At 39.0% G+C, this 72,089-nt stretch overlaps 1 protein-coding gene across 2 annotated transcripts; it reads left to right on the plus strand.

Annotated features, from left to right (window-relative positions):
• Positions 1-6,949: 6,949 nt before the first annotated feature.
• Positions 6,950-11,469, plus strand: LOC147620837 (uncharacterized). 2 transcript variants are annotated; one of them, XM_086825107.1, is made up of 12 exons: positions 6,950-7,241; positions 8,613-8,683; positions 8,971-9,438; positions 9,517-9,612; positions 9,721-9,858; positions 9,932-10,032; positions 10,113-10,235; positions 10,320-10,490; positions 10,586-10,723; positions 10,797-10,890; positions 10,965-11,066; positions 11,143-11,469. In XM_086825107.1, the coding sequence occupies exons 2-12, from the start codon at positions 8,678-8,680 to the stop codon at positions 11,248-11,250; spliced, it is 1,545 nt and encodes a 514-aa protein (XP_086681233.1). In that variant the 5' UTR covers positions 6,950-7,241; positions 8,613-8,677; the 3' UTR covers positions 11,251-11,469. The 2 variants fall into 2 exon arrangements, with proteins under 2 accessions (XP_086681233.1, XP_086681234.1); XM_086825108.1 differs by having other exon boundaries at positions 6,950-8,683; positions 10,818-10,890.
• Positions 11,470-72,089: the final 60,620 nt, after the last annotated feature.

The following is a 72,089-nucleotide window of genomic DNA, read 5'->3' on the forward strand; positions in this document are numbered from 1 at the left end:
TAAAATTAGGTGGAAAGATAGGGAATTAGAGGATTCGACTTGGGAGTCCATTGAGATTGTTCAATGTAGTTCTCCTTCTTTTCATTGCAAGAGTGCAATGTTTTGAGAGAGGGGAAGTATGTTATATGCACATTATGTGTGCATATACTAGGAGGCTAACCCACATTAGGCTTGTGAGCATGGGAGCATGGGAACAAGCTCTAGTGGAGCATGGGTTAGGACTGACCTTAAGGGTTGAGGTTAGGGTCAGGCATCCAAGGGTCACACATGGAAAATGGAGAGTCAAGAGTCACTTGAGGGCCCTCCTATATGATAGGGGCATGGGGCACACTCAAGGGATGGTCTCTTGAGGCTAAGGCTATGTTATCTTGAGGCTAGGTTATGATATGATGTTCTCTTGTATAGAGGATTATATCTACTCACCTACCATTTCACACTATAGCTACATGCTACTGGATTGGAGTTCTACCTCTTGATGGTATGGGACATCAAGGTAAAGGTATGATGTACTTCATTATATTTCATGTGTGCATCCCTTGGGCTCGGGGGTGGTCGGGTGGATGAGTTTATGCTGCCTGATTTATGCATGTTTATGCATAACAATTATCTAGAGAGATCTTAGGGTTTTAATAGAAGTCTATGTGTGATAGTGTGGGGGGTGGGGGGGAGGGGAAAGAGTGTGTTTGCATTAGTGCATGTGCAGGTGTGTACATGTGTGTGTGTGTGTGTGTGTGTGTGTGTGTGTGTGTGAGAGAGAGAGAGAGAGAGAGAGAGAGAGAGCGTGTATATGTGTGTGAGAGAGAGAGGGTGTGCATGTGCATGTGTGTGCACAAACCTCACCACGCATCCCCACCATTAAAATTTAATTAATTAAACTTGTGTGTGTGTGTGTGTGTGTGTGTGAGAGAGAGAGAGAGAGAGAGAGAGAGAGAGAGAGTTTCTACGTGTGAGAGAGTGTGTGTGTGTGAAGAGAGAGAGAGTGTGTTTGTGCGTGAGAGAGAGAGAGAGAGTTTGTGTGGGAGAGGAGAGAGTGTGTATTTGCATTAGTGCATGTGTGGGTGTTTACATGTGTGTATGTGTGTGTGTGAGAGAGAGAGAGAGAGAGAGAGTGCATGCGTGTGCGTACATCTGCATCTATGTTTGTGTGCTTTAGAGAGAGAGATGGGGCAAGGCCTGGAGAGAGAGAGAGAGAGAGAGAGAGAGAGAGAGAGAGAGAGAGAGAGAGGGAGAGGGTCAAAGAGGGAGAGGGTGAAAAGACAGAGAAAGAGAGCGAGAGATAGAGAATAAAAAGTAGCTTTAAATAAAATATAAATTAAATTAAAAATATATATGTATATGTGTGTATACATGTATGTGTGTTTTTCTTTACATTTATACATACATACATATAGATATATATGTGTGTGTGTATATACAGATGTGTGTGTGTGTGTGTGTGTGTACACACACATATATATATATATATATATACACACATACACACACACACATATATATAGAAAAATATATGTGTGTGCGTGTGTCTGTGTATATAATATATCTATCTATATATTTAAAAGTGAGCACACCTTACCACCCATCTCCATACATTAAAATTTAATCAAAATTAATTAAAATTATGTATGTGTGTGTATTTATATTTTTAAATTCACCTATATATGTATGTATAAGTATATGTGTCTATGTATAGCTATATGTATCTAAAACATAATATTGTATATACTAATATTTACATGTGTGTGTGTGTGTGTGTGTGTGTGTGTGAGAGAGAGAGAGAGAGAGAGAGAGAGCTTCTATGTGTGGGAGAGTGAGAAGAGAGAGGGAGTGTGTGCATGCATGCGTGCGTGCGTGCGTGTGTGTGTAAGAGAGAGAGAGAGAGAGAGAGAGAGAGAGAGAGAGAGAGCTTCTATGTGTGGGAGAGTGAGAAGAGAGAGGGAGTGTGTGCATGCATGCGTGCGTGCGTGCGTGTGTGTGTAAGAGAGAGAGAGAGAGAGATGGCTATAGAGAGAGAACCAGTTCTTTTCTGGAACCTTGGTTTTGCCACAGCAACACACGGGTCCAATACTAGTAATAACAAACGAAGAGAGAGAGAGAGAGAGAGAGAGAGAGAGAGAGAGAGAGAGAGAGAGAGAGAGAGAGTTTTTCTCTTTTAATTTGTTTAGTAATTAAAAAATAAATTAGTTAGTGGGGGGAGAGAGAGGGACTGAGAGAGAGAGAGTTTTTCTTTTTTAATTTGTTTAGTTATTAAATAAAATAGTTAGTGGGGGGAGAGAGAGGGACTTTTTTTTAAAATTTTAAAATTTTTAATAATAAAAAACAAATTATGCTAGTAGAGAGAGAGAGAGAGAGAGAGAGAGAGAGATTTTTATTTTTTAAATTTTATTTAATAATAAAAATAGAAAAATTCAATTGAGATAGAGAGAGCTTTTTTTTCATTTTAGTTTGTTTAACAATAATAAAAATCGAGAATGTTAATGGAGAGAGATTTTTTAGATTTGTTAAATAGAAAAATATTGCCACATTTGAGTTTGTTTTTGTTTTTGTTTTCTTAATAATAAAAGTAGAAAATGTTAGTGTATAGAGAGAGAGAGAGAGAGAGAGAGAGAGAGAGAGAGAGAGAGAGAGAGAGATAGCTTTTTTTAAAGCTAAGCATTTTGGTTTCTCCATCGCCATCCGCCGACCCGAGTGAGCGGGGAGGAGAAGCGCAAGACGGAATACGTGGACATGCTCCAAAAGCTCTCTGCCAGTGTTAGGGCTCCTCACTTTGGGTTTTTTGAATGCCACGTACACCCTTTGAAGGTTACATGGATTTGGGATGTGGGTGTATTTTGCTTTTTCTTTGACAACAAAAGGGCAAAGGCAGCGAGATGGAGGTAACATGGGAGGATCAAGAGAACGTCAACACATTCTGCCAGTTGAACAATCAGTTCCACGAGCTCGAAGATAACACCAAATTATGGTAGCCACATGTCGTGATCACAACAGGTCTCTCATCCTTCTGATCTTGGGCGATTGTAAGAGTGTAATTTGTGTTATCTTAACACAACGCTAATTGGGTGTTCTACCCAGCACTACTTTTTATAATCATTGAGTAATTATTATTCTAATTCGGTAATCATGCCAAGTATATTAAGATAATCAAGGAAAAAAAAAAGATTACATTATATTATTCGGGTTTTTTTAGCTAAGTAATTTAAGGTCATTTGAGCTATCAAAATAGTCCTTGGGGCGTTCAAACGCAGTACTTCTTTTTTGAGTATTAAAGTCGGGTTTACTATTTTTTTCAATATTAAAGTCGGGTTTTTCTTTTTCTTTTTAACACTAGTTTGGTACCAAAAAAGGACACTTAAGTGTCCTTTTTTGGATGATGCAAATAAAATGCTACTTGTGCTAGGAAAGACATATTCAAAATCCCGCTTGAGGAGTTTGAATATGTGACCTAGTGTGTCTTTAAAAAATGTAACCTTGCAATTTGGATGCTGGCATGATAAGGAATTACACCCATAAATAGGACTTACATGAGACTGCAACTCAGGTTTGAGAAAACCGCCTTATAAGCTTAGAGAAAAAAATCACTAAGCCCCGTGAAAAATTCCAAGTAATTATTTCATATTTGTGTCAAAGATTTTGCCAAGTTTCACATGAAATATAATTCAATTGAGAGTGTCTAAAATAGTAGGAAGTTGTGTGTGTTTGATACACCACTTTTTAGCATCCATTTGTATCCAAACCAATACATGGTTTTAATGTGTTTGCAAGTTTTTTAAGGTGATACAATGCTTACTCTATCCATTGAGATCTTAAAGTTATATGTAAAAGCCCCTTAGTAAGCTACAAATATTAAATGTTTCAAAATGTCAAAACTGCACACAACAAAAATTCTGGATTTAGATTCTTGAGCCATACGCATTACATTCCTTTAAAAAACTTGTAACATTTTGTCTGTATAGAATAATTCTGCTAAGGTACATTGTACAAACATAATTTGGGCACCTAAAACCTTTGTTTCATGGTTGTTGAGAGAGAATTTAGAAATTTTAAAAAATGTAGCACGATTGAAAAACTAAGATAGCGCTCAAGTAGCAAGATTTACTTAAGCTTGGGACCCCAAAAGATATGTATTAACTTGGTTTTGAACTATATAATTATTTCTGATTGCCAATTTGCACTAACATAACCCTAGTTTTATGGAAGTACCTTTGGAAGGCCAAAATTTTCCTCTTTTTGAGCATCTTGGTAATTATGAGATTTTTGTTATAGTTCACAAGTAGCTTAGGAACTAGGACCTAAAGGAGATTGTATTGTTTGAAACCCCAAGTTCTACCAATTGACTTTTACAAACATGAAAAACATGATTTATTCAAGAAGTTATAGGCATTTTATGGGATTTTTGACAAAATAGCTTCAAATTTCAATGAAAATTTCAAGTTAGAGTTTTTTGTCAAATTTCTAATATAGCTTGTGTTTTGACATCATGAAAAATCCCCTTTATTTTTTGACTTTTAACCGACCTATGGTTGAAACAAGGTGTAGAAATGTTGTTTCTAGATTCCCCCCCAAAAAATTCCAAAGTTTTGGTGAGAAACAGGACACTAAAGTGTCATGACACTTTAGTGTCCAATTACAAAACTAGTGTTAAAAGCTGTTTGGTTATTGAAAATATATAAAAAATATTTGAGGCTTTTGTTTTTGTATTTGTTTTTTGTTTTTTGACCATTGGTGTGGATGCGGTGACACAGATTATTTGTGGATGATACACCCATCAAGATTTTGTTTTTTTCCAAACCTAATGTAATGTGTGTGTGTTTTCTTCCTATGTATACACATGTGCACATTTTTTCCTGTGTGGTAGACAAGTAGGCCCAAACTCGCATATTTGTACTCATTTTACTAGCTGATAACATGTGCACATTTTTTCCTGTGGTAGACAAGTAGGCCCAAACTCGCATATTTGTACTCATTTTACTAGCTGATAACATGTGTACTTTTACCCCTTTGTAGATGAGTCTACCCAGTCAATGTAGTGCTTGATTTGCACTACTTGCATAATGTGCCCAATAGGAGGAGGTAAAGGAAAAGTGAACTGTTTTTAATGCTTATACAATTTGAGGGATTTCATCTAGGCATGTGGGAGGTAGAGGAGCAACAAATTCCTAATGCGATTGTCTGTCAAGGGTTGTTGGGCAATGTCGTGGGTGGACATGCATATCAAATGAATGAGGCTTGCAACAGTAGCACAAGTGCTCGATGGGCTACAAATGAAGGCCGGCCTCCATGGGATGCATTCCTCACAGTCGTGTCCTCATCTCCTCAGGTGGTCCAAATTTCTTCTTTGTTATGCGACATCATGCTAGCCATGTTGATGCTCAAGCTCACGTCGAGGGCAGAGGTTGGGATGCTATTTAGCGGGATGCCGTGTATTATTTCTTTGCAAAGGTTTGCCACAAGCAGATTCGTGGCACAATGGTAACGGGTGATAGGCACGTAGTAGGGAGAGAGAGAGAGAGAGAGAGAGAAGGAAGATTATTGTGTTATGTAAGTGCAAGGGAGAGGGGAGAGAGAAGCAACTGAGTGTTTGTGTGTGAGAACTCACAAAGACCATGTAGTTACAAAAGCACAGTAAGTTGATAAACTTTTAGCAATGCGTTAATCTACACTAATTGGAAGATATGCACAAGACGATGTCTGATGTGTGGAATGATGGGATGATGAGGGGTGCCATGTAATAGTGTGGTAGATAGATATTCTTCAAGGTTGTGTTGGGGGTGTGTGGGTCAAGAGCTGGGTTATTTTCTTTCAGTAAAAGAAAGAAAGAGAGAGAGAGAGAGAGAGAGAGAGAGAGAGAGAGAGAGAGAGAGAGATTACCTCCAAACATCCCCAATATACGAGAGAGAAAGAGAGACACCCAAATCTAACCTATAACCTGCATAAACAAAAGTGTGCCCATCTTTTACCCGTAGAAACGGGTGAGCAATCAAGAGAGAGAGAGAGAGAGAGAGAGAGAGAGAGAGAGAGAGATTACCAATATGCAAGAGAGAAAGAGAGACACCCAAATCTAGCCTATAACCTGCATAAACAAAAGTGTGCCCATCTTTTACCCGTAGAAATGCGTGAGCAATCAAGTTAATATAATGAGAGTTGAGCCTGGTCACTGTTCACAAAAGTGTTGGCCGGGAGCAAGTGGTGCCACCTTGCCTAAGGACTATATACCACACATCATTTAAGATGTGAGGAAGTGGGATCAACGATGGAGGTGGCTTGGTGCAAATCGAGGCATTGTGGACCATTGGATATGGCGGCAGTAAACCAGGGCAACAGTAATTTTTTAGACGGCCAGCAACCAGTAAATCGGGAGGGGGAAATGTTTTTTACATTGGGGCGTGCGCATGATTGTGTGGGTTTGGCCCCTCGCGCCCGGGTTTACACCGATGCTCGTGTTTACCTTCGTACCCTGGTTTACCTCTTTTTCTGGCCGGTCATCGGGGATCCGATGGCCCTCATCACTCGAACGCCCTGGGCCGTCGATCCCATTGGATAGGCACATCGCAAACCAGCCTTAGGGTCTGGTCGCGTGGAGAGCAGCTCCCTGCTGTTTGCAGGTCACCACCGCCAGTCATCAGCAGCAGTCAAATCACTATTACAATGCCGAGAAAGGCGTGAAATCCATGAAATGACTGTGATTGGACGTGTAAAGAGCTGAAGACTTCTCTAAGAGAGGGAGGCGATTGGGAGGGTGCTGAAATCACAGGGCGGCTACTCTAATTAGAAGTCCTATCTTTTCACGAGAACGTCTACTAGTCACTAGTGGGATGATCGGTTCTAAGGGCTCAATCGTTCGTTGGTTAGAGTGCCCAGGCGTGCTTGCATTTACATTTTGTTAAAGTTTAGATGAGATTAAACCAACGGAAGTTGGCCTAGCGGTTAAGGGGTCCTCTATGGCCGGGCCTTGCCTCGTCTTTATCTAACACGGGCTGAGGCCATGGGATCAACGGACTGCAAAGCGGGTTGAATGGAGGCCGTCCGATTTAAAATTTAATCTCGGGACGTTTTGAGGGTGGCCGATCGAATGATGGTCGGGGAGTGTGGGGCGGGCAGTGTGGTGACATCCAAGCTGGAGCAGCGCCATATCTGAAGCCTCGTCTGTGCGCCCGCCAACCACGCCAAGGCACAGTCTCCTGCGACGGACGAACGCCAGCAGCTCGCCGCCTGTATAACCATGTCTGTGCGCCCTTGAAGCTGAGGTACTCGTCTTTATCTAACAGCAGGCATCTGCGTTTTCTGTGCACAAAGGGATCTGCGTTTTCTAATCACGTTTTTGAATATATGCTTGGCCTTAAGTACCCTTGTATCCCTATGATTAGGAATCTGCGTTTTATGTGAACAAAGCAGCAGGGTTTAGGGGGCAGGCATCTGCGTTTTCTGTGCAAGCTGAGGTACTTATCTTTATCAAAGGGATACATGATTAGGAATCTGCGTTTTATCCACATCCTAATCACGTTTTTGAATATTTGCTTGGCCTTAAGTACCCTTGTATAACTATGATAGGGAATCTGCGTTTTATGTGAACAAAGCAGCAGGCATCTGCGTTTTCTGTGCACCATGGCCGACTATATAAAAAGGACTGCCCCCAACCGCGCTTAGCTAGTAGACCTTCCCTGCTGAAGCCCACGATGCTGTAGTAATCCAGAGAATGGGAAATTACAGAGGCGGCAATTTGTGTAAACTTCAAGGGATTGGAACACACATAATGGGCCTCCGTAACAGTATACACACACACACACACACACACGGGAGGATACCTTGCAGGTATTTCGGGATTCATATGTGAAAAGAGGGGGGATTCGAGAATTGAAAGTGGGAACCCCTCTTCATTAACCATCTGCGTAACAGTTTAGGTGTAAGCGTATTATTTATTGTTTGGATGCGAGTTCATGGAAGCACTGTAGTTCCGTAGCTGGAAATGTAAGTCCCTCTTCTTCAGAGTGTTAATGGCTTGTTATATGTAGGGTCTCCAGGTTAGCTGTGTTCAGCCATCCACACATGTACCCATGCAGCTAGAGTGGGTTGCCTGTCTGTGCATGTATGTGTGTTTGTGTCAGGACATTCAGTGTTGACTGTATTGATAGTGCTACATGGTGAGGCTGGAAGGAAGCTCAGCATAGTTGGCATAGTATGTTTTATGTTCTCTTATGGTAACCAATTGCTGTTGGACATTATGTTTATGTTGCTTCTGAGGTGTGTATGAGTGTATGATTGTCCTTTGGAAATCTGTTTATTAACTTGTTTATTCATGCCATCTATGTCAACTGGACATGAGAGCATGTGTTCTTAGAAAATTTCCCACTATGGATATCTAATGCTCACTTTTGTGACATGGGCATGTAAAAATGTGACATGCGCAAATGCGGATGCTATAGCAGAACAGTGGATGCTAGATATATCTATTCCTAATCAAAACGTGGATCAATATATTGTTGTGTACTAGTTTGATCATAAAAATACTTTTAGCTTTTCAGTGTAGGTCTTCGCCATAGCCATGTGTCTTGAACATTTTAAGGAAATTGAATCCATAGCTTGAGGCCTAATGTATTGAAGCTTTTGTGTCAATATAGTTTGCATACACAAGCCAAGGAAGAACTTGCACGAACAAATACGATCGATAACTCTTCTTCGAGCCATGGAGGTAGGGATCTTCATGTATACACGATACACATAAGCGTGTGTGTTTGCCACGAGAGAGAGAGAGAGAGAGAGAGAGAGAGAGAGAGAGGTGATGTTTAAGGGATAATCCGCAGGCTAGCATACTCTCTTTGAATTTATGAAGAGATACGCATAGCCTTGCATATGTGAAATGTTAGGACATATGCACGCGTAACTAAGGATTTTCTCTCAAAGTTGGTAGATTTTATGTGTTGTAGATAGATTTAGGGTTTAGGGTTTGTTTGATGTTAGAAGCTTGATGTATTTTAGGAACATGCTCTATTCAAATTGGTACAAGACGAGGATGGCAAATGGTGGCGACATTGCCTTGCCTCTCAAGTATGCATAGATAAAAGTCAACGTTTCGAGAAAAGGGTGGATATGAAACGCCACCTTGAAACAAAACATGCGTGTACTAATATAGTACTCCCGCCTCTTCCAATGGGTCGCCCAAAAGCGCAAGAGAGACCGACTAAATCAAAGTCGGATAGATCGCGTGTCCAAAGTGAGGCGCGGTTTTACAACGAGGAGCTAAAAGCAAAAAATGCTAGAAAGGCGCACGAGAAGAGCAAAATAAAAGAGGGAGAATGGAGATGGAACCTCTTAAAGGAGAAGACAGGGTCTAAAGAGGAATGGGTACATAACTATGTCAAAATCAGGATGGCGACATGGGACTCAAGGAATGAATCACGCAGAAAGTTGGTGCAAGAGCGTGTTACAGAAGGATACGAGAAATGGGTAGGCTATCATTGCATTTAGTTATACATGGTTATAAACTACATACCTACATTCTAATACACCTAGTTTTTATGATAGAGACGCAATTGTACTACAAAAACAGATGTCCCTGATGTAGAAGAAACAGATGTCCCCGATGTAGAAGAAGAAACCAAAGAGGAGCCAGATACACCTGTAAGTTATTATGTGTGCTACCTTTTCTTGCTCTCTCTCTCTCTCTCTCTCCCTCTCTCTCTCTTTTCTTAGTATAGGACTTATAACCTTGTTTTCATAAAATAATAGCAAATGGAGACTAGTCCAGTCGAAGATCCACCTTTAGCTCCTCGTAAATTACGAGTGAAAAGAAAGCGGACATTAGATATGTCTCTACCATCCGGATCTCGTCATTCAAAAGAAGACATCATACATGAGTGTCAGCAGGTACCTAAAAACCTTTAGTTTTCTATGTTGTAATGCAAAGACTTTTAGAAATCTTATATAGACATTTTGGTAGCCCAAGTTTCCCAATGCAAAAGAAGATGCTCATGTAGACATCAAAGTTTGTTCTGGGAGTTTCGACTGCAAAAGTCCCAGTCCCGATGCTTTTGCAGAGAGGTTAGCTCTCTTTATTATTCAATGTTTGAATGTTCTCTTGTTTGAGCTTAGAATCTTATTTTCTTAAAATGGTTATTTAGTGGAGGAGTAGTCTTTCACATGAAGTCTACCCGCTTTAAATTGGCGGTCGATCTTCATGCGTCAATTGTGCAAGACACAATTAATGTTGAGGCGTCTACAAATACAATGAATGTTTTTGCCTTGTGAGTATCTCTTACACAGACCTTATGATTTTTTCTAAATAATCATCAATTTTTGTGTATAATAGTGCATTGTATCTTATATAGATGGATGGAAAATACATTGTCGGTCAATGTGCTAGAGCAAACGTGGTTTGTGGATAGCCTATGGCGAGCGTTCCTTGGCCGAAAACAAAAAAACGAGAATACAATGGCTAATTTTTTGGGTACGCCCGATCTTGGGCGTAAAGTCTTCACATTCTTTCCTGTCATTGATAGGTAAAGTAATATATTTTGTGCTCAAAGTATATATCATTTAGGCACAAAGTATCTAGGTGGAAAGCTTTGTTTTTCTAACGCTATGAAAAATTTAGGGCACATTGGACTTTGCTTGTTCTCTACAATCCTCATTGTATGCGATTGCCTAGCCTACCAAGGAGGCGTTCTTGTATTTTAAGTTTTGACTCCCTTGGTATGCGCTCGTCACAAAAGTATCACGACCATCTATACAGGTATGTTATGATATTTCAAGCATTTATAAGTTGTACCTATTACACAGATCTCTAAAAAGTGGCATTTTTTTAGGACACTTGTCCATTTTGGTAGTTTCTGTAGTGATCCAATCGTTAAAATGGAGCTTTTGAATCCAACAGAAGAAATAGGATGCGAGTCTTATGAGGTAGATATCTCTTAGAAGCAATTATCTATAATAACTAGCTATAATTAGGAACTCATATGGTTGTTTGGATGCAGATTCCACAACAGCCAAATGCGTATGACTGCGGATTTTATGTGATGGCAGTCATGTGGTTTCTAATCAAAGGAGGATTGGATGATTGTCGACCCAAAACTTGGGTGGGTTTAAATAATCATTTATATTATGAAGGGTGTTAGCTTGTGAGTAATTAAAGACTAACATTCTTTTTTTCAGCTTTCAAAAGGATGGTTTAAGCATGAAGATGTGGACAGACTAAAGAAGAACCTTTTTGAGTGGATCCAGAGTGCTGTAGAGAGAGTGCCGATGTCGAATTCTCCCTAAGGATGGACATATTTTACACTTTTATTACGGCTTTATAGTTTATGGTTATGGTCTTTTTAGTGGTTTTCCATGGTTTTGTTGGATTATTATCATAGTATTGTTATGTCAATGACGATTCGGGATACGGTTGATGGTCTCAAGTATGGTTATGGTTATGTGATCATATATGGTAATGGTTATGGTTAATGATCTCAAATATAGTTATGGTCTTGTTGGTTATGTTGTAAGTCTCAAATATGGTTATGTTCATGATCTCAAATATGGTTATGTTGTTGGTCTTAAGTATGGTTATGGTTATGTGATCAAATATGGTTATGGTTATGGTTAATGGTCTCAAATATGGCTATGGTTATGGTCTTGTTGGTTATGTTGTAAGTCTCAAATATGGTTATGGTCTTGTTGGTTATAGTTTTGGTCATGAGATCTTGTTGGTTATGGTCTCAAATATGGTTATGTTCATGATCTCAAATATGGTTATGTTGTTGGTCTTAAGTATGGTTATGGTTATGTGATCAAATATGGTTATGGTTATGGTTAATGGTCTCAAATATGGCTATGGTTATGGTCTTGTTGGTTATGTTGTAAGTCTCAAATATGGCTATGGTTATGGTCTTGTTGGTTATGTTGTAAGTCTCAAATATGGTTATGGTCTTGTTGGTTATAGTTTTGGTCATGAGATCTTGTTGGTTATGGTCTCAAATATGGTTATGTTGTTGGTCTCAAGTATGGTTATTGTTATGATCAAATATGGTTATGGTTATGGTTAATGGTCTCAAATATGGTTATGGTTATGGATACTTTGCTTGCATAGGTCTTGTTTAATTATGATTATGGTCTCAAATATGGTTATGGTCTCAAATATGGTTATGTTGTTGGTCTCAAGTATGGTTATGGTTATGATCAAATATGGTTATGGTTATGGATACTTTGCTTGCATAGGTCTTGTTTAATTATGATTATGGGCTCTCTACAACTATGATTACGATCCCCCTATGACTATGGTTTTGTTTACTTATGATTATGGTCTCTTTAGGACTATGATTATGGTCTAGTGAGGATTATGGTCTTTCTGGTTAGGGTAATAAGTGTGCACATGGTTTTGATTCTCCACCCATGCCTTCTTTGCATGAAACCAACAAAGTAGCACATGACATGCAATTTGTCTTGGAATCCCATTATCATCGAGAATCCAAGAGTGAGGATCTTCATTTACAGCTTGGGTTATAGCCTCAAGTTCTTGTTGGCATTTATCAATAACCAAAGCACTAGGCCTTACACTACCCATCCTTTGCATAATTATTTTTAGTGTCATCTCTAGAGCAATGACCTCATGATGAGACCCTGGATCACATGAACACCTCATAAACCATATTGGCATGCCAACACCAAGTTGATTTGGTATTACTGCAGCAAATAAAGGCAATCCATAAATGTTGGTTTTGAAAGTACTATCAATTGCCCATGCATTATTGTGAGAAAATCGAATAGCCATTTGTAACATCCAATCATCTTGAATGATAAGTATGAAAGGCCTTTCTTTGATCTTCTCTGCATGGGGATTATATGGTTGACAGTAAACCACCTACACATTTAGAAACGAAGCGAACTTGATGATAGTTTCGGTATCAATGACTATATTGGATTTAAATATAATAATACTTTCGGTATCAATGACTATATTGGATTTAAATATAATAATAGTTAGTGGTACCTTATTTTGTTGCTGTAGAGCCAAAGCCTCCATGAACATTGATGTCCAATCATCAGTTGACACATTAGCTGCAATGTATTCAATTTAGAGAATATCCAAAAACATTATGACAAAGGTTGTAAACTGTAGGGAGAAGATAGTACCTTGGTGACGGACTTGATATGACAACATGGCAATTTCTTGAGGAATCATGAAAAACCTATAGATTTTGCAATCCAAAAGAGAAGCCTTTTCCATATGGAGTCGCTGTTTAGATAATGATATTTGAGAAACATGTCTAGAGCTTCCCACATCAAACAAATCTTAAATGCAGCACTCAATCACTGATGGATGAACTGGAAGGTGATATAAATCACTTCTTGTGCCCGGTGTGTGACCGTTATGTGATGGATATACAAATAAATGAACATCTTCCATCCCTTCTATATACTCCACTTGCACTTTGAATGTGCAACCACATTTCTTGGATGTTCGCAGGCGCTTTTGCTTTCCACTTCTTCTTGGCTTGCCTCCTCTATGACAAATGTAGTCTACCATGGTCTTAGAAGAACCATATGTCTTTGTTGATCTCACCATTATTAATCTAGCATTGTACTCAATCATTATACTCTTTAACTGCTCCTGTACCTTAAATTTAGTAGTGCTTATTACTTTTGAAAGATCCTGAGATTGTGGAACGGTATTACATTTAGGGCGTTTACATCCGCATGCATTGATAAACTCTTTAATGTAGGATTGGGGAATTCCATGCTTTTGAATACCAATGTACCATGTTGACTTGATTTTGTCTATTGTATCACTGAGACTGCGGTGAGCACTATCACTTTCACTTTGATGTGCTCCAACAACAATACTCTCCCAATCCTCAATACATGAGATCCTCAGATTAGGCGTGTCTTTTAGACAAAGACAATGACTATTGTCTTCCTTAGTTCTAAGGACCAACGCATCTTTCAATCTTCGCCACTTTTTCAAATCAAGCAATGGACTACAAACCTTGAGATCTTCTAATGATAGGGAAACATCATGCTGTAATGCTCTTATCATTAATTCATACGTACTTCTATTAAAATATAAATAAGTTTGAGATACATGTGCAAGTGGATCGACCCAATTTTTTTGATAAGAGTCATGCCCATGGTGGGTGTCATTATGAGGACCCTCATCATTTGACACACTCTCATGTTCGTTTAGGGTGTCATTTAACCCAAGCTCTTCATCACTAAAATCCTCACTAGATTCATTTGAAGTGTTGTCATCACTACTCTCCTCTTCAAATACATAATCCATTGTTGCATTTATGTAAACAGAACAACGAATGCTATTTAGTGAAGTACCTTATGAGTATGTAGATATACCACCATAATGGGCCTCTTAGCTTCTTGTAAGAACCCTACAACAAACATGAAGAAGAATGAAGGAGAAAAAAAGAAAAGCGCAATAGGAAACTTTTTCCTGTAAAAATTAATCTCGGGATCCCGAGATTATGGGATCCCGAGATTAGTTTGGTAGTTCGTGGCATTTACTCCATAGGTCTTGGCATTAAATTCCACCAAATATTCTTTAAGAGAATGAAATCTTTTCTGAATGCTCAGCCTTTAATGATTGTGTGTACCCTTTCGCCGCCTTTTCAACCCGATATTCAAAACTTAAAAATTAATCTCGGGATCCCGAGATTAATTTTTATCCCGAGATTAATTTTTCCAGGATCAACGGACGAAATCAAGCGACGGGGTTGTCTTTTGGTGGGCGCCCTTGATCCCATGCCTTAGACCCCGTGTAACATAAAGCTGAGGCGGGCCTTGCCCTGGTTTCAATCGCCCATGGTAAAGGAAATCTGAGTGTGTTTTTGGCGGGCCACTTATCGGGCTCTAGCTACGGCTTAAAAAAAGTCTACACGATATTATCCGAATCTCACTGGTAAATAATTCAACGATCTCAAGTAATGATTTCATCAGCCCCTGCCAGCATAGAAATTTTGAATTTTGCAGCTAAAGGCACCTTTTCGGCACACTTGGGTCACTCCGGCACAACTTGCGGAGCAGTAAGCCCGCCGCTTAGCCCGGCATAAAAAGTGGCCAAGAAAAGCAGAAAAAAGCCTCATGCGTCAGAGTGTCGATTTTAGCACTGCCGGCAACATGGGGAATTTGTAGTTTACAGCAGATGGGACACAATCGGCACAACTTTGACATACCGGCTAAGCGGTGCGCACACACCGGATTGCAGCAGATTGAAGAAAAAGCAGGGTGTGCCAAGATGACGATTTTACATCAGCAGGGTGACATAGAAATGCTGCAAGATTTGGCTGCAGGAGGAATTTTGGACAAAAACTAGCATAATGGGTAAGCAGTATGGGAAAATATAAACATGCCGGGCAAGAGAGCAGCACAAAAAAAGCAAAAATAAGGGGTCATGACGATTTTAGCAAAAAATGCTCCCGTGTTTGCAACTACAGCTTTTTTATGTGGATAAACCTGTGCTCTAAGCCTCATAGTTCATCAATGCAACCAACTGGCAACAGGAGTGTAGAGGAGCAAGAAAGACACAACCTACCGACCTCGAGAAGCCGGTTCTTCGCACACAGGTCGTTTTTCTTCCTTCTACATGAAAACAACATAACTTTTGCTCCAAAACGCCGATTTCAAAAGTTTTTTTTATTGGTTTCGAGGGCACGAACCACACTACAAAATTTATGAGGGACTGACTTTTATATAAGCCATATGGACTGACTTTTACATAGCCTATGGCTTATATAAAAGTCAGGTTTTCAATTTGGACTAGAAGACCTCCGTTTTGTGCCCGGAATGCAGGGTGGTATAGTTTGGTGAAAACAGGGAAGCACTTTCTTTGTTTGTGGTGTGATTGTGAATTGTTTTACATAGTGTGTAAGAGAGTGCAGAAGGCATTGCTTCGCTATCATCAAATCAAGAAGAAGCTCCTAAAGGCTATCCAATTTATAAGCTGTATGCATAACAATATAAAACTAAATGCTATGTGGATGAAGTAGCACCAAATGCAGCAGCACAACAAACCTCCTTAGAGGTCCTACACAAGTGGATGGACTGCATGAGCAGCAACAAACACGTCAACTTGAGCTATTGTACATAATAATAAGATTGGCAAGTCAAGGGAACTTTTTCTCCTTGGCTATATCCTGCGTCACTTACCACAATTCATTTTTTTTTTCATGTAAATATCACCCCAAATAACAATCTTCTCATTGCAATGCAAATGGGAGCACAAAAGTTTCCATCAATTCTTCAACTACAAGCGACGCACTGTCAATTCTTCAGTTATAAATTTTCCAATATTCAAGTTAACGGGTGCACACAATTCTCTACACTACAGCGCCCGAGGACGATCACCAATTTAGGAAGGGGGGAATGTTCCGGGAATGCCGCAACAAGAGTCAGGAATGCCAAAACAGGAGCTGTGATTGCACTAAAATAGGAAACTTACTATTTTTAGCCTCAAACAGAGTCAGATTGGAGCAATGTTGGGCTCATTGTAAAGGTTATGGCATTAACTCTGTTTTGAGTATCTAACCTCATTAAACAGATATTCCAGCAGAAAGTATGAGAATCCTTTGGGTGCAATGTGTTAGTCTTGTGGGAATGGGAAATATTTATATGTTATTTTTGTTAGGATTCTCATAGCTCAAATGAAAGCCAAAATACATTGTAATAATCTTTTGAGATTTTTCTCTATTTTTTTGATGGGCTCACTCGAGTTCCAAGTTGTATCATTTACGAGACTGTAGTTTTTTTGGTTTTTGGCTGGTCAATGTAATGTGAACCCTAGAGTGCTGAGTTCTATAAAGCTCAAGAATGCTAAGAGATGACATTAGCTTGTGTGGGCATTCTATTGAGAAACCTTGTGAGAGCACTCTTGAGCTCCAAACTTCCATAGCTTGTGTGAGAATTCCATGAGAGCTAAGCAAGTGTACTCTAGAGCTCCGAGCCCTTCTCCTTGCTTCTCCATCTACACCATTGTACTCTATGTGCACAAGCTATTCCATGCTTGATGCTTACTAGCAGTGGAAGTGTCTTTCACTCTCTCTTTTCTTAAATATCTTAATTAATTAAGTGCATAGTTGAATTAGCTTAAGCTTCCATGTTTATGTGTGTGTGTGTGGCTTGCTTGCACGTGTAAATCAATGAAACCCTAAGCTCTCTTCTCCAAGTGTTGTGTGCTTTAGCTTTGAATCATTTGTAGGTTTGAGCATTATTGTTTAGTGTTGGATTAGGTTAGTAACTTGCTGATTTGCTTGCCCATTTGATTTGATTTGGCTTGCATGCTTAGTGTTGATTGTATTTCTGAAACCCTTGCCGGCAATAGAGTAGTTGATGTGTGGGGAATCACTCTTTACTTTCTTGCTTGGTTGGAGTGGATTTGTGTATGCTTAGAAAGATCGAGCATAGTTGTGAATCTGGAGTAGCTTGTACTCATAGATTACAATGCGGAGATGGAGAAGCAAGGAGAAGGCTCGGAGCTCTAGAGTGCACAATGCTAAGCTCTAAATAGATTGCTCTCACAAGCTATGGAACGTTGGAGCTCTAGAATGCTCTTGCAAGGCTAGCTCAATAGAATGCCCACACAAGCTAACCTAATCAGGTAGCATTCTTGAGCTTTATAGAATTTTACTCTCTAGGGTTCACATTACAATGACCAGCCAAAAAGCTAAAAACTATGGGCTCGTAAATGATACAACTTGGAACTCCAATGAGCCCACAAAAATTACATTAAATGCCACTTAATATTTACAAAGATATTTGGCATTAAAATAAACTACAAGTGTCAAGAATCCTAAGAAAATTAAGGGAAAAATGTTCCTAACTACTCCCAGAAGAGTCTTCATCTGTGTCGCCCTCAGTGTTGGCACCTATTCCGACATTCTGGGAACATTCCCACCTTCTGCACTCAATCCCATCCTTGGGATTGTTTCCTTTGGATGTATTTGTCTTTTCTTCGTCCTGAGAGGGATTTTGTAAGCTCTTCTTGCCGTTGGCGTTGTACTCGAGTTTGATGAGGTTGAGCTGCCATGACATGTTTCAATTCAGCTTCTTTAAGGCCCACCCACCTTTGTTGGATTGGCAGAGACTTTGGGGTAGGCCAGTGAATTCGGATGTATGGGCCTCTTCCCGAGTGGCCATGTAGTGCGATGGCAGGAATTGGAGACGAACAAAATATCCTAAACCTGTTCTCCTGTAGGTCCAATATTGAAATCAAAAGCTAGACCAACTGCACCATCATCATATTGCTGCCAATCAGTCCGCTAACGCTTGATGTCATCCAAGTATGTGAGACATGTGATGAACATTGTAGTGTGTCCATTATGGACGTCTTGTAAATAATACAAGCTTAAATAAATTGTGAACTTCCAAATCTGTTTGCACTATTAAACTCGTCCGGGTTGTGTTTAAACTCGTCTCGGTGTGGGTTGTGTGCACAATTGCGGCATTCCGGAATAATTTTTATGAAACATGGCTAGTGGTATTTGCCCTAGATGCAGGTCTTCTATGGAAAGTGGCAATCATGTGTTTTGGGACTGTCCTGCCTTAAGGAGCACCTGGTGCAAAATGACTAGGTGGATACAGAAGGGTTTGAATATGCAATTTTTTTGGGAGGACTGGCTACTTGGGAAGTGGGTAATAAGTGACGAGCTTAGTGGATTGGTTTTTAACATTGTCAGAACTTGCACTTTATGGGAAATCTGGACTAGCAGAAATGAAATTGTTTTTTTGAAGACTACATGTACATGATTGCAGGATATTGAGTTGATGTATAAATGTATATACATGTGTTGGTATGTGTGTAATTTAAATAAAACTAGGTCTTTGGAGTTAGATTTGCTGATTTAGAATCTTTAGAGGAATATACCTTGAATATGTCCCTATTATCTTGACAGAGCTTCATGCATACTAGGGGTCTCTCCCTAATGTGGATTTGTTGGATGCAAGTGAGGTGCTAGATCGAGAAGAAAAGGCCCCCTAGATTTGGCCCCAAAACGTAGAGGTGGTACCACAAGGAAAAACAATTGGATCATACTTTTGTGGCTTTTATTGAGAACCCTGTTGGCACTAGACCTACTATCAAGGTGTGGTCAAAGCATGGAGGATTGTTGAAAAAACAATCTCCCCAGGGCTGCACTACTGAGGCCATGATGGAGGCTTGCTTATTATTGGGATATCAGATCTCATGGGATCAGTCTAGCTTTTTATGTGAAGATGAAAGATGGGAATTTCTTTGTAAAATTTTGAATGAGATAAAAAAAGAGTAGATAGTTGTGGTTGTGGAGGTGATATATGACAGAGTTTGATAGTCGGGTTTTGGGGGTGATGTATGATGTATGACTAATTTTGAATCGTTAATATAAATACTCTATTGATCCCAAAAAAATGCCTTTAGCATTTAATCAAATTAAATCAATTAGATGGACTATGGTCTAAAAGCCACCAAGGCAGAAGGTGGATGGATAAGAAGTCAGATGGTGCTGGATAAGAAGTCACATGGAGCCATGTGCTGAGAAATGAGTACCCATGTGGGGGGTAAGGTTGCAGGGATAACAAGCATGTGAATAATGATTGCACATGTTGCAAAAGGAGCATGGTGAGTTGGAAAATTTGAATTTTCACCCACATGGACTCCCATGTGCTTGCTGCCACCTCACCTGCCTATAAAAAGGCCATTTTGGCTCATATTTTAGCTAACCTAGCCTTACAAAGCTCTTACAACTTGAAGAGAAGGCCATCCTAAGCTTGAAACTCTACACAATCAACCACTTAAGCTCACACAAGAAGAAGCCTTGCCTAGGTAATGCAAAATTTTTAAGTTATAAGTTAATTTTATGCACATAAATCATCATTTTATGAATAAAATTGATATATTTATCTTATGATCTTAAATCATACTCTCTAAATATTAGAACATTATCATCTTCTCAAATTCTCAAAATGCTTAATTATTATCTAGTTAGAAATTGATGAATATTGATTTTTGTATCATAAATTGGGGTTATTATTTAACATATAGAAAGAAGGTTTATAATCTTAAAATTGGATGTATTAGAAGCTATATTTTACAGAAAATTCTGTAACCATAAATTAAGTGACTTATTTTAGCTAGAAAGGCCATTTAAGATATTTTTGCCTAGAAAAATAGAGATAATTAGCTATGTACTATCTTAAATTAAGAGGGATTGAAAAACCCTCCATATACATAAGAAATAAGTAGAAAAGTTATTCATCTAGTAATTGGAGTCATATTATTTTAATTAATGCAAGAATAGTGTAATTTTTAGCATATATTAAGGGGAAAAATAGCTATATAGCTTAGAAAATTATAAGGACTTGGATTTAAGTTTTTTATTACTGCAATTTCATGGGAAATATATAGGAACCTCAATTGGTTAATTATCCTAATCAATTTTTAATATTTTAGGGTAATTTTACGTCTAATTTGCATCAAATATCTATTTAAATTCATGAGAAAATTATGAACAGAGTCTCTCTGTAAAATTCCTACAACATGGGATTTTTTCAAAATTTTACGGCTATTTGTTCTATGAATTTAGTAATTTCCCATAATTTCCTAGTAAAAAAAGCTATTTATTGCTCATAAACAAAAAAGGGAAAATCAGAAAAATGCAAACGTTGAAAACTTGTAGTCTGCTTGCTTATTGCTCTCACATGCTTTCTCTTACACCTCTCTCCAAAAAAATCCAACACAAATGTGCACACAGAACTCACGAAATCGAGACCAACCTGGCAACCATTATTAGCCCCAAAATTAGCGCAAAAATCGTTGGAAAGTTTGAACATAAAAAATCAAAGCGTGCATATTGCAAGATTTAAGTGCCCCCATGAAATTGTGCCTCGCCCATTTATGGGCATAAAATTTTCTAAACATTTCGACAGCAAGGAAAACGAAAGTGCGACCAATCGTGAGTGAGAGCGCGGGGTGGGGTTAGCCATGGCACAAGCCAAACTATGGCACAGTACCTGTAACCAGATAATGCCTCCGTGCAACACGGGATGCCCACGGGACAGTAAACTTTCCTCTTCGCAGATCTCCAAGAATGCTCCACCTAATCCTGTAAATGAACACACAAATCAAAAGAACATAATCCCATTAGTGTCCAAACATGCATCTTATACATATAATTATGCAATTTTTCTATGTGTATGGGCATGAAAATTAGTGCAAATTAGTGAGTGGTTAATGCAAATTAGTGAATGTGGGAGCTATGCTCAGCCATCGGGAGCTTGGCTCGAGCGATTCAAGGGGGTTTTCTACACCTAATGCATCCTAGATCTACTCTATCTACCTAAATGAATCCGGATCCCACACCGTGATTCACGAGCCCTTGGATTCACACACCCAAGCCTCACCTAATCCAATTAATTTTGCAACTAATTGGAGCTAATTAAATACTTTTCTACTCTTCAATGAACTCCTCTAGCTTAGGCAATCGATCCTCTACAGTGGCACCATTGTTAAGGGGGGCGTCTTGCACATAGGGAAGATGCTACACCTCGAACCAAATGTCATCCAAGGATCGCATAACCCGACTAGGGCATGGCGGCATCTCACGAGTGAGGGAACTCAATGGATAGAAGAATAAAGAACCGGACTCTATGAGGTAAGCTATAGAGGGAAAATGCCATGGATTGGTAAGCCCACCCTAATTCTCCTCAATCTACTACTCTCAACCACTCATACATGAAGACAATGCGGGCATAGACAAGCTTCTCTCAACCACACACATACTTTTTTTGGTAATACCTCAACCACACACATACAGTCCCATCAACAAGCATACACTCTTGGATTAGATGAGATTAGCACACACTAATCAAGCCTTAAGCGATCTATGCACACATACCTCTAATCTTATCAACAATCATGTATACTCAGGCATGGAATGACATACACATGCATAGGAAACAAACAAGCACTCCCAAGCATTCGTCAATGCAAGAAACGCACACACATAATAAACATGCAATAGGAGAGCCGATAGAGACAAGAAGCAAGCCCTTACATTAGAAATGAAAGCTCTCTTCATAGCCATGTAAAGCTCAAGGGACTCCATTATCTTCTTCACTAAGCACTCCAAAGAATGTACTCGAAGAATGAGGTTCACACTTTACAAGGTGTCTTTAATACCTCTATGGTTTATTGGCCTTGCCCATTCACAACTAGGCACCCATTGCTCTAAAATACACACCTAGGCATAAACTAAGAGCTCACTTGTCACCGTAGCAGTGTGACTTACACCTTGGAAATCTCACTAAGCCCTCTTACCACTTACAATAGCACGGAAATACAAACGGGACATATTTACATTGTCAATTTTGGCCCAAAAAATAATATGACACCCATTTGGACGTGTCGTAACCACCATTCCGTGACTTTGTAGCTTTGTTATGCTCTCCTGTCGTATTCCATCTTTCTCTCCTGTCGTATTTCATCTTTCTTAAAAATGATACTCCACACTCTTGTTCCATGATTCCCGGAATAGAAGGGCCTCTAAACACATTGTCAATATGGGCTTGATGGCTAAGATAATACGTTATGTGAAAGAGTTAATTAATGTGGAAGAACCTTTGGTTGACCCAAAGTGGAAGGTAGCCATGTAGTAAAAAAATGATAGCATCATCAAAAACAACACTTGGGAGATTGTTGAATCGGTCGCCCAAAAAGAAGGTAATCGACATCAAATGGGTATGGAAGGCCAAATACAAGGCTGATGGCTCACTTGAAAAGTACAAGGCTAGATTAGTTACACAGGTACTTTCTCAGGTAGAGGGTTTTGATGTTAATGAAACCTTTGCCCCAACAACTCGGATGACTATTTCACACAGTAATTGCTTTGGCTGCTGCTCTGCTAAGAAGTGGCTAGTATTTCAAATGGATGTGCAATCAGGTCACTTAGCCACCAGGTTTTGAGTTGCTTAATTCAGAAGCTAAGGTTTGTAAGCTGAAAAAAGCTTTGTCTGGGGCTGAAACAAGCGCCAAGAGCATGGTACCAGTGCATAGACAGTTTCTTCAAACAAATTGGTTTTTCTAGAAGTGCTTCTAATGCTAAGATTTATGTTCTCAGAAAGGATGGCAAGTATGTGATAGTTATCCTATATGTGGAGGACTTGATTGTTATAGGTGATCATGAAGAACTCATCCAACAAACACAAGAGATGTGAAGTTCTGAGTTTGAGATGATAGACTTAGGGATTCTACATTATTATCTAGGGATTGAGGTTTGGCAAGGGTTAAATAGGATCTTCATCTCTCAGCAAAAGCATGGTTCTAAGATCTTGAAAGCTTTAGGGATGACAAACTATAAGCTAGTAAGTACGCCTATAGAGGTAAACTCAAAACTTTATGCAGAAGATTCTTCACCCTTGGTTGACATCAAGTTGTATAGAAAGCTGGTAGAGAGTTTGATTTTCTTGTGAAATTCTAGGCTAAACACTTGCTATACAGTAAGGTGCGCTAAGTAGGTTCTCCAAGAAGCCTAGGGAAAATCATTGGAATGCAAGAATTCATGTACTTTGGTACATTAAAGGTACACTAAAGTATGGCATTATGTATGGTACAAGTGATTTTTTAGTGGGATATTGTGACTCGGATTGGTGGGCTGGAGATTTGGCTCCAAAAATTTAGTGTCTAGATATTACTTCTTGCTTGGATTAGGTGCATTCTCTTGGGTCACCAAAAAGAAGCAACCAACAATGGCACTATCTTCTACTGAAGCGTACTATCTTCTACTGAAGCTGAGTACAAAGCAGTGTGTTTTGCTTCATGTGAAGCAGTTTAGTTGAGGAGGATCTTAGCAGATATTGAATCTCCAATTAGGATGGAAAAAACTCTACAATGTGACAATCGGAGCTGCATGGCCATTGCCAAACAAGAACTCGGTGTTTCGTGCTCGCACATGAAGCACATAGAGACAATATCATTATGTGTGGGAGCTTATAGAGGATGAGATTGTGGAGCAGGAGTATTGTTCTACATAGCAAAACTACACAAACATCTTCACTAAGGCACTTGGAGAGGAAAAACTCACTCCACATCTTCAGTAGCTTGGCTTTGGGGGGCCAAGACTAGCGTAGTTCATCTTCGGGTGAACATTGAGAGGGGATGTTAGTATACACTCAATTCCCTCCTCTCATAATTGCCCTACTATTTTATTGTGTTGCACATCTTGTAAGGCCCCATTATGAGGAGAAACTAATCGTGCATGTGATTTTGGTAGGAACCCCAACTTAGACACTAGAAGAAATCTTGTTTGTGATCATTGATGGTTACGAGATGGCTTAGGTAGACTTGGCACACTGCCAAGTGGGATGTGGGTTAATATGGTATGCTAGGTAAGTTAAAGCACCTTGCTTTAGCTTGCAGGGCCTGCTTGGGAGCCTAAATGAGCCCAAATCATAAATCTGGCCTCGACAGTGACTGCCAAGGTTGTTGGATTTTTGTAATCTCCTAGTTACATGTAGGTGGTCGGTTAGTTGTAGTTTGAATACATGGGAAGTGCGTTGAGTCAGTGCAACATAGACACCCATGCTTTGAATGCGCCACCCACTCCACCTACAATGTTATAAAAGGAGGCCATTGTCATTAGTTGAGGCATACATACCCTCTACATGTAGTAATCCTGCATCTAGAGTCTGTCTAGATCGCCGTCTAAGCTCTACCTTGAGAGCGCATGGGTGGATGCCACCATCACATTGTACCTTACTACATGTTGGTATAATCAAAATTTTAAATCTCTCTATTATCTATTTACATCATTTGTACTCTCTTGCTACACTTTCCTCTTTGTTGTATATATTCTTATACTTTCTAGTACTACAAATGTGATCCACTGCCACACCAAAATTCAAAAGAATCTTTTCCAGACACATGCGATCCAAGAAGGGAAAATCTGAATTGGAAGAGGAGGAAGCAAGATAACATGCTAGGATAGCTAACAAATGGTAGGAACCAATCTATCTAGTCACAATTTGCCAACCCTATACTTTATAGGACACATGTGGTCTGCTGTTTCCAGAGCACTGGGTGGTGGGGGGTTATTTTTGCACACTAATATGGTAGGACACCTTACAAAAAGGCATAGGAGCTAGGGTTCTAATAAATTACAGATATGAGCACCTTAATAGTAGACATGCCCTTCTACTCAACAAGATAGGCGAAGACGTGACCCACATCAAAATTTAGCCTTCTAAGGGTCACTTTCTACTTTTTTTGACCGTTTTGTTCTCACTATCTTTGAGAAGCCCACTTTGTTGTTGCTGCTGGTACTCTATCTTTCATAGGAGCCCACTATACTGCTGTTGGTACTCTATCTTATTCATGCTCGCATGTGCACACTTGGCCTCCCACCTCCACTAGCCATATCAAGTTTGAATTTTTCAATCTGTAGAGTGCATTGCATGTGATGTAGGTGAGTCTAAAGTTATAGGAATAGGTACAAATTGCTAGCTTCCTATGTGTAGGCACTTGGTTGCCAAGATAGTCTAGTACTTCCAAGAATATTTCTTGCAATTCCCTATAGCAACCTTACACTACCAAAATTTTGATAGGCATATACGAGCTGGGTTCCCCTCTCCTAGAGTGTCAACACTCTATTGATATTTTCAAGAATATCTTTGAGAGCTAACATGGCTAACCAATGAGCTAGATATCATGTGCTTTATAGCACCTTCCATGTGGAAATTCTCAACATGCACCTAATACATGTATCTTGCACCTTGGAATTGACTCCAACCTCCAAGTTCTCACTAACTGATCTTAACCAACTGACTAACTTGGTAGAATGTTTAAATATTAATGTAGGAAATGAAGTCTATGGATATCTCCAAGTAGTTCCAACAAGGGCAGCAACTTGCAGGCACTATCAAGCACTCAAATCTTACCACCTAGAGTGGATGAATCTCCTAGTGACACTCTTACGTGTCAAGCGAGCTTGGATAAAATTTAAAATTTTCTAAAATCTTCCCCTTCTTTGATACCTGGAAGATCTTGAGTATTACCAATTGTGAAGAGAAGTGGTTGGAAGACTCCTGCCTCCTTGACACCAACAGCAGATGCTTTCAACTAGGAGGCATGAGAGGTTAGGTAGATAAGAAAGGGGCTAGGCAACTATCACCTTTTGAGCTAGTGCAACAAGAATATGTCCAAACGTGCTTCCTCAATGAAGCACTGATGCAACAAAATGATATGCATGCTCTGCAGTGTCACTTGGATACCCCTCACCATGTCCATATGTGGACTATGATATTAACTAAAGAATGTTGGAAGTACCACACCTGCAAGCCATGAGACCTCTAACATATTTAGAGCCTTGAAACTCGATGGGTTATTTTTGCGTCGGCCATGGGAATTTGATGTTTGGAGTGCTTTGGAAAGTGGTCTATTACTATAATGAAAAAGCATGGACCACCAAATCATTAGGTAGGATTTTACATTTGCCTTATATGTAGTTTTCATAAGGGAAGCCCTGGAATTTGCAAGAGAAAATAAAGAATACAAGGCAGATAACCCTACCAAGGAGAACAAGGCAAGATTTTTCAGAAAAGATGTTAAACCCACCACCTTTGATGATATCTGGCATCAAGAAGTAAGAAGATCCATGGAGGTTTCCATGCATCACTTTCAATTCACCTACCCAAATAGATATACTACACTATCTATTTGGGTAGCAACTTGGTTTGTGAAAGCCCATCCGAACATTGCAAAACCCATGGATTTCTCCCCATGGATTCTAAGGGAAATAGTAGAGGCAAAAGATTTAAAGACTAAGAGGGAGCCATATCTAGGGTGGTATCCTTCCTCTCACTAGTATAGCCTACTATGGAATTAGGGCCATTTATCAATTACTATAAGTATTAAGGTTTTAAGTTGAAATCCTAAATAGGTCGCATGCCAAAACCACAAGACTTTGAGCATTAATCGAGGTGAGTACAAAGCAGCCAATGATGGACAATCAGGATAAAGTGATGAAGAGGCTGAGAAAGTGGGGAAATGAATTAGGAAAAAGGCTCGACAAGAGCCTCAAGAACTAGCTACTAGACCATGAGTTTATTCAAGCGCCACCAAAGCTCATTCAAGGGTGTAGGCTTGGAGCTCTAGGTTAGATATTGATTGCATGTTTGTCAGAATCGCCCAGGAGGATGTGGATGTGCAGAAGCCCATTATAGAGCTATTGTAAGCCCGAGTGTTGGCAACTCCTAAGAAAGCAAGAGGAAAGGACAAGATCCTAGCATTAGGGAAAAAGGGAGCTCATTTTGGGGCCTTTTATGGTTTGGAAAAATAAGCTCTCAACCAATGAACAGAGGGCCAACGTAACGTTGGAAATTCACAAAAATAAAAGAAAATAGATAAAAGAAACAATATTTTATGTAGGTACAAGCGTGCTACATTAATGTGGAGATTGGTTTTTTATTCTCACAAGATCTTTGGACATGAAGATAGAATCTAGTCTGACATTTTCTCTGACAAGGGCCTTCCCGCTTCCACCTCCCTTTGAACTTTGAATTGTTGTGCTGCCTTTCCTTCGAAAGGTCTACCATTCTACACCACTACCTCATTGTGCAGTAACCTCTTCTTTTCCAAAATTGCTCCCTTGATCCAGTTTGGCTTAGAGTAAGATGTTTCTTGTCAACTATCTGTCTGCCTACTTTCTCTTTCTTGAAACTTCACTTTGTTATCTTGTTTACATTACTTTGCTGTGGTTACAGATTCACAAGGTATCCATGGTGAATAAAAACTATGGTCGTTCTTGTGGAAGACGCTCTGTGGATGATAATGCTATGAAGGCAGAATTATACCACACATCCTTACCCCGTCGACCTGCTTCTTCTATTTCTTCGGTAGAGAATTCAAGTACAGTCAAAACGGAAGGAACTTGGGAAAGGTTTACTGTTTCGAAAGGAGCATGGGTGCTCATGCAACCTAGTAAAAGAAAGAGACCCCAGACAAAAAATATTTTCTTGGCATCATGGAAGGGAAGAGTACGAGATTTTAAAATCACCAGAGGAAAGATATCGGTGAAAGAAGTTTTGATTCAGCATGTGTACATGCATAAAGAACTTGTCTTGCGAGACTATCCAAATGATCTTCCGCAACACAGGCCTAATTGTATATTTTTCTATTGTGGTTTTGTTCTTTATGAGGTGCATGGATTTTTAAGACAAAGCTTTCTTTCTTTGCTTATTGATATTCTTGTGTTATTTTATTTCAGATTTATACCCTTCATCGTATGAGACATGGCAAAACATCGATTGTATTCTAGGATTTATAGATGTTTTGCATGGATCGATAGGAGAACAACAATACGAAGGTCGATGTGCAACAGAGCTAGCTCAATCCGGTATATTTTTTACTGATCATTTTTATCAGTTGCTGGACAATGCAAACACACATGGTGTGTTAAGAAAACAAGACCTTCCAGCATGGAATTCAGTGGATTGGCCTCTCCCACATTTTAGTGTTACAGAGGCATATAGAGCCAAGCTTTTCAAAGAAGTACAGAAAGCTCTTAGGCCCAATATTGCCACAAGGATAATAAAAATTTCTTTGTGCATGCCTCTCACAGTTTTTGTAGACTTGTTTAATACCTTTCCAGTGAAGGTTTCAAAAACAATGTTCACAGTTAAAGCAACAAGTCTGGCATGCATGCCACAATTTTTGGATAAAGGTTGGGATAAGAAGACATGTAGTTCAGTGTTTTGTGAGGTTGTCCAACCTTCTATGCAACTGAAGTACATGGTTGCATCACAAAATTTCATTTTTTCTTTTTATTATAAGCGCAGTCGAATGCTAGGTACAAAACTAGTCCCTATGGATCAAGATGAAGATTCTTTTGGTGCAGAAAATAAACTTCTTGATATTGATGTTGTTGAGAATGGTGATGTGCTAGTCAATATCACATTAAGACAATGCTGCTCCCTAGCTCAATTGCGCAATGACATTCTATTTGAGACAGAAGGTTCTATTTCAAAGGACTTTTTATTTATCTACAACAATAAGAAGGTATACCATCTGACTTATCCTAGTCTCATTAAGCACTGCTATTAGTTTACTTTACCCTATTGTTTCATATTGCTTTTTTGCAGGTGCTCAAAAGAAGAGAGAGATCAATAAAATGCAAAGACATTGAAAATTTTAAAATTGAGATAACACAGACTCCATAAACAAAGGTATTATATTCAGAAATGTAAAATTCTGTACAGAAGTGTTTAATTACATATGTAGAACATATTCTTGACAACAATTTTCTATTTATCTACAGGTTGATCTAGAGGCTGCTCTACATGGTCCAAGCTCACCGTATCATCTTTATTTGGAGAATCTACTTTCTGTTGCTCCATCTTGTCGTGTACAGTCTCTTGGTGCTGCTCCATTGTCTCCTCTACTACCCTTGGAGCATCTGTTTGCTGTTGCTCCATCATTTCCTCAATAACATCAGCAGCAACACAGGTCCTTGTTCTTGTGGCTTCTCCTCATCAGCACTAGGTCCTTGTTCTTGTGGCACCACATCTGCATCATCTGTGTCATCAAGGTGTATGACACCTTCTCGGACTTTAGAGCTCTCACCTAACTCGACAGTAGCTGGTACAATAGGTTTGGGGAAGGCATACTTCAAAAACTTCCAAATTATATCAGCTCTGAAACTATACACATAGCTCGAGTTGAAGCTATCTTCTCTCATCTGCAATGAGATATGATGATTTAGAACACTTTGTACCAATATCAAATTTTTTGAAGCTAAATGAAAATTATTTTTTCTTACAAGCTCTGGCTGTCCTATCTCAAAATAGCTTGAAAGTATATATTTGGCACTAATCAGCACTCTCCAGCCACAGCTACTTGAATCATCTTGTTGTGGTGTCTGGATAGTTGGAAAGATATGTTAGAAACTGTTAATGTCTGAACAAAATAAAATTATTCAATAAGTTCAAAGGCATAGCATGAAATAGACATCAGTAGAGGGAGCAACTTTCTACCTCTAAATCTATTGGCTCTATTGAATCCAAAAGATTGACATTAGGAGGACACTGATCCAATGCATCTAGAAGTCTTCTAATACAACTGCAATACATATAATTCAGTTAGTGTGCATTAAATCCAAATAATGAAGTTTAAAGTTAAAAATAGCACACAAACCACTTACAATTTAACCTCTCTGTGTGTGTTTCTAAGAGAGTTGAATAGAAAGCATTGCTTCTGCTAGATGTCAATAGAAGCAAAGCTCCAGTGGTCACTGCATAAGGAAAAAAGCATTAAGAAATCAAAGGCTACAAGAGTACTCAATCTTGAAGGAAAATCCCAAAAGAAGCAGCCACACACATACTTGTTATGGTATGGAAGTAGCAAAATATCAACATGATCAAAATCACAGTGTCTGAACCAATTGGAAATATCCATGGGAGTTTCCTTTGGATCTCTTAACTTGAAGGAAATTGCAGGATCAATAATATAAACTGTATGCTGTACAGCATGGTTCAGCCAGCTTCTCATCATGCTACATTGGACAAAACAATAATTAAGGTAAGGTGTAAGGGAGGAGGTACAATAAGGATTGTTTTGCAAACAAATGTAAAATAAAAGACACTTACTAGAGCATTGCAAGAATGATAGTATCTGAGCAATACTCATTCTTATGAGCCAATGCTGCCAAGCATGCTCTTGTCAAGTCAAAATTATTCTCTGAAAAATCATCTTCAATATGGACAACTATGTTAGGGCCCAGCTCCTGCAACCTTCTCTGTATCTGTAGCTCCATCTGTACAGTCTCCACATTTATAGCAGACTTGGATTCCTCTATTTGCTGCTTCAGTGACTCCTCATAAGCAGCTTTTCCTCTGGTGCTCATTGAGTGGGTCACTTCAACAACCTTCACCTTGTCTGCCTTCAATTTCCTTGTAGGTGGAATTAATAATATGTCTCTCATTTTAATAACCTGCCATTCCATAGGATGGACCAGCTTGTCATACCTCCACCTCACTCTGGACAATGTGTTGAAGTCCTTGGCCATCAGAGTTACCCTGTGAGCATGGGCTGCTACAAGCATTGCATCTTCAAAGTACTTCTCCAGGTAATCCTCTGCCATTTCCTGTAAGGAAAGAATGGCAGTCCTGTTCCACCTGAAACCAAGGTGCCAGCTATCACAAATTTCTCTCACTAGCCTCTGAAAAGGTGCCTTGGGGATTGCAAAGCCTATAGCTTTTTGCTGTTTCCTGATCTCCTTTAGCACACCAGCAGAATGCTTTAACCTCTTGGACTTTTGCTGTAGCATGCTCATTGGCTTCCCCTTCCTGCCATGTGCAACTCTTCCTTTTGTAGGCACACTAGATACCTTGACATCAGCCCCAACTGCTGCTGCTGCAAGCCCTGGCCCCTTGCCAGACCTCCTTGCAGTTGCCTTGGTTCTTGCCATCACTCTGAAAAGGTCCATACAAAGCAATAGTAAAAGATTAGAAACATGGAGAACATACTATGATTAAAGAAGGTGATGACAACTTGGATGAAGCAAAATTGAACAATTTGCAACAAAAGGCGATTATGAAGATTTGAAATTTGTAACAGCTCAAAATCGCGTTTTTCTGCAAATGCTTGAAACAACATGCTTTTGCATTCATATGATGAATTCTCTATCTTTCCAACTATAAACAATATGTATTGTGTTTATAGAAGAACTATGCAGGCTTGAAATGGGTGGATGAAGAAGCATTTTAAAATTTGCAACAAAATGCGATTTGAACTATTTTGAGATTTCTAAAATCCTCTCCTCGCGTTTTGCTGCAAATTCTAGAGACAACATACTTCAGCATGCCTTTAGTCATTTCAGTGTGTATGCAGCTTGGTGCAACATGGATTGAGCCTATGGACATCAAGAAGTGATCAAACTCTCACTCAACAGGGCCAAATAAAAAGTCTTCCTGCTTCTACATGCAGTGGAGAAAATCTAAAAAATGCATATAATATTTATCATAATATGTAACCTACATCACATCAATCAATTCCTTACCCTAATATACTATTAAACAAGAAGAAGAGGAAAAAGATTTTCTTACTAACCTGGAAGCTATCTGCAAGTGTTCTGTGCTGATGATGAGTATCCTGTGCTGGGTATGAACCTCTGCTGCTGGTCTGGATGCTGATGGTGTGGAGTAGGGAGGTAGAGATGCAAGAGAACTGAGTTAGGAGAGTAGATTATTACAAAATACAAATAATGGAGTTATTAATACCACACGTGTGAGATATAGTCGTTTTTTAACACGTGTGGGTCCCACCAAATCTTTTGGGATTTGAAATTTGTGGGTCACTTTTTGCCTTGGAAATTGTGCCAATCATGATTTCATAATTAGATCCATTAACACTTTTCCCTCCCCGTATTCCATCCCTGCCAGCACCCTCCCATCATCCTCTTCTCTCCCACTTTGACCACTTTCTACCCAACACACTCCATCCACTCTGCAACCTGTCTGAAGACTACTACCATTACCAGATCTCCAGGTTACCAGTGCTACAGCTCAGTTTTGGAAGAGAGCAGGACAATCTCCAGGGCTATTCCATCAGTATGGAAGAGGAAAAGAAAGGTCAGAGATCTATACCATTTCCAATGTTTTCTGACATATATTTCTTCCATCTGTAGAATTCTTAAATCTCAGTGCCTAGAAATCTGGCAGATCACCCTAGGATTTGATTGGAGATGGATATGAGTAGGATTTAGAATTTTGCAACAAAATGCGATTAGAGAGGTTTATGTTTTCCAAATGCTCCAAATCGCGTTTTGCTGCAAATTCTGATATTTGTTCTAGTTTTTATTTTTTCTCCTTCTTTTAATCTCTTTTGCACTGGGGACTTCCTCCTTGCATCATTTACTGTCCTGAACATTGTGAGATATCCCTAGCATTTTGATTGGAAGTGGATGTCAGTAGAAATTCAAAATTTGCAACAAAATGCGAGGAGAGCACTTTACATTTTTCAAATGGATCTGCATCGCGTTTTGTTGCAAAGTCTTGTGTCTCTTTTGGTTTTTACTGTTTGCTCATTGTTTTGCTTTCTATGTCCATGGAGATGTCTTTCTTGATGATGAGAAATGTTTCTGCTTTGGAACAGTTGATCCTCAGGCCCCTCCTTTCAAGAGGAAGTTGGACTTCTCTGCTGCTATACTCAGACCACAGCAATCACCAGGTGATTCATGTGTGCTGATGAAGAGTTTTGTTTGGTGATATCCTATACATTATCTGGTTGCATAGGTGAGCATATAGAATTCATGTTATATAAATTTTGCTTCAGGCAAAAGCAAGAGACTAGAGCAGAAAGGTGAGTCTTCCCTTTCAAAACAAAGGGAACCAGAAGAGGACAAATCTCCAGATTTGCTCCTATTTGACTTTCTTCACAAGTGCAAGGCTCAAAGGAACTTCCACATATACCACAGTATTTTCAACAGGGAGTTCACTATGAGCTCTCTTTTGGACCATCACAGAGATTTCCTTTCAGACCATTGGGATACCTTCAAACAACTGACAGAGGCAGGAAGGATTGTGGAAGGTGAAAAGGTTTTTGTGCATTTAAATCATATTGTCTCCATTGACAAGCTGAGGTACCATGTGAATAGAAGGTTTGACAGCCTGCCTGAGGAATATAAATTCAGTTGTAACTTGCACACCAGAAAGTGTAGAGTGCTTGAGGAAAACATGGCATTCCTTATGTACATTGTCTTTCAACAGCAATCTCTAGAAGAGCAAGGGCAGGAGACTGAAGAAGAAGATATATCTGTAGCAGAGGTAAAAGAGGATATTCCTATGGCAACAGATATAGCAGAGCAGGAAGAAGATATCAACCTCGAGGATGAGGGGCTGCAAGTGGCTGCTCTTGACCTTGTTCAACTAAGGACTGAGACTCTTAGGGCAGCATAGTCAGTTGAAGACTTTGATGTTCAGAGCAGCAACTATGCAGTGCCCATGCTTCCAGGTGTCTTGATTGGTGGTAAAGATTATGTTTTCCTCCATGATATAGAGTGTATGTTCAATTTGAGGGAGGACTATGCCATTTCCCTTATTGCCCAGGCTTCAAGGCTTGACAAGGAGGTTGGCATAGAGGATGACCATTCACTGCTAGCTTTGGAAACAACCTTTGATCCTGCAGAGGCCCTTACTATTTGTTTCAAAGAGGCTGAAAGTTTCCAAGAGCCAGATGAAGCTGCCTTCCAGCTCACCCAGGAAGCTATGAATCTCTCATCACTTCATAAGGAAAAACTTAAAGAAGAGGCTGGACTGGAGGGGAGAGGAATAAATCTTTGGAAAGATGAACTTCTTGTTGCTGATGAAAATGAGAGGGTATGATATTATTACTTCAAATCAAATACTTTATGTTGTGTTTAAATGTTTTGTAGTTATGTATCATTGTCTCACTATAATCTTTTGATACATGGCAGCTACAAATTGAGGATGACACATTCCTCCAGAGATCAAGTGGAAGCAGGCCAGCTGGGTTTGGCAAAATGTCAAGCCTAGCTCATTATATTCATGATCTAGGTAGTGCTAAGATCTTGATTTACCATAGGCAGTTGAGCAACAATGGAGAAGCCATTGTTTACTTCTTTAAATGTTTGTCTAGGGTATTAGGTGGACATGATCTTCCATGGCAAAAGGAAAAGATCATTTTAATAGAGAGGTTGTCCGCCATAGATATATTTGGGGATTATGTGAATAAGCAGGCCTCTAGGGCCTCTTACTTTTTGTCTTACACTTCTTATGCATTAGCATGTGGTGTTAAGGAGCCCAAATGTCTAGAGGGCTATGGAAAACACAAGCTCATAAGGTTTCGAGAGCCACCCATAATTGCATCAGGCCACACAATCCAAGAAGAAGAACACGTGGAGATAGCTGAAGACAAGGATACCCCTCTCAGACAAGCAACAGAGGCAAGCATTGATAAACAGAAAGTCGACATCAAGCCAATAAGGAAGAAAAAGAGTCCAATCAAGTTCAAAAAGAGAGTTCCGACTCGCAAGCCTTGGGAGTAATAGGATTTAGTCATCAAATATAGCACAAACATTATGTTGAAGTTGAACTGATTTGTACAAAGTCTTTGATCCTCATCAGTTCCTTGTCCGTACGGACGATCAGTACCCTTTTGCATTTGTCCCATCATTGTACGACACTTCAGTACTCTTCCCACACTCAAAAGCTTCTAAAAGTGTTTGACACTCAGTATTTTATTGGTAAGGATCAACAGTATGTCTAGCATAATTAAGTAGTATTGATTGAATTTTTTGTGTGTTAATATATGGATGTATTGATGCTTGTTAATATAGATCACATGTTTCATAAAAGACTTACTTTTGATGGAGTCTCAAAACATATAGGCATTACACCAAGAGTCACTTGTTCCACAGAATAAAAATCTATTGATTGAGTTTGAAAACATGTGGACATAACACCAATAAGTTACAAACTGCTATTCATGTTTACTTGTCCATTTATGGTTTCTAAATATCTTCGAATCCCTCCACTGTCTATGTCTCTCTGCTGCCATTGAATTGTCCAAAGTTTGTCTTCGTCTTTGCTTTTGGGCTAGAATAAAAGCAATCTTGACTTTGGAGCTAGCAACTTTTCTTTTAGCATGCAGCCTTTGTAGAATGCCTCGGTAAAACCATTGGAAGACTTCCTTCAGACTATTTGCCTTTTGACTCCCTCCATAGTGTTGTGTGTGTCTGAAAAATGCATTACGTGCCATGTAGTGAGACTTCTCCATGCCTTGGGTAGACCAAATTGCTGGGCATCCATACTTTTTGACAAAATAGGGAAGGTGGTTGTAGATGATATGCTGTTTTCACAAAGACATAAGAATGCATAGTAAGTTATAAAAGAAAAGAGGATCACACTTAAGTAAAAGAAGAAGACATCACTTTACCATGTAGTGAGTTATATTGCAGGCTGTCCATGCGTCTTTCATTGACTTCCCAAAATGTTTTATTGCCTCTTCAAAGTTCTTGTAATCACTCTTTGTCCATGTTACATTGTCACAGAACATGAAGAGTTGATCAAGAGACCTCCACACCTCTGCCTTCACATTTCGTGCTTCCCCATCTGCCTCATGATCTTTCACGGCATTATGGACTTGCTTCCACAATCCATAACTAATCCTTGAAACTATTTTACCTTGCCTTACTTGCTTACTATTGTGTTTGGGTCGAGACAAGAATCTTCTTGCCTTAACACCACCAATAGAGGGCTTGATTGGTACCTCCTTGCCATTGCTAGACTTTTTAAAATCCTTTGTGATATGAACATCACCTCCATGCAGACCTATATCGGATAACACTTTTTCCAATGCATGAAGAGCATCCTTTCTATTTCTTTCGGGACGGAGTTTCCAAGCAAATCCAATATACAAAAATACCAATTTCTCAATAATTCGACATAGAGCATGCAATGTGCATATGTGAACATTACATAGTGGAATGTCAAGAATGGCCTTGAAGTCAGGGTCAACTTTATCTCTATTAGGTGCTCTCTTCCACCATTTAGAATCCATTACGTGCGCTGATTCTTTGCAGTAAAGACAAGGAGACTTTGAGTTACCTCCTTTACTAACGTTATACATGCACTTAAGTGTTTTAAGATCCCCCGCCATGTGCCACTCTACTTGAAAATCACCTTTTCCTGCAACATGGAGATTCTCTCCTTGCACCTGTCTTTTAATTATTCTTGGTATTTCCGTGTGGTGAAACACCCAATCTAGTGTTTCATGGTCTTCTGTCTTTACCTGTGATTATACAAAACAAAAGTCTTACTATAAAAGATTTGAAAACATTGACTAAAATCAAGTACGAAATAAAAAATGATCATACCTGGAATGAGCCCAACCACCATATGTGTTTCTCCGACTGCACACTAAAATACTTCGAACTCGCTTCATTCAATGATGTATCAAGTGCTCCATTCATCAATGTGATAGTAATCCTTTCCATTTTCTTTTCCTTTACAACCTCACACTCATCCAGTTTGATAACAAATTTCAAAATGCCTTTGCACTCTTCAAATGTTATTCCATAAAACTCGACCATTCTTCTTTGAAGTTGTTGTAGATCTACAAATATATTGTTCCAAGGGTCATACACAGTGGTTCCTTTAGCACCATGAAATATATCTTCAATATGGATATATGGTCCAATAAACTCATCTATACTTTCATTCAAATGACCTCTTATCTTCCACACTGTTGCTGGATTTGGCAGTAAAACTCGTTTAATCCTTTGATCTCTCAAAGTTGAGGATATCGCATGGAAAATCGAACTATATCCCTTCCTGCTAACTCCACTAACATCAAGAGCCTCTTGGATTGTAGTACCATCAACTTGATTATTGGATATAAAGTCCTCTACAACATTGCGTTTGATTGTTTTGTATTTTTTTTCTTCAATCAAACCTTTTGCTACACCACAAGAAAGCAATCCTTTCATTTGTTTAACTGGAAGAAGGTTGGGATCCATATTTTCTTTTGCAGGCTCCAATAATTTCCTATAGTAACAATATAGTAACAACACAATATGCCTATATTATTCAACACTTCCAATCCTGTTTTGCATTAATGGACAAAATACATATAGTCATTTGAGAGCATTTTTGAGTTTAAAAAATAAAAAATTGCAAACTAACCTTGCTTCCTGAATTCTTCGCTTGCATCCACCAGTCCCAGCCTTCAAATTTGCAATGTTTTTAATCTTCCTACTTCGTTGTCTGTCTCCAAGCATGGTTCTCTTCCTTCTTGATCTTGTTAACTCTTTTTTACTCTTTGAATGCTCCTCAATTTCATTCTGCAACTGCTGCTCCAATTTTGCACGAATAGCTATCTCTTGCATCCTGGCTCCCTTTTCTTGTAGGTACATTGTTTTATATGTTTCTGCAAATGCAGACTGTGCTGAAATATAACCAAGAAGTCCATTTTGTCCATCGCCCGCAAACCTCAATAGTGTGGTTGGATTGACAAATGGAGGTGTAGAGTTTTATACTAGACATTTTGGATATATACTTCCATCACACCATAAGTCAATATGTTGGAGCCCTTCTCTTCTCATATTTTCCCGTTGTTGAGCATTTAGCACCGTATCCTTTCGTCTTTTTTGTGCTGGAGCATATTGTTCTTCTAAGTCGATGTGAAGATGATATAATCGCTTCTTCTGAGATTGTACTTCACTAGTATCGGCCATTTTTGTGCTTCTGAGGTTGCAAAGTTGGCTTGTCAATCTCATAGTCTTTTTGTAACATGAATTGTGGAAGTGTGGCGGTATCCATACAATCATTAAGTTCAGTGATGGATTCTTTATGAGAGGCCTGCACACGTCGTCAAAAGAGATGCAAAATCTTCGAGAAACAAAAAAAATTAAGGAGATATTTAATGCAAAATCGTGTTAGTTAGACAAAAGATTATCTTCTTCTTTTCTGAACTGACAGTTCAGTGGTCCTTACTGACAGTTCTGAGCCACATTTCCATATTTTATTATTTTTGAGATCTTTTAGGAGAGAAATAAATCGAAAAATAGTGAATTTCTTACAGGGCCCCAAAATGAGCTCCGTTTTTCCCTAATGTGAAAAGGCCTTCCAAATCTACTTAACTTCAGGAGCAATTGGATAGTTTTGCTATAAAAATGGAAGACATGAAAGAAAAGCTAAGGACAAAAGGAGAACTTCCAATTGGAGTTGTTCCTATAGCTTATCCCATTCTTGTCCCCATGAAGAAGTCCCAAACATCGACTTAAATGTGCCACCAGAGAGCATGGAGCCTTGGTCTCTACCTCAAGCTATTGGTCATGTTGGAAATGGACATCGAGTCAATGGTTACTCCCTTGACAAGGATGAAGCATGTAATAAGTTGGAGAGCATGGAAAAAGGATTTGAAGGTATGGATGCTTGTGTTGAAGAAGGACTGAGGAAGCAAAATTAATTGTTGAATCATTTTTGAACACTGAAGAAGAGCTACCAACCCCACTGCAAATGAGCAAGGAGTTAATGGTTACACAATAGTGCATTAAACCCCTAGATTAATCACATAGAGTAAACATCTCCAAATAGATAGTGGATGGCATGCAAGAGCAACCAAAGTACATCATAAGGAAATCAAAGCTTCCCAAGATAGACAAAAGCACTCTGCAAACATAAAGAGGTATGAAAGGATATTCAAGAAAGGAGAATAGGTTTTCCTAATGATAATACTTAAATGGATTTTGCTATCTTTAGGGAAGTACAAGAAGTTACACCCCCGATATTATGGACCCTATGTGATTACAAGGAATATTAATGACCGAGCCTTTGAACTCTTATCCCCCCATATCTTAAAATCCACACTGTATTTCATGTAACCATCTTAAACCTTATGTAACCAACCCTTATCATGTCCTAGATGGCAAGAAACTTGTTATGAAATCCCAAGGTACCCTAGAATTCAAACTTGATAGAATTCGTAGTACTAGTAAGTAAAGAATAGAACTATTCATAAACATCTAGTTCAACCGCAAAGCTCCCCAATTAAATATGTCACTTAGGAAGATGAAAAAAGTTACATTGATATTTTCCTTAATTATTTTTTAGATGAGAAAATTGCAAGTCCTATAAAGAGGGAAGAATGTTAAACCCCCTATAACCCCCCTTCATTATTTAATAGAAAAAGAAAAAATGGAATATTGAGGGTGGCATGGGTAGTCAATGCTAAGATCCGCCCCCACACAAAACCCCCTCTTTTTTTTTTTTTTTTTGCATGCGTGGTTGTCCCCCCTCTCAAAGTCTTGCACTCCCACACCCTTTCCCATTTTCACACCCTCTTCTCCCCTCTCCCATGAAATATAACCCCCCCCTCCCCCCTCATAGATACAGACACACCCCCACCCCCCTCTCATCATCAACCTGGTTGTCTCTTATACATGCTCTTCTATCTCTCACAATACACACACACCCCCACTCACCCCCCTCTGAATTTCTCTCTTGGCTCTCTAGTTCTCTCTCTCTCCCTCTCAACTCTTGCAGCACACCCACTCTCTCTCTCTCTCTCTCTCTCTCTCTCTCTCTCATGTTTCTTGCTCTTTAGTCCTTCTCTCTTGTAGTAATACACACACACACACACACACACACACACACACACACACACACACACACACACACACACACACACATACTCCTCTCTCTTTGGCTTTCACTCATTCTCTTGCTCTTGGCACACACACACACACACACAAATTCCTCTCTCTTTCTTGTTTCTCTTTCATTCCTCTCTTTATTCCATATCATGTCACTAAGAAAGCAATGGAAAAACCAGTTTCGGTGTTGGGGACTCCACCCCCTCCATTAGGTATCACTCTAGTGGGAATCATAGGAACAAAAATAGCCTAACATTGATGTACATGTTGATTATGAGTATTATGTGGAGTGTGAGTACTCTTACAAGAACTCAATGGTAAATTTTCCTCCATCCTCATCACAAACTATAATTATGGATGCTAATACGCTATGGCCATTTCAAGCCTGAGGATACCCTAGATGCAAAAACCCTTTGCGCACAAAGAAACATAGACAAACTGCGAGAATCCCTTTTTGAATAAGCAATGGAATAAGCCTTGGACCTTACCACATGTAATGCTACTCTTGACTATGTTTTTTCTGGCATTACCTTGCTTGCCATAGCCTCCCTTCCTTTGCACGCCCTCCCTGTAAGCTCCCATTCTCTTCGTGCTGTGTATTACCTTTGTGCTCCCTCTAACCTTATATTGTTGCCCAAACTTAACTGTTGAAATATATGATGCCATGAGCACATGAGCAAAGAGATTGAGTGAGCGAGCATAAAAGCTAGGTTAAAAAAAGATATCAATGACATAATTAGTTATCTATGAGAGAAAAAAGTGAAATGACGTTTGGAAAAAGGAAAGCTTATTGTATACAAGAAACATAATGGAGTTATGAGTGCCCTTTACATAAGTGTTTATTGAGTTCATCGTGATTTTATTTAGTGCTTAGTTAGTCATTATTATTATGGTATGCTATGATCCACCACCCTAGGTTTATTAATTTAATGTGGTATAAAAGCACCCCAGGGAAGACTCTTAGAAGTTAGTAAGGATCAAGGTATAACCTTATGGTTTAATTTTTACCTTTCAATAAGTTCTAGGTTAGTATATTTGCTAAATTATTATCAAATATTATCTCTTAGATTTAGCATCTTTTCCTAGTTGATTACCTTTGCTTATCAACACTAAAGCTACTCTTAAGCTTTCCACATGGTCATATATAGGAGCGCACCTTGAAAAAGCAAGCGTGCTTGTTGCACGGATACAAGACCTCATCATCAACTATAAGCAGCTATTTAAGCTCATAAACAAGAGCTTTGGCTGCTTAAAACTCATAAACAAGAGCTTCCAACTACAAGCGGCTCATAAAGAAGAAAATAGAGGAAGGGCAGTCGATATATGTGTCTGATCGGATCGTAGATCATCCTTGCAAGAGCCTCGCAAGAGAAGGCTAACAGCAACGAAGCAACCGGTTCACCAAAGGTGCATAATGTTCGCCCAAATAAATAAAGAGGGTGCTGCCCTATTTATGTAAGAAACAGATACACTCTTACGAATCAATTCAATCAACTGTTTTCCGTCTTGTGACTCTTTGCTCGTGTCTCTCTCTTCTTCTATGCATTTTCTCTTGTGTGTGCAAGAAGATGACAAAGAAGCCCTCTGACACTCTTGAGGCCACAATCAAAGAACTCAGCATTTTGGTGGAACAAACTCTCATAAAATACAAAGAAGCTGCATTCTTTGTGTGCATGGATGACAAAGAAGCACTCTCAGATGAGATACGTGAAGAAGAAACCATCTCTCACGAGACATGCAACAAAGAAACCCTCTCCAATGAGGTTTGTACTGAAGAAGTCCTCACAAACGAGGTGAAGAATCAAGAAGCCCTCTCAAACTACGAGGCAAATGGTGCAAAAGCCCTCTCCAATGAGGCACATGATGAAGAAGCCTACTCCAACAAGCATGATGAAGCCCTCTCAAGCAAGTCACAATATGAAGAAAACCTCTCAATCAAGTCAAAAGATGAAGAGTCCCCACATGTGAAGGTATCATCAATTTTGCATGTTTCTTCAATCATATCTTTCAGTACAAAGATGCTTTTTCAAATTTCTCTAAAGACTCACCATGCAAGCTCAGATGCATACAAACAACTCAACTTGATTCCATTCTAGATTATCTTGACAGAAGTGTTCATGACTCTACACATGTTGATGACGGCACAATACTTCTTCTTAGACATGATTTTATGCTCACCTTTTCTCACATGTATGCATCTTGTTTAAATGCATTGGTGATAAATTTTATGCATGCATACAATTATCCACATCAACATGATTTCATGATGGCACCTATTTCAACTTCCAAATCTTATGTGTCTCCATTGCATTCAATCAAACCAAGCCATGCATCAAAGCTTCACTCATGCACCTCATCTCATTCAATTTTGCCAAATCGTCCTCTTCACAATCTCTTTTGGTCATCTACTATGTGGATGATATGAAGCTCGTGAGTAGCAATATGGCTCTTCTTGAAGAAGTGAAGGTCTCTTGGAATCAAGGCCTTGGTCATCTTTTTGCTCTCTTTTTGCATCTCGTGCAAGCAAAGAAAACCCCCCCAAAGAACGGGGGGAAGGTGAAGCAAAGTGTGAATCAACCTCAACATTCAATGCCTTAAGTGAAGATGAAGTTTTTCATGATTATCGTCTTCAGCATCAACATCCCATTTGACCTTGGGTGAGCATATCACATCATGATGTAATGACTTGATATGATAGTATATTTTTTCTTTTGTGCATGATTGCACTTGCAATTACAAAAAAGAAATGCACACTTACACCTTCAAATAGGCACACATGAAAAAATATACTATCATATCTTAAGGGGAGAAATATGGACTCTCCTTTTTCCCCCTTAAAGAGTGAATAAAAAAAGATTGGCCTGACCAATGAGAGAACTGGGATTCTAGATCTATGTAACATGGATCTTTTTGTCATATCTTTGCCCAAATCTCTTTAGACAATAAAATAATAGAGCCCATATCTTAAAAAAATAGAGAAATGTCAGATTTCATGTCATATTCCATATCTTGCATGTCAGATGTACCTTGTGGTCAGCACATTGAAGTTTGAAAATCGAATTTTATTTTTTTTATATGTTTTATGTTTAACTTTTCACTTTTCCTCCTTTTCCATTTCACTACCTTTTCATTTCTCCCTCTTTTTTTGGCGGAATTCAATTTCACCATATCTTCTATAACTCTGGTTCATTCTTCACGAAAATTTATAAGCATGTTGTTCTCCACGATAGCTCTCTCCTCCTAAAATTTCATTTTATTTGGACAAAATGTATGTGAGTTATGCTCATTTTCTGACATGAACTTTCTCTTCTTTACACCACAGATAACTATCTTGATGTGAAGTGGCATCAAATTATTGTGAGTAGTTATCATATGTTTAGGGCTTGTCTATGTTTTGTCTTGATGTGAGTAATGATCATAGGTTTAGGATTTGTTTATCTTTTGTCTTGATGTGTTGCTGTTTATTTTCTCACGAGCAAGTTGTGTAAATCAAAGCACTAAGTTGCTATTTATTTCTTATTGTTTTAATCTTTATTTGTTGCTTTCAATCTTCTTTGCACAGTATTGATTTGACGTGGCATAAAATACCACAGTAATGATCATAGGTTTAAGATTTGTTTATGTTTTCTCTTGATATGTTGTTGTTTATTTTCACAGGAACAACAAGATTGTGAGCAGTAAGTTGCTCTTTATTTCTTGTTGTTTTTATCTTTATTTGTTGCTTTCAATCTTCTTTGCACAGTATTAATTTGAAGTGGCATAAAATACCACACTAATGATCATAGGTTTAGGATTTGTTTATGTTTTCTCTTGATATGTTACTATTTATGTTCACAGGAGCAACAAGGTTGTGAGCAGTCTAGCTTTATTAATTTAGATATCTTCAAGAGGAGGAATATCAGTAATATTCACACAATGGAGGAGGAATATCAGTAATATTCACACAATGGAGGTGTTTAACAAGAGAGATGATAAAGGCAACTGGATCCTTGATCAGTACAATAAGTTGAATTAGATTTTAATGCGACCAAGTACTTGTGGTAATTTCAAGGTCAAAAAGCTTAAAGATGTCACAGACTCCAACAAGCAATGGAAAGGTAGAATCATAGAGTTCAAGAGATGCACAAATGGTATGAGTATAATAACACATGCTTTCATTCAACATGTTTATATGCACAAAGAGACTCACGTGCATCATGATAACTTCAGTGAAAGACATAAGCCTAACAGTAAGTTTATATCTCTGTGCTTTGCGTTCTTGTGCTTTGAGTCCATTGTTATTAGATAGAGTTTTAATACAAGCATGTTTATTGCTTGTAGCTTTATATCAGATTGCATTCGTTTCAAGTATAGGAGGTGACTCAGCTTAGACCAAGACATACGAGATGACATGCATTCAGTACTCATTGATGTGGTTATTCTTTGGGAGGGTCATGACCCTTTTAGCGTTAATGTAGGGAGTCATTAGCCCTTTAGTTTTCTGAGATAGGAAATCTAACTTATGTCCAATAATTTTCCTTGTAATTTCTATTTTAAGTTGGATAGTAGTAGGAAGGTTGGGAGTCGAAGTGAACATTGCAAAACATGCAACCAGTGTGTTGCTCCACACATCCTTCAGATTGTGGAGTCAATGTAATTCTTATTCTTCTAAGTGAATATAAGAAGTTGTTTCTCTAAAAGTGTTGTAAATTTAATTTTCTTCATTTTCATAAAGTGTTATGGTTTTTAAAGTCTACTGTGTTTCAAACCCTTTAATATATAAGAAAATAATGATAAGTATAAGTAAGTACAAACGTAAATATAAATATAAGTAAATATTTAAGTATAAATAATAATATAATTAATTATGTTAGAAATATAAATATTTTTTTTATGATTTGCTATATTTTAATGAAGTGTCATTAATTTTTAAGTCTATAGATATAAGTTTACAAATAAATATAACTTTAAGTATATTTTTAAGTGCAAATAATAATACAAATAACTATGTAAATAATATAATATAATAATAATGATAATATAAATGGTTTTGAATTTGGGATTTTCCAATGCGTACTTCACCATACCTTTTCTTAAGACCTTTGCAATTGCATCATCAACCTCTTCACTTGGGTTGAAAAACATATTCTTCATGTTTGCACATTGTGAATGTGATTATATTGCCCACTCCCTCTGGTCAACTCATGAAGTGGTTTGATGGACCTCACATGCTTACGTGCTTAAGGGTCAAACAACAGTCTTTGAAAGCATTGCTGTTATATTTTTGTTATCCTTCTCCAAATCCTACATTTTGTAATACCTCGATAACATGCACCGCATTTTCCATAACATGCATCGCATCTTGTAGACTCTAATTCTCTCTCCCCTTTTCACTTAGTAATTTTGTAAGCTCCTTAATCCTTGCATCCATGCCCATCATGGTTCACTGAACATATGTGTAAACACTATGAGGAAGCATTGCTAGCCTCGTAGTGTATCCCAATAACCCTGCATTACCTTCACACACATACTTAATGAAAGATGTAAGTCCACTAAATTGTGGAGGTGTTTGGGTAATTGGATCGGGTGGATAAATACACCCCTCAACCCAAAGATCGACATGTTTTCCCCCTGAATTCTTTCTTGTTGCATTATCTCTTGCAGTTTTCTACTTGCCGTTCTCTTTTCTAGCAGTGCATACTTAGCCTCCGATTGGAAATGAATGTCTCTCCTCTTGTTTTGGCTTGCATCCTAAAATTAGCATTAGGACAAAACACAGATATTAACCAAAAATTAGCTCTGAACAAAATACAACTATTAACAAAAAAGTAGCTTTTATACATTTGTACAACTTAAAAATATAACCAGAAATAACATTATTGAATATAACTTTAACCAGATATAACTTCAATAACTTAAAACTAAATCATAACTTGTAATCAAAATAACACACTTATTTCACCCAAATAACACAACAATAACATCATAAATAAGAAATAATATTATTGAACATAACATAAAGACTTCAATATATCCTAAAACTAAATCATAAACTATTAATCAACAATTAAATTTCACACACTTCTTTCACTAAAAAATCACTAATAAACAATCTAAATAACACATAAATAGCATCCTTAAACTCAACTATGATCTGCTATTTTACACATGACTAAATCACATTTATAACAATAAGATGGTCAATATAGAAAAGAAAACAAAATAACTCAGACAATATTAAATCATAACAAAAAATCCAAATAGCATAGAAATAACATCATTAAACTCAACTATTATCTTCTATTTCACACATGACTAAATCACATTTCAAATAACATGATTAACATTGATAGAAAAGAAAACATAATAACTGAGACAAAATTAAACCATAACAAAACAACATAATAGATACCAGTAATGATCATACCTCCATTGCTCTCTTGTTCTTGATTCTTTTACAAAAATTGATGAACAAAAAGATGATTGAAGGGGAAGACGAATATGTGATTCCAACTAAATGGCACCCAATAATCAACCTACCCTTCAAGTTCTCTGCTATCTAAACTCATGATTGAGAATATCTAAACTCATTAATGTGGTTTAGGAGGGAAAGAAAGCTCTTGACCATAGCAACTAAAGAAAACAAACACAGATTTGAATTTTCTATGTACAAAGGAGGGAAAGTGAAAAACCTAAAGCAATATCTCATCAAAGCAAACTAAAATTGCCCTAAACTAAAAACCCTACTTTTCTTATTCTAAAAAATCTAGAGGTCTCTAAATGAAGAAAATATTCATAAACCCTTGTATACTTAATGAAATTCTTGGCAAATAGTAGGATTTTTGTCATCATGGAGAGAGATCCAAGATTAGCTCTAAGCCTCCTTGCATATTCGAGAGGGATGCATCTTAGAGGGCACCTTGTTAGGTCGTGGCATCTTCTACCTCCATATGACCATAGAGGAGGGCATGGCAACCTTGTTAGCCAACTCCCTAGTGGTGGTCAAAGACTGCATCATCCATGTGATACCCCAGTAGGCTTAATTCTCAGTCTTAGACTTTGACACCGTGTAGCCCCAGCACCTAGTGACACTCCTATTCCCAAGTTTGAGGATGGAGCTCAAGCATCTAGTGGTGTGGGACATATGTGTCTCTTTTAGCACCCCCTCTTATGGAGCCATCACATAGAGATAACAACACGTGCCCCTGCCCCTTGCACTCAAGTATCCTTGTCACTGAATGGCAGGAGATTTAGAAGATTCCCTCCATGAGGGATCTATGGCTACAAATACGCGTCGTGTTTGTGGTAATTTTGGATTGTTGATTTGCCATCGGAAGTGAACTAGGGAAAGCGATCTTGTGGGTGAACTAGGAGTGAACTGGGAGTGACCTAGGAGGGAGGGGGAGGGGATGGGACTTTTTTTATATAAAAAAAGTGCAAAAGCGGATGTGAACTTACAACTTGCATTTTGGAAGTGAAACATCTAACCGCTATGCTATACTCTCTAACAATGAAATCCTTCTTGATTTTGGTAAAAAACTAATCTTTCAATCCCTTTGTTCACCCCTAGTTCATTCACAAGTTTATTCCTCTAGTTCACTTTTAGTTCACTCCAAGCTAACTTTTATATCGGACAGTGCAAAATCGTATCGGACGGTGCAAAATCGTTAAGTATCGTGACGCCTAATTGTAGCCATAGATCCCTCTTGGAGGACCCCATGCCATTTAGTCAGGTATCCCTGGGGCTGCTTAGGTACAAGTGGAGGATCCTGCCTCACTTTCTAAACACATTACTATTACTTTTGGAAAGAGGCCATGGGATAGACATCCGAATCAATGCCTTTATTCTCATAAGTTTGGGTTGGGTGTGTCCGCACTTAGTGCCCACTAATGTGGATCATGGGGACCAGGCCCACAGACGAGAGGGGAGGGATGAGCAACCAGAGCCAGACCCTCACCCCTTGGCACCTCCATTACACCCACCAAATGAGAGAGAGTGGACCAGAGTCTAGTACAGGTGGAGGAGGAAGGTTACAGCCCCAACTTCTTTGACATCTTCTTCTAGGGGAGGTATGTGGAACTCTAGGAGAGAAGGGCTGACAAATCATGCTTCCTCTAGTTCAAGCCCACCCCCCCGCCCCCCTCTGATGCTACAGGAGTGGGTTGGAGGGCACGTCAGGAGGAAGATGTACATGCGACACTTGTGGAGGAGCATACAGGTGCAACCTTTGGAGCGGAGGGAGGAACTCATGGTCGGTTGCTTGTGGGATTATGGGGCTTCTTATGGAAGAGGCTTCGTGTTCTGCGACCTTGGTTATGCAGGTTTCTGTTCTTTGGCAAGAGGCTCGTGCAGTGTTCACAAAAAAACGTGGGTTTAGTGTAACGTGATTTAACTTGAAAAAAATATAATTAGAAGGTTTTGATGAATTGTAATTTTTAGAGGTATATAATTATTTGACTTTTATTTAAAATTTTGAACATTTAAAAAATGTTAAATATTAAGCTTCAAAGAGATTTAAATTGTTAATATAACTCTTACAGTTTCTGAATCGATACTAATTATATTTTTTAATAATAATTAATAATTAGTAATTGATAAATTAGTAATAATTAGTAATTACTAACTTAGGAATTAGTTAATAGTAAATTAGTAATTGTTAAGTTTCAACAAGTCATAAAATTAATGTATTTATTATTAATAGTTAATATCAAGTTTTAAAGGTATGCCTTTGTTAATGTATTTACTTAATGTCAAGTTGGAGTCTAATGTCAACGTATTCATGGTGCCCATTGCCCAACGATCATCCACCGCCAGCGTACATACTACAGTCTCTACTTGATTTTGCTTGCATTAGTTTTATTGACTTTTATTGTTCGGACAACGAATATTTTAATTTTCTTCCTTTGAAAATTAGAAATTAGAATCCTTGGAGTCTCGACCTTTAGTCTTTTTAATGGAGTCCCTATGCATTTGACTCCTCACTCCATAGTCTCGAGTCAGATCGACTCTCCATTCCTTCTACTCCGTTGGGAAGAAGCATGTTGCATGCTTAGGTTACAATAGCTTACAGCTTACTGACTCCCACTCAAGTATATGCTCAGAGTTTTGATGTTTCATTCACGATTCTTGTGCTCCAAGCCTCCATGGCCACCAGCAACTACTCACAGCAGTACACTTGATGCCTGACGGAGCCTCTACGTTTCAACTTTCCCATATCCTCATATGCATTGATCTCTCTCTCTCTCTCTCTCTCTCTCTCTCTCTCTCTCTCTCTCTCTCTCTCTCTGCGTACTCTACATCATGGTTTTTTCACCACTTTTGGTTGCCCATTATGTTTATGTATTTAAGAGTTACCCTTCTCATGCTGCTGCCCCGGAGAGCCAGAGGGAGAGGGAGAGAGTGTGTGTCATGTGTGTTTGATCTTCCTTGACAAGGTGAGGTTTATGGCAGATTCTATAAAAAAGGAAACAATTTGTAGGCTAAAGCAAAGCCATGTGTTTGGCATCTATGTGGACGAGTCTACGGACATTTCAGATGATGCAGAGCACTTGATAGTTTATGGTAGCTGTCTGTATTGTCATGAACCATATGTATCTTTTCTGTGTTTGTTGGAGGTTGAAGATAAAACAGCCAAAGGATTGTATGCTTTCTTTAAACTCTTTCTTTAAACTGCATGAAATAGATGTGTCAAAATTTGTTAGCTTTGGGTCAGACGAGGCATCTGTCATAGTTGGTAAAGATAATGGCCTTATAACACTTTTAAAGAAATCAAGTCCTTATCTCACGTCTATCCATTATTGTGTGGCACATCGAACCCATTTATGTGTAGAAGATGCAACAAAGCATAGTGATTATGCTCGTAAAATTGATGCAACTTTGAATGATGTTGGCTCATTCTTTAAAAAAAAGTCCCACTCGTGAAGATGTAGATTTGCATGTAAGCAGGTTTGAGCAATACTGGAAAGTAGCTAGACCTCAGGATATGGAAGAGGTGGAGTTGAGGGAAATCAGGCAGGGATGCTTTCATGAACACCTTCAAAGATAGAGCCACGGAGTGGGTGTCAAGATACCAAGACAACCATTTCGAGGCGTATAAAGAGGTCATGATTGCTTTTCTTAGGAGATTCCGCAAGATAAAGCTTGCAACTCAACTCTGTGATATCAAATGAGAGAACTCTGACAAGAAGACATGGATGTGGAATCATATGCAACAAAACTGCTAAGCTTGAGGTAGAGAGTGAAGGAGCAAACCTGATCCTTGATACAAATAGTTGCAAATTGGTTTGTCCAAGGGTTTAAGCCGAACATGCATGTAGCGGTCAGCACAAAGCAGGCCGAAATTAAAGAGGAGTTTGAGGAACTAGTTGAACTAGCCAAAATGGCATAAAAAAGAAGCCAAGAAAGAAGGCAGATGAGGAAGCCCAAGAAAAGTGTCACAATTTAGGAGGATGATTCAAGCAATACCCCAGTGGTAATGAAAAAAATAAAGGACAAAAAGAAGAAATCCGCGAAGGCAAAAATGAGCCTCAGAGAACTTGCACTGCAGGTGAAGCCGATGCAAGAAATGAAAAAGAGCAAAAGCTCAAAATTATGCAAAAATGTGTTCTGCTCTCAATGCAAATAGGAAGGCCCACCTCAAGGAGGAATACACTATGCCACCAACGTGTACCATCTCTAATATGTATAATCATAGTTCATGGAACTGTAGGCACAACATGAAGAATAGAGCTCCCATGGTGAACAACATGGAAGGAGTGGAAAGAAAACCCCTAGGAATGGGAAGATATGGGAGCAGAGCCCGCAAGCCAAGGACATGTTGGCGGATCTACCACCTTCACATGCTACTATTGCCAACAACCTGGGCACACCAAGGCAGAATGTGCCATGAAGAACAAGCATGATGAGGAAAGACAGGTGGAATTGATGCAACTGAAAGAAAATCTGCTAAGCACGAACATGATAGAGCCGGATGACTTGCTCACTGAGGTTCAAGACATCCTAGCAGTCCTAAGGGCTAAAGCTAATGAATTTGGTGTAGTGATAACTCTGGTGGATAATTGTGACTCACCCAAAGCCCACAAGAAGGCATCTATGGACTGGGAACCAGCAAGAGAAGGTGAGGATTCAAATCACCAGGAGGATAACTCATTTGAAGTCATCATAGATATACCAGAGGCAAGCAAAAATCTTCAAAATATGCAAGCAGAGACCAACAATGAAAGAAGCTTGGAAGAAAGCAAGAAGTATGTTGATTGGTTGCAAACCAATGTGGTATCAATGTTACAAGTCCTATTGAGACAAGTGTTGGATTTATGTCCAAGATTCAAGGCTAAAATCTTGATAGCAGCCATTCAAGGACTGAGTAAAGAATTGAAAAACTCTAAAGAAGAAGCAACTCCAGAATGCAGCTAAGGAATTCCTAGTTTGAGATGATGAAGTAGCCAAAGTAACAATTCAACTCAACAATGTACTCATCAATGATGCAGTATTGGATGGTGGATTCAGAGTAAATGTTATTGTAGAAGAAACTGCAATAGGATTGGGTCTCAAATGGGAACCCATTCCATTCAACATAAGAATGGAAGATAATAGAATGGTAGTTCCTAAGGGAATCATCAAGAATGTCCTCATGAAAGTCAAGAAAGTAGACTTCATGGTCAACATAGTGGTCATGACCACTAAAACCACATCGAGTCCTACTAGGTGTTATTGGGAGGGCCCTGGTTAAGACACGACAAAGTGAAGTAGGGCTGGGGTAGAAACAGAATCTCCATCAGAAAGGAAAAACGAAAAGTCCATGTCGATCTTTCCAGAGTAAGGGGATCAGTAAAACCTACCCAAAGGCCAGTTCATGCGAAAAAATTCAATATGTCAGAAGTTTGATGATGATGAAGAGGATAGAATACTCCGCAAACATCCTGACTTGGTACCCTTGTACATGTTACATGTAGATGAAGTGATGGGGCATAATACAGAAACAAAAGATGAGAAAGCGGAAGTAGCAGCCAAAGAAGTAGAGGAAAAAGAATCAAATTTCGCAAAACCAGAGGGCTCAAGGAGAACCAAACTGAGTAAAACCATGTAGGAGAAAGCTTTAGAAGAGGTTGAATCGGCTCGAAATCTAGATCAAGAGGAAGAAATGCAAGAAATCCACGATTAGGTGCAAAAGCAAAAAGAGAACTAGAAGGGAAATGCTACGAAAGTAAGCTCGGACATACTACAAGAGGTGAATTTGGGAAATGAAAAGAAGAAAAGCTAGTGAAGATTAGCCTAGAACTGGGAGAAGAATTCAAGCAAGAGCTAGTGTCCTTGCTAAAAGAATACCAAGATGTTTTTGCGAGGTCATACGAGGACATGGAGGGCATTGACCCCAAATTCTTTCAGCACAGCATCAATTTAAGGGAAGGAGTTGTACCAGTCAGACATCAGAGATACATAATGAACCCTAACTATGCCAAGAAAGTCAAAGAAGAAATCAACAGGCTACTAAGAGTAGGATTCATTGTGCTAGTGGAGAAAGCTACTTGGATATCCCCAATTGTGGTAGTGTCCACAAAGAACATGAAGATGAGGATCTTCCTGGATTACCATAAGCTAAATGCCGCAACTACCTTGGACCCCTTCCCACTTCCGTTCATCATGGACTCTTTGTTGGGATGATGAGGTTGCAGCAGGGAAGGAACTTTACTCATTTCTAGATGGATTTAGTGGAGCTAGAAGATCAGGAGAAAACAACCTTCATCACTGAATGGGGTGTCTTCATGGTGACTATCTCATGATGTTTTGCGTGAAGAATGCACCGACTACTTTTCAAAGAATGGTGCAAGAGATTTTCTATGATTACTTGACAGACTTCATGAAAGGATTTGTGGATGATTTCATTGTATCTGGGGATAAGGCAAAGCACATCTATCATTTGAGGCTGTGTCTGTAGAGATGCAGAGATACCAGGCTCAAGCTAAATCCAGCCAAGTGTGCTTTTGTAGTAAAATATGAAACTCTATTGGGACACATAGTGTCAGGGAGGGATTGGCCATAGATCTTTCTAAAGTCAAGGCCATATCCAAAATGACTGCTCTAGAGAACATCAAGCAAAATATGAAACTCTATTGGGACACATAGTGTCAGGGAGGGATTGGCCATAGATCTTACTAAAGTCAAGGCCATATCCAAAATGACTGCTCTAGAGAACATCAAGCAAATAGAGAGATTCCTTGGTAAGGTTAAGTGGCATGCTAGATTTTTGAAGCATTGAACACATGTGGCCAACCCATTGTATGCACTTACAAAGAAAGATGCCAAGTATGAGTGGAACCCGAAGTGTCAAAAAGCATTCCAATGGCTGAAAAAGCATGGTGTCATCTGCACCAGTGGTGACCACCCCAGACTGGAGTGAGATATTCCATGTAATTGTATACACCTCAAACAAAGCAGTGGGTAGTGCATTGATGTAGGAGAAGCAAGAGGGGACATGCAACCCATTCATTATGCTAGCAAGGCCCTCATAAAGGCGGAAAGGAACTACAACACAACAGAGCAGGAAGCTTTCTTTATGATTTATGCTGTGAACAAGTTTCAACACTACCTCTTGGGGAACAAATTTGTTTTCCATGTGGACCATCAGGTCCTGATTTATCTGGTGAACAAAGCTTTTCTGGTAGGAAAGATGGCAAGGTGGATGCTCCTACTACAAGAATTTGAGTTCACCATCTAGCACACACCTCTAAAAGAAACTGTAGTAGCAGGTTTTCTGTCCCAGACTGGATATTAGAGAACTAGCCCTAGATGGACTGGATGATCAACTCCTGGATACCAACCTCTTCGCAGTAGCAGTTGCATGAGTAGAGGATAATTGGTATTATGATATGATGTTGTTTGTAGAGGATGGAACATTGTTGACACGAAGAAGAGGATTTCCTTAAGGAGCAAAACTTTGTAGAGGATGGAACATTGTTGACACGAAGAAGAGAATTTCCTTAAGGAGCAAAACTTTCACCATGATTTTCGAATAGCTATACAAGAGAGGCATAGATCAGATCCATCACGAGCAACAAGCGGTCTTAAGAGAAGCACACTATGGCATTAGAGAAGGACACATGGATGGAGGAGTCACAGCCTAGAAAATTTTGTAAGCAGGCATGTGGTGGCCAATGGTCATGAGGGATGCCAACAGTGAAGTAAATCAATGTGATGTCTATCAACGGATGGGTCAACCTGGAGATTCTGATAGATTTTCCATCTCGCCCATTTTGCCACTGTTTCCATTTATGAAGTGGGGATTGGATTTTGTTGGACCAATCAAGCCACCCATGAAAGGCAGCAGTAGGTGTGAATATATAATTGTGGAAATTGATTACTTCACCAAGTGGCCGGAAGCTAAAGCTGTAAAGAAAAATTGATTACTTCACCAAGTGGCCGGAAGCTAAAGCTGTAAAGAGAAATTCCATAGAAGTAGTGAAGTTTCTCTTCAAGGACATCATTGCTAGGCATGGTCTGCTAGTGGAGATAGTCAATGACTAGGGCACACACTTCATGAACAAAGTAATAACATACGGAACAGGAACCCAAGGGTGGTGGAAAGGCAGCAAGCCCCCACTGTTAACCAAGTCACCACAAGAGACCATATGGAAGAGGAGGTGGAAGATTTGGGGGAGGTGGAAGGTTCGGTCCTAGGGGAGCTTATTTCTATTACAATGGCTTGAGACACATGCATAATGATTGCCCCATATTTCAATGCCATCAGTAGGAACCATAGGAAACAAGACCAGCAAGGGAGGCAAACACTACAGGAAGTGATACGGCTGTGAACATGGTAAAAATAGACCATGGGGCATGAAAGGAAAAGCCACTAGAAGCGACAGAAATGATAAGATCACAAGGACTTGCCAAGTTGCCAATAGGAAAGAATGCTGAACGGGAACAAAAGCATAAGTAAGAGTAGTGGGCGACCCAACAGATAGTCCGTTATGAGATAACCAAACTACTAAAAAGTGCACAAGGAATGGTGAAGACCATACAAGAAGGCCCATGCCTAGGAAATTCAGTGGGGAATCTGGACATGACAAACCTAAACAAAAAGGGAAAAGAGATTACAGTAGGAAAGAAGCTAGCTTGCGAAGAGAGGGTAGCTGGAGGACGTGCATTGAAGTGCCAATCAGGGACCAAGTATAGCCTGGAGTAGCAAAAGCATCTGGATAGAAGAAAGAGAAGGATATTTGAATGAAATCTGGATAGGAACACTGACAAAAGGAATTCAGGAAGAAGAAGGAGAAGGAAAAGAAAGCGAAAGAAGGATGTATGGAAGAAAAGGCAAGCCAGCTGATGAGAAAAACAACAAAGAATATGAACTGTGGGAGGATCTCAACAAGATGAAATTAAATATCACTCTAGATCAAATGTTGCATCTGGTTCCCAACTACAAACAAAAGCTGTTGTTGCAGGCCATAGTACCAAGTGAGAAACTGGACACATATGTCTTTGTAGGAACCGAAAAACCAAGAGGCAAAATGCAAAAATGTGGAAATTGTGTAGGACTATGATACCTCCATTCCGGAAGTGACCATAAAGATTAGGGGTGAGACGGTAACAAGAGTCAGTATGGACAGAGGATGAGGTGTAAACATAATATCAGCAGATAGCCTGGCCAAAAAGCTAGGGATCACTAACATGTAGCTTGTTCCATTCTAGATTTGCATGGCTGAGCAGAGAAGGGTTCGACCTGTTGGGATATAGGGGAAAACATATAGAGGTATCACGGTGTAACTTCATCAGTTGTTTTCATTGTTCTCAAGATGACTGAGATAGCAGAGGCACATATCCCATGCTCCTAGGAAGGCCTTGGCTCTAGAGTGGAAGAATAAAGAAAAATTGGGAGATGGACAAGATCACCATCACAAGAGGCAAAAATAAGGTATACATCTTGATAGCAGGAAGAGACAGGCCAAGCCCAAGAAACTGACCAATGCATGCGAAAGGCATGAACTACCTAGAAGGGGTGGAGGATGATGAACAAGAGAAGATCTTGAAGGAGAATCCAGATCTGCTTTCCCTGTTTGAAGTGGACATAGAAAGAATTGTGAAAGGTATGACCCAAAAGTCCTAGTGGCTCATCCAAAGGTGATAGTCAATAAGGAAAGTGAGTGTGAGGAGGAAGAGGATGCTCAAAATGATGTGGAAAAACTACAAGAAGAATAGGAAAAAGCCATGGTGGCTCTAAAACAGGAGGAAGGTGAGCTTAGGAAAAGAAATATTAGGGTACATGAAGACGAGCTTGAGGAGGTGAATCTGGGGGATGATCAGGAACCAAAAATAGTCAGGATTGGTGCTACATTGAATCAGGAATTCAGAGGGAGGCTCGTGGAACTACTCAATTCCTATAAGGATGTCTTTGCTTGGTGGAACTATTCTCACATGAAAGGAATTGACCCTAGTTTCTATCAGCAGAAAATTAACTTGAAGGAGGATGTAAACCCTATAAGACAAAGTAGATATAGGATGAATCCAAACTACGCCAAGTAGGTAAAGGAAGAAATTGACAAAATACTGAAAGTAGGGTTCATTTATGGTGTGGATCAGGCAGAATGGCTATAGCCGATAGTCATTGCTCCAAAAAAGAATGGGAAGCTTAGGGTGTGTATTGACTATCGCAAGTTGAATGCTTCCACTATATCCGACCCATTTCCACTGCTTTTCATTGATTCCTTGCTGGATGTAGTAGTAGGACATGAAATATATTTATTTCTGGACATATTTAGTGGTGGGTTTAATCAAGTATGAATGGCCCACGAGGATAAGGAAAAGACAGAATTTGTAATTGAATGGGAGGAATTTTCTTCCAATGTCATGACATCTGAGTTGAAAAATGCTCCTGCCACATTCCAGAGAATGGTTCAGGAAATATTCTATGAATACCCAACCACTTTCATGAGGGTGTTTGTAGATGATTTCAGCGTATTCAGAAAGAAGAAAGAACACATTACACACCTTAGAATGTGTCTGGAAAAGTGCAGGAGGTCTAGATTGAGCCTAAACCCAGCAAAATGTGCCTTTGCGATAACCAGTGGATCTCTTTTGGGCCACTGCAAAGGGATTGGTAGTGGATCCAGCCAAGGTTGCGATCATGGCGTGACGCTGCAACCTCCCAAGAATGCCAAAGAGCTTGCAAGATTTATGGGACTAATCAAGTGGCACAATAGGTCCATGAGGTTCCTAGCTAATGTGGTAGTGCTCTTATAGAGCCTCGGTGAAGGATGTAGAATATGTCTGGTTCGGATCCTGTCAAGACGCATTTTGGAATCTAAAGAGAATACTGTTAGCCGTGCCCATCCTGCAGTAGCACCTCAAATCCATGAAAACCATAGCTGATCATAAAAAGCAATTCATGCCATCTAATGGTCATTAATCATGCCAAAAGAAGCATTAAAATTGGTGGCCAACTCATCAATCCGGAGTATATGAACGTGGTGTTGTTCAAGCAAAACTACAAAGTAAGAAAGTGAAACACATCTGTGTAGCACTCATTAAATTCCCCTAGACACAAGTAATCTAGGCAGGAGCTGATGAGTCCATATAAAACTTAGAAACCATCCAATAAAATCCACCAAAAGATCAACTAACCATGACAAAATTTGTCTTAGGCTTAGGAAATTAAGCATAGACCAGACTTATACATTCCACCAAACCTATCTTATGGCATTCCAAACCTATATTTTTCCAGAAAAAATTAGCAATTAGATTTGCCAAAATACTATTGATATTTTAAAAATATAAATTTTTAGGATTTTTAAATATTATTTCTAGAATATTCCTAATTTCTCCTGAGAATCCCATTGTTCACAAAATTTCCAATTCCACCAGGCAATTCTCAAATCCAATAAAAATTTATAATTTTAATGGATTTTCTAAATTTTTGGGCAAAAAAATAGATTTCTAAAGGAATTTGAATGATCCACGGGTGCCCGAATGGACACACCACATGCCAGTCACCAATCCCAGATTTTCCAAAAAATTAAAATAACCTTTGTCTAATTTTTCACTAATTTCCAAGAATTTTTAGAAATTTATTTTACTTCGAATGTATTAGAATACGAATGGTCCAAAAATTTCGGAATCCTAATGGTCTTCTCGGAATACGGAAAGCCAACAGTTTTGGGAAAATGAAAAGACAAAAAAATTGGAATGTGAAAGGTCAAAAGTTTCTGAAATCCGAAATGTCAAAAGATCCCCGGAGTTGGGAAGGTCAATAGGTTTCCTGGAAATTGGAAAGCCAAAAGGCTCCAAAAGAAAAATCTTAAGAAAATTTTAGAGAAGATTTTTTTTTCCAAATCTCTTATTTTCTTTTTTCCCAAGCTTTTTCAAAAAGCTTTGAAAAGCTTTTTTTAATAAAAAAACTTTTAAAAAAAATATCAAAAGCTTTAATAAAGGTATTTTTAAGCTTTAAATTCAAAGCTTAAAAATTTTTAAGCTTTAAATTCAAAGCTTATAAATTTTTTTTAATGGGGGGTGGCTTTTTTCTGCCTAGTGGCCTATAGCGAACACCCCCCCCGGGACTCGTGTTGCGACGAAAAGCGTGAGAGAGAGAGAGGAGAGCTTCTCTCCCCTCCCCTTCTTCTCCATTCTAACCTTCTATCTCTCTCCACCCTCTCCTTCTCTGTTAACAGAGAGGAGGATTAAGCTTTAATTAAATTTTTAATCATGTAATTAAAACTTAATTATGATTAACATTAATCAAAATATGCCTTTTAAGAGGTGGTCACACACGCGAGAGAAAAAAATAAGTTTTGAGAGGAGAAAAGAATCCCACGCACCACGGGAGAGCACTCAATGCATTAATTGGCTACCCCACATTGCATTTCAGTAGAAATTTGGTAGAAAATTGATAGCATCTCCGCAAAAAACTTGCCAAAATGCATTAAAATATATTTTTAACCATAAAAATGCGAGAAAAATAGCATTGAACTCACAAAATTCCCCCACAAACGTCGATTCATCCATTGAATAGAAGAAACACGCGTTCCAATCGCCATATCGACGATCCACATGCGTAATCAATAAAAGAAACGAACAAAATAATATTTTTATTTAGTAAATATTAAAATTTCTTTAAAAATGCTAAAAATTAGAATAATAAAGAAAAAACAACAACAATTAACTAGAGATTTCTCTCATACCACTCTTAAAACCCTAAGATCTCTCTAGATAATCATCATGCATAAACATAAATAAACCAGGCATAAACTCATCCACCCAATCACCCCCGAGCCTAAGGTGGTGCACACATAAATACAATGAAGTATCTCATACCTTAACCTTAATGTCCCATACCATCAAGAGATATGACTTCATTCCAGGTAGCACATAGCTCTAGTGTGAAATGGTAGGAGAGTAGATACCATGCTTTACACAAGAGAACATTCCTTAAGTGTGCCCCATGCCCCTATTATATAATAGGAAGGCCCTCAAGTGACTCTTGACTCTCCATTTCCAATGTGTGACCCTTGGATTCCTGACCCTAACCTTAACCCTTAAGGTTAGCCTTAACCCATGCTCCACTAGAGCTTGTTCCCATGCTCCCATGCTCACAAGCCTAATGTGGGTTAGCCTCCTAGTATATGCACATATAATGTGCACATAACAGAAAGGCTCACAAACTATAGAAGGCATACATTAAGGCGTGTGTCTCTCTTTGTGAGGGCACTTATTTATACCCAAGCATGGCTTGATGCCCAAGCTTGATGCCTTGAGACCCAATTTTATGTCTTAGCTTTCAAGCTAGATGCCTTGAGGCCCAAGCCAGATGCCTTGGAGTTCAAGTCGAGTATTATTTGTAAAGAGAAACTTTGAAGGCGCACTACCTTCGTGTGCACATGGGTGTAGTCCAAAAAGTGTACCTTTCGGAGTGAAGTATATGCTATTGACATGCGTGGTAGATAGAACTATTGTGATTTGTAGCATACTCTATCGACGACAAGCCCAATCCATGGCATTTTTATATTTTGTTCTTGACAAAAAGGTGCAACCACTCACCCAAGCCACATGGGCTATGTTATATCAATTTTGGCACAATGTGCATATAATGATTCTACTGACCCTTCATGAGTCATGTCAGCAACACAATTATTAGTACCTTTGACATGTTCACATTTGAACTTCCAACTTATCTCCTTGGCTCCATTCATCATGCACCTCTTCAAATGATTTAAGCTCCCTTGTACCCACACTGTGCGTAAATGCTTTCTGGAAAGATGGTAGGACTGGGTTTGGAGACCTCTACCTGTGTTTTCTCTAGGGGGATGGGCCTTGCCATCATGATATCCTTCAGTTCTTGTTAAGGTTCCTAGGTGGTACTCTCCTGTTGTATCTGCATAGGCATTGTGTTGAGTGTGCTAAGATGGCTTCCTCATGCTTCTCCTCGAGCTTTTGTGAAAGGATGGACTTTCCGATTTTGAAAAAGTCTTCCTTGAGTTCTCTCTTCTCTTCTATCTTTCCCCTCTTCTTTTCACCAAATTCAAAGGCCCTCTTTCTTCCCGACGGTGTCTATCCTAAGCTCCCCTCTTCCTAGGGCTTTGCAGGCAGCTCCATCCTTGTCTTTCTCGTCCTTCTTCTTTCCTGCTTCCTCCCTATCACTTTTTTCTTGCCCGGTTCCCACCTAAGCTTTGAACAATGCTATTACGTAGGTTCCGATCTTCATCTTAGTATTTGTGCAGTTGACCTTTCCAATCTTTTCCTTTATGTTGTTGTATAAAACTTCTACCTAGGCACCTTTGTCCTTGATTCTACAGCTTTAACCAGGCCATACACCTTTCTTAACATATAGTATGGTTTGTGGGTGATATTGATCATCTCTACCACAAAGTGCATACACTTTTACTTGTCCTCATCAGGCGTCTCGGTGATTTTTAACTCCTTTTCTCTTCCTCCAATGTACCAAACTCCTTCATGACGTCAACTCCTTCATGAGGTCATCCTCATCTACTTCCTTGACCTCGCCCTCACCTTCCATCGGGTGAATACCTTTGCCACGTAGAGGGGATTGAAGGTTTGCTTCTCTCTCCATGGGAGTGTGATTGTGTTGGTTTTCTGTAGCTCCTCTAGCTGCTCTGCCACTTTGTAGTTCTGTTGGATCTCCTCCCATGGTAGTTCTGCAAACTATTTGAGGCCCATCCTTTCTCGCCATTTTGCATGCTTGTCCACCTCCCTGTATACCATGGACGACACTGGTTTGAAACCCAACACCATCTCTTCTTCTTCAGGAACACTATGATGGCTTGGGAGAAGGAAAGGAATAAAGCAAGATTTAGCAAAAAGAGAGTTGAGAGGAGGAAAAGGTTCAAGAGCGTGGAGTGGCTTTTCAAAGGCAGATTTGGAAATTAGGCATTTGATGGAGAGGCATTCAGTCGTTGCCATGAGGTGCACCCTTAATTGAGTCATCTTCCCATGATTGTCCCAGATCTATGAGATCCCTGTCCCTACCACGCAACGAATTCAGGGGTGCTAGCAGCGGAAGTAGCACTTCTTATGCGGGGCAAGGTCCCTCACTTGGGGCCTCCCCACAGATGTCTGGACAAGAGACTAATCCCTCGGTTCTTCCAAAACCGAACCTGAAAAAACTTCCCTCGCCCGGAAAGCACGGGCGATTTCTCCAGGATAATTTTTACTCTAACGTAGTCAAAAGCCTTAATTTACTTAAATGATCTGACCGACCTCATAAGTCCCATAGTCAGATCAAGGAAAAGATTGCACTTAGATCATAGAGACCAATGCTTTTTTCCTCATTGAGAGGCACAGCCATTGATTCTTTTCCATAGAACAATTTTTATTCAGGATTTACTTCATCTATCTTACCATAACAGAATTGAGTCTCATTTTTGGGATCCATCAGTCGAGCCTAACCCCATCCAGTCCCATGGGTTAGCCAACCGCCCAACCACTGTAGTGATGAGATCCAATCAAGAATTTGGTTAGGTTTTGTCTCGGGTACCAGGGAAAAGAGTTCCCAGGCTCCCTAGTCGGATATTCATGCAAACGTAAAATTAGTTACCCCACTTATACACCCAATATGAAATTGCCTTTTTCACAGAATCATATGTCTTTAAAACAATCATTTAATGAAACCATAGTGTCACTAATCATAATCCTCCAAAATATCCGGTTGAATCCTAATTTCTAATTTTTCCTTCATCGGTGTACCTATCGCATCATTGGCAATCAAAATGCTCACCACTTGTCCACTCAGGGAGGGCCTTTTGGATAGTTCCTAGCTCATAGTAACCGGCAATATATTCACATATTAAAATGGAATCTCCGTTTGAAGATTAGCAAGATCAACCAATGGATCCATATAAAAGAGCCATGGACTCATCCGTTGAGGACCAGCAAGGTCAATCAACTAGATCCATACCCGAATTCAGAAAACAACTCTTACTCCTTGTTCCAATATCTTCCTCGATGCACACGTGGGTATCGTCGGCCACCCATAGCCCACCGTATGGTCAGCACCCTCTAGGATCCTTCGCAGGTGACCTACCGCTTCAATCATAGGCTGCTTCCGTGGTCCCTCATCCACTGTACTGGAAGCTCACCATTTTAATCGAACCGAGGCTGGTCAAGACCTCGACCGACCTTGCTACGCAAGACATCCTCCATTGACTCTCTGTCACATGAGCTGTTGCAACTTAACATATTAGGTCTCCACGACCTCGTTCACAAGATGGTCAAAATGCTTCCCTAGCATTCTTGAAATAAAACAGTCATTTTAAAAACAAGTCATAAATACAGTTTCTATCAACAAACTCTCGTTTTTCTATATTGTTCCACATCAATATGTTTCATATGTATTCCATTTCTCATCACATCATTTTCCATTTCATCACATCTTTTCTCATTTATCCGTAGTATCAGATATCTTTTCTCATTTATCCGTATCAGATATCTCATCCACTTGCATCCACCCATATCCACATCTCATCACACTCATCCATCACGTATCAGATATCTCATCCACTTGCATCCACTTGCATCTACCCATATCCACATCTCATCACACTCATCCATCACATTCACTCACATCACATCTCATTCATTTTACCTTACATCTCATTCATTCACATATATCCCGATTCACATCCCATCACACCACATTTATTCATATCCATCACATTCACATTCGTTCAAATCCATCACATTCATTCTCATCACCATTATATCACATCACGTCTATCCACATCATATCTCATTCATACACATCTGATTTCATTCATCCACATCATATCTCATTCATACACATCTGATTTCATTCATCCACATCCATCCAATCATTCACAAGTACAATTACCCATATCTATTCATACATTCATATTTATCACTTCACATCCACATATATTCATGTCACATCACATCTCTTTACATCACTTCACATTCTTTCACATACATATCCACATCACATTCTTTTACATACACATCCACATCCATTCTTTCACATACATCTACATCCATTCTTCATATACATCCACATCCATTCTTTCACTTACATCCCCATCCATTCTTCATCTATCTGATTCACATCACATCTCATCACATCTATTCTTCTCACATCTCATCACCTCTATTCACATCACATCCATCCATCCATTCACATCTATCTGATTCACTTCACATCTATTCACTTCACATCTCATCACCTCTATTCACATCACATCTATCCATTCACATCTATTTGATTCACATCACATCTATTTAGCTCACATCTCATCACCTCTATTCACATCACATCCATTAATCCATTCATTCACATCTACCTAATTCACATCACATCTATTCACATCTCATCACCTCTATTCACATTACATCCACCCATCCATTTATTCATATCTATCTAATTCTCATCACATCTATTCATAGAATTTAAACATAGAATTTAAGAGAATTTTAATTTTTGATATAACGATTCTTTACGCATCTATTTATGCATAAAAATCAACTTCAGTGGGAATAACACTTTTATAAAAATCCTTTTATGCATCTATCTATGCATAAATTCAAATTTAAGGAAAATAACACTTTTGAAATAAAAATAAATCCTTTATGCATCTTTCTATGCAGAAATCAATTTTAATGAGAATAACACTTTTGAAATAAAAATAAATCCTTTATGCATCTTTCTATGCATAAAATCAATTTTAATGAGAATAACACTTTTGAAATAAAAATAAATCCTTTATGCATCTTTCTATGCATAAAATCAATTTTAATGAGAATAACACTTTTATAATAAAATTTCCACTATGCATCTTTCTATGCATAGAAAGTAAAATCAATGAAAATAACACTTTTATAATAAAAATTTTCATTATGCATCTTTCTATGCATAGAAATTAGATTTTTATAATTAATTTCAGTGATATCCATGCATATTCATAGGTGAATATGTACATGGAGTAAATTAGAATATTTCTTTTAGAATGCACAAACGGTGGGAATTACTCTTTTGGAATAATATAAAAATAAACTTTCTTTTCCACAAAATTCTAGAAAATTTTGCCATAATCTCCTTTGTATGGCTGACCATTTCTCATTTTTCACATTCTATTTTCTATTTAAAGTAACCCCAATTTGAAGTAAAGGACTCTAATCTACACAATTTTCAATTTCCAAGAGAGTAAACAATAAGAAAAGTTTAATCAATTTTTTTGTTAATCATTCTAGGACAAAGAAAGGCTGAATTGTAAGGAACAGAAGGGGATGGCCTTTCCATCAAGGCATAGCATCAGAATTTAATTTATTCAACTATAAAAAACAAGAAGATTAAGAAAATAATAGATTTAAAATTTAAAAGTAAGAAGAATTTAGCATACATAGAGTTTGTAAGCTTTCCTTTGGCTTGAGGGATTGAGGGTTCTACTCTTGTTTGGATCAAGAGTGGCCACCAATTACTTTGGAGACGATTAAGCCAAAAATAATTGAATTATCAAGAAAATTCAATGTAATTTGGCTCTAGGTAGGAGTAGAGTAACAATGCATAAACACTATTAACCTTTTACAAAGGAAGACGCTTCTAGTATTTATCGGAAAAAGTGAGCCTCTTACCAAGCAAACTGATTCTAGAATTTTTCAGATCAGTTTGGTCAATTGTTGACCATTTTTGGGTCAGTTTAGCTTACTTTTTGGATCTAGTTGAAAACAGGAGAGAGGAGAGATGAAAATATCTCATTATTTATGAGTTTAAAACTCCTCCACACATGTGAAATAGGCGCTTCCTTCATGAGGGGAGATCCCCACACTGAGGTGTCAAAAATGCATCATTTCCTCTAAATATCTCTTGTTTTTAAACGAATAAACCTTGTCCTTAATCAACTCTTTATCTTATGTTAGCATTTACTCATTTTTGGGGGATCTATGTAAAAGTGCTTAGCGGAGGGATCATTCCATAGCTGTCCTTGGTAGATCAAGTGTTGAATATTATTCCAATATTCATTGATTCTTGTTCGATCACATTATTTCATTCTCTAGAACGGATTTCTATAGTGTTCCCTTTGTTATTTCTGCTACCTGCTGGTGTAGGGTGAGATGATTATTCTTCTTTTTGGAATGTTCCTCTTCCTATGAGTCATCTGATTGTCGTAGTATTTCTTCAAGGTATTTTTATTGTTGTTTTGAAGATCGATTGTTGTAGAGGAGTCCTTCTTCATTGTAGTTGGGTGTTTCCTAGTGGCAGTTATTGTTATTTCCACCATGCTTGCACTGAGGGTGGCCACACCAGTGCTTCCCTGTGCTGATGCTTCTTTTTCTTGTAATGTCCACCAATGCCTCCCTATTTTGGCACCTGACTTGCTCCACTTCTTCTTTTCAGAACTAGAAAATTGAGGCTAAGTCAAAGCATTGATTCTAACAAATTTTACTAGTTCTTCTCCGAAGTCAGAGGAGGATTCTTCTTCTGTAGACGACAGTGGAAGACTTGGTTCTTCTTCTGAGCTTGAGAAGTTTGTGAGGATATCTACGAAGATATCTTCAGCTAGTTTTGAATCTATTTGAACAAATTTCTACTCTACATTTTTTGCAAGGAGGGCCTTTACTTTGTTTTTACTTACCTTAGGGCAATCTTTGGCATAGCAAACTTTCTTGCCACAAAGAAAGCATGCATCCCCTATATTTACTAATTTCTTTTTGAAGACTCTTCTGAATGGTTTGCTTTTTAAAAACCTTTTGTGTCCTCAAGAGGCTTTGTGTTTTGCTTTGTTTGACTTCTTTTGTTGCAAGAGCAATTTTCCATTCCAAACTTGCATCATCAATAGTTTCTAGATTCATTCTAGGTATCGCAAAGCTTACCTTTCTCTTTCATTATAACTCTTCATTATCTTTGATGCCCTTTTATCTCTGCATATGTTTTATTTGAGTTCAACATAAAGCACACCCACGGGAATAAACATGCAGTGCAAACTTCTCATGACTAGAAACAAGAGAAGAACTGGAAGGGGTGGAAGACGATTTCCCAGATGCACACCTTTTCCTCATAGAGGAAGAAAGGCCCAGTTGTTGTTGGCATGATGAAATGCTACAATTCTTGTCTGATCTATCATTTCCAAAATACATGTCCAAAGATCAGAGGAAGATGATGACTCTCCGAAGTAAGTCATTCATGGTAGTGATTGGGTAGCTATACAAAATGGGCATCGACGAGATTCTTAGGAGGTGTGTCCCCGAGGCACGAACAATAGGCTTTATTAGCAGAGGCACATCAAGGTGTAAGTGGTGGCCATTTTTCCAGAGAAGTCAAGGATGAAAAATATTCCAAGCAGGTCTGTGGTGGCCAACAACATTAAAATATGCGTATAAGTTCTCAAAAGAATGTGACATGTGCCAGAGGATGGGAAACCAAGGGATGCAGACAGAATACCCCATAATCTAATACTGTCACTCGAGCCATTCCAAAAAATGAGGTCTGGACTTCGTGGTACCATTCAAACTAGCTGCTCGTAGTATTAAAGCTCAACCTAACCCCCCTTGCAACACATCCAACAAGAAATTACCTGGTGAACCGCAACTGTCATGAGGATCTTTCCAATGGCCGAGCTTGTAACCCTTTAGCTCTCCAAGCTCTACAGCTCCTTGAGAAGCAATTCTACCACGCCTCCTGTGAGCGTTGTCACACCGTTGTATTGCACTAAGAGTACTCGTCCCTCCTCTCACCCCTCCTCTCACCTTACTTCACTCACACACACTCACTAGCATGCATTAGGGAGAGATTAGCAAGAGTAAGACTCCATTGCACAATGGGAGAGTATGCTTTATTATGAGAGATATTCACTTATATACATAGCCATAAGTGTTCACACTCACTTAAACTGTGGCCAGTCGTGCACTTTAGGCTCATAAGAGTCCTAATGCTATTACAATGTCTACTCTCATAATATATCCATGAAGTACATCACTTAGGACTTCATCCCAAATTGCTACCACACAATCTTGAAGCGGGAATTGCCATAAATACTCCGTCACACCTTTACGGGCGCCCGTCCAAGTTGTAGCTTTGGCCACTATTGCTTCATATCTTGAATGTATGACCCTTTGGTGTATTTATCGTGACTCCTTGATGTAAGATAATGGCGGTAGATCTTGTTAACCTTAGAATTGGGTTAACATCTCCCTCTTCCTGATGGCGATTGTGTCCTCATGATTGCGTTGAAGACCTTTGTGTGGGGAGAATGGACAATCTTTGTAGATAGCTTTAATGTTGATTGACGCTCAATGGTCTTTGTCCCTCTCCGGAAGGATTAAGAAAAGCTAGTTAGTGAATGAAAAGGTTATTGGTTTATTGGGAATTCCTAACGGGGTGGGAGGTGGGGTTTTTGCGAATGATTGCATATTTGTGTGAGCATGTTCTTTTTTTTGTTTTTTTTTTTTGCTTTTTGCTCACTTTGTTTAGACAATCATACGCAAGGTTACATGTGATTTGTGTTAGTGGGGATACTAAGAGATGTTAATTATGGGAGAGAAGAGAATGAAGGATCTGGAGGAACATAGACTTAATCATCAGAATGAGATGGTGATTCTCAGTTTGACATTCATCATTCGAAGAAATTGACCTTTGATGATGCCCCTTTATGTGGCAGGATTCTTGTCAAATGTTGTTGAGTAGGACCTGTCCTTGCTTTCTTCTACCCAAGTGCTTTTTCTAATTTTATATATATTTAAGTGCTCTTATGAAACATATATATATGAAGTACAAGAATTGAGTCATATTGACTCTTATTGAACTGCTTTGTGTTGACGTAGCCACTTGTTAGTGAGGTTTGAAAGAATTACGTAGACTTGCGAGGCTAATATAGATATCTTCACTACGGATTGAAGATCACTGATTTGTAAAGATGGGTTTGTCATTTGGAGAGGTTTGTAATTTGAAGGAAAATTTTAGGCGATGGGTTATACCATTGACCAGGATTTTGCCCACCATGGCCCCCCCATCCAGAGAGGTACCTGAAAGTTATCGATGGTGAGGCTTTGGTGCAAATGTTCTCCAGTGCATGAGTATGGATATGTACTCATGGAGTAGCTGCCCCACATTAATTTAGCCAAAAGAATAGTAAGCCATAAGCTTAACAATATATAATGGCGATTGAAGATCGTCTGGAAGTGTTAATGCGTGAGATGGCTTAATCCATGATATGGCGTAAATCATGAAAGTGCAAGTTCTTAAGCCATGAAACAGAGGAACCTGAACTCATGAGATTGCAGGTTTTCTGGCCGTGAAAGGATATTCCATGAAATGGCCTAATCCCGTGAGATTGCAGGTTTTTTTTGGGCCGTGAACGGATATTCTGTGAAATGGCCTAATCCCGTGAAAGTTAATCCCGTGAAATGGTATTTTCGTGAAAATGGTATTCCGTGGTGAAGGGTAATTCCATGAGATGGAATTCCGTAAAGTGTATTTCCGTAAGATGGAATGTGAAATTGCAGGTTTTGACCTTGTGAAGTTGCAGGTTTTGACCTTGATGGTTTTTGATTTTAATTGATTTTATGGGTCAACTAGAGCATGACTTGTGAGCAACAGGTTCTTGTACACTTATTTTTCACATCCAGAGGGGTGACAAGAGCATTGTTATTTTATCCTTGATGTGTACATAAGTCTCCGTTTTATAGATGTGGGTATTGATTCTTGAATTTGTTGCTCAAATGTTATTAAGGCAGTAGGTAAGACTGCTAGTTGTTTGCTTGAACACATAAACTCTTGTGTAGGTGTTGAATGCACGAGAGTGCTTGAGTGATTTGCTTGTTGTTTCTTGGGTCTCCATTCTTGTCGAACTTTAGGTGAAGCTGTTGGGGTTGAAGTTGAAGTCGGTGGTGAGGCTTTCTTCACATTGTTTGATTTTGGCAACGAGATGATGGGATTACCATCATAGTATCCTTGTTGTTGAAGCACCTGCACAAGCACCCATCTTTGATGAACATTAAAAACAGGTGGTGGATGTGCTTGGTGTTGAGGCTTCCTTCTTTGTGTAAGATTAGGGGAGTTTGTGATGCGCTTAGGAATCCAAGCTTCATTAGTACTTTGGTAGTACCCTCGTGCTTGCAGTAATCTTTTTGGAACCCATACTTGTTGACTTGGTGGAGTTCTTTGAGGAACTTGCATAGGCTTTTGTGGATGGTGTTGTGGAGTACTTTTCTTTTTCTTTGGCGTCTGAGTGTTGCGTTGAGGAAGAGGCTTTGACTGTCGAGACACCCAAATTTGATCGGCACCTTTGTAGTAGTCTTGGACTACAAGTAGTTGCTTTTCCACGCACACCTTTGTAGTAGTCTTGGACTACAAGTAGTTGCTTTTCCACGCACATTTTGATGCCATTAAGATACCTTGATCTTGGCTGTCTTGGTGGAGCTTTCTTTTGGGTTGATGTGAAAGGTTTGGGACCCTCCTTGACTTTGGTTGGCGCAGAGGCTATAGGTTTGAGACTTATGGGAATTGTTGAAGATAATGAGGCTAGAGTCTCTTGTGGAGTGGCTATCGATGATGAGGCTTTCGAGCATGCAGTTGTCTCCTTCGGTAAGACTTGTCAATGAAGATGCATAAGCTCCGGGTCTTTTCCTTTGAGTTCCTTGTTAGAGATAGATGGTTGAGTTGTGGGAACTTCTTCAGGTATAGCTATTGATTGCGAGGTTTTGGCATCAAACTTCGTAGGTGAGAATGGGGTTGAAGGAGTAGTTGCTCTAACAACGGAGTCAGTTGTTGATGCAGATGGTAGGTCATTGTGTGGAGGGGCTTTTGTGGAAGAGGCTTGTAAGCTTTTGCATTTAGCATCATAGAAATCCATTAAAGTTGGATCCTCTACCTTGTAGTATGGTATTGCCAACTTTTTGTTATTGACCATCATGATGACTCTATCACTAGCAAAGCATAGTGGTGCTTGGGCAGCAATAGTCCATTTATGCCCAAAGATTAAATCTTCTTCCAACACATACTCAACCACAAAAAACTTGCAAGTAAGGGGGTTAGTTTCAATATACATTGTATGTTCAAAGTACCCCAAATATGGCATGTTCAAGTCTTGTGTGAAGGGAATTCTTTCAGGATGTGCCGCCCACGAGTGTTGGTTGACCTAACAAATCCCATAGCTCGAAGGTCATGAGATTGTGTTCTCATGTTGGATAAAGCTTAGATTGAGCTGTGGTGACTTTATTTGAAATTGCCAATCCAACCAAAATCCTAGGAATCTTTTCACTAAGATATGTTGGAAGTTCCGGCTTGTTCTCCCATAAAAGAAATTATACAATGTCTGTAGGTGTGTTCAAGGTGACCGTTTGCATGGATTCATTTATGGAATACAACGATTCACCTATCCAAGTTCCACCAAGAATGCCATCATACTCAAGGGAATTTAGGGTAACATGGAATGCAAATTCCATATCTCAATTGATTGTTTGAGTAGTGTAGCTAAAGTAACTTGGAACTTCAATGTTTTGTCCATTTGCTCCTCTTGTTTTTAGTATCATGGTCAAAGGTTTTACAATATATGTAGTATAGAAAAAGAGGTGCCTTCTTGTATGCATAATGGGGATTGGGATGCTCGTAGTGATTACACTCAACACAAGGCATTTTGTTCCTCACTTGTAAAGGCATTAACTTAAAGGATGTCTAGTTTTGAAGGAGTTTATCCTCTCTTAGAGATGTCGATTGAAAGGTTTTAAGCAAGGCTGCATAGAATTCGGGGAATTTGAATTCGGAGATCAATCTTTCTTTTGCCTTTGATTCACTTGGTTTAAATGAGGAACACCTTGTAGCATGATCATCTTCCAGCATGTTGTCATCTAAACGTATTGCTTCTTTACAACATTGATCGAATGTTTCCGGATTGGATACAATGATCAAGTTGTGTAAGTTGTTATTCTTCAAACCTATCATGAAACATCTCTTCAATTGAATATCGTTTAATTTTTCCCATGTCTCACATCGTGAGTCCAAGAGTTTTATCTGAAGGATAAAATCTCTAATGGATTCATTTGGTTGACGCTCAATTGAATAGAGTCTTTTACTGCACTCCACCGATCACCTTATCTTGAAAAACCGTGGATAAAGGCTGTTTTCAAGGTTCTGAATTTGGTTTTGATCGTTGGCATCAATGTGATGAACCACTGACTAGCCTTGCCCTCCTCTAAGCATAGGTTCAAAGCATGTACCTTGGTGGGACAGTTGGGATTTCCAAAGGCTTTACATCTTTGTTCAAACATTTGAATGAATTGAACAGGGTTTATTGTTCCATTGTATTCGCCCATAATTTTAGAAATTTGTACTATCGTACTTTTATATGAGTCACTGAGGTCATATGTGAGTGCTCTTGTTGGAAGAGACTCACTGAGTCCTTGGGCTACCCCCTTCCTAGACTAGTCAGTATGTCCAAGGTGTGGGCATCCAGAAAAGGGTTGGTACCTATAGGATTTGTGGGAATGTTAGGTAAGGGACTAAAGCTCGGTGGGATTGAAGTGACAGGGGGTGTAAAACCCAATGATACGTT

This window comes from Cibotium barometz, chromosome 31 (assembly GCF_041138505.1).
Source record: "Cibotium barometz isolate CiBa-2024 chromosome 31, ASM4113850v1, whole genome shotgun sequence".
NCBI lineage: Eukaryota > Viridiplantae > Streptophyta > Polypodiopsida > Cyatheales > Cibotiaceae > Cibotium > Cibotium barometz.

Coding starts and splice junctions, on each gene's coding strand:
- LOC147620837 (XM_086825107.1), top strand. Junction 10,724..10,796: donor TATCACGACCATCTATACAG/GTATGTTATGAT, acceptor GCATTTTTTTAG/GACACTTGTCCATTTTGGTA. Junction 11,067..11,142: donor ATTGTCGACCCAAAACTTGG/GTGGGTTTAAAT, acceptor TCTTTTTTTCAG/CTTTCAAAAGGATGGTTTAA.